This window comes from Pristis pectinata, chromosome 3 (assembly GCF_009764475.1).
Source record: "Pristis pectinata isolate sPriPec2 chromosome 3, sPriPec2.1.pri, whole genome shotgun sequence".
Taxonomy (NCBI): domain Eukaryota; kingdom Metazoa; phylum Chordata; class Chondrichthyes; order Rhinopristiformes; family Pristidae; genus Pristis; species Pristis pectinata.
Window position 1 is genome coordinate 29,919,262 of NC_067407.1, and position 72,089 is coordinate 29,991,350.

Below are 72,089 nucleotides of genomic sequence, written 5' to 3' on the forward strand. Positions count from 1 at the left end.
GAGCAGCAATATTTGAGGTGATACCAACATCGAGTATTTTGACATAGCACACATTTGCCACTTTGTAAAAGAAACATTTTTCTTATCTACAGTTTCATTGAACCATACCCATCCTTGTATTCTGGGATCATTGGGAAGACTTCAAAGAGGTATGTTATTTGTGCTTTTGACCCAACTTAGAAGACTGATATTAAGCACACCAGCAAAATGCTGCCCAACAATATAGTGAAATCAAATCAAGAGCTGAGGGGAAAACAAAAAAAAAAATCAAACCCCCTAAGTCTTGGGTCAAAAGTTGTGCCAGTGAATGAAATTTGGCCATAAATCAACACTTCTGAAACACAACCAAATAGTGCTTCCTTGTGATACTACAATGAAATTTTACAGAACAGGATATCACCTGGCTTGTTCAACCTATGCCTATGACACTATTTCATTGCAAAATTATATTTGATCACATCATGAGCCAAGTGGGTCTCCATGCAATTTGTAACCAAGGGCAGATTGAAACTAGAGCTCAAACTTCCTCAAGTGTAAATATATACACAAATAATTAACTCAGAAATTGAGATTTCATAGAGTTTTTTTTAAACAAACTTTTTCCTCCTTGCTTTAGGATTGAGGATGACTTCCTTCCACTCCAGATTTTGTGGGTTCCAAAGTGGCTAACAAAGCCAATATGGAAAACTTATTGGTTTCATTAGCCACCATAGATGAGGTAGGAGAATGTCGACAGGGCAGGCAGGTGGGTACTGATATTGGTTTATTATTTTCACTTGTACCGAGGTACAGTGAAAAACTTGTCTTGCATACTTTCTGAAGTGATGTGCTACTCCGACTATACAGACTGAAGGTTCTAAATACCATCCAGAATGCTTCTTCTCCAATTTTGAGTGGTCCTGGATCAGAGATTCCCAGGAGTCCATGGGGATGTTGCATTTCTTCCAGGAGGCTTTGGGCACATCCTTTTCCTTCTTCTGCCTCACAATATCTATCCACGACAGAGCTCAGAACAGTGTCTGTTTCAGGAGTCTGGTGTTGGGATGTGAAGAGCATACGCAGCCCAATGTGACTGACTGAGTACAACTAGAGCCTTGATATTGGGGATGTTGGCCTGGGATAAGACACTGATACCGGTTTGCTTTTCCTTCCAATGAATTTGGAGGATTTTGCAGAAGCTCTGTGAAATTAATGAACTCCTTTTGCTCACCCAACATGGAACCAACACACTTTGGTCATCCGTGCATGTGCCCCAACCCTTGAAGCTTTGGATGAGGCCAGCTTACACCATGAGCTTAAAAAATTCCCTAGTCTGCATCCCAAAATGGAAACCAACTGATCTTCCCAACTTAAAAAACCAAGGTGCGAAGGGACACAACCTTTTGTTAAGGAAAGAATAAAGCAGGTCATCTCCAATCTGTTCTCCTCTTGTCAAAATGCTTGGAGTTCAGCTTTATCACAACAAACACCCTGTGTCATCAGAGAGAAAAGCACAAGATGTCATGGCAGCACTCCCAGCCCAAGCACTGACACCCAATAGGTTACATCACCCGAGTAAGGGAGCACAAAGATACCTGTGTCTCTCACGTCATGATGGGCACCAGTGACTGATGGACTGTCCACTGTCTAAAAATGCTCTTTTATAAATTATTTTCAGTACACCATACAAAATGTTCCAATAATACAAAATCAGCTCTAATGAAAGGTCATTTTTTTTCCTCTTCAAAAGTTGCTTTCCAACTCAGCATTTCCAGCATTTAATTTTATATACCCTCATTTGAAACTATCAAGGAATTGTAAAGATTTGTAGGGTCTAAAGGTCTACCTTTAGTCAAATCATTTGTGTGATGTCTTTCATGTGACCCGTGACCAAAAATCATATCATTTCCAGTATACTTATAAAATTATAGAAGAGCTGGCACTGTGGCAAGGTAGTCAATAAACTTTGCATCAATGAAAATATGACCACATAACCTCACTCTCCTTCTGATTTTACTACCACACAGAAATTCACTGGTTTATTACTTAGTCACTTTGACAATAATGAAGGTACTACATGGTCAAGTTGTAAATGTTATTTCCAGAAAAATGCTGATAAAAGGCCACTCAAACAGGAAGTACATTTAAAACAACTCTTCCATTTTCAACATTAAAAAACTTTTCTATAACAGTAATATACAAAACCACACAAGTTGTGTTTTTCTCCAGCAATTTGCAATCTTTGTACTTCACAACATTTGCAAGTTAACATATGTTATGAGGAAACACGTTGGTGCCACTAATGTCCCCACCATCTCCATCAGAAATGGTTCACAACATACTTAACACATCAGAACTGGTCTCACTAAGTGAATGCACAAAGGTTGGTGAGCAGTGTGTTTGGGTCACCCCTCTGTAAATCATCTCAATCTCAGCACAGCATCAGAATTACAGTAAAACCATCTCCACACATTGGTGGAATTCACTCCACAGGAATTTATTCAGCTGTGCCTGTGCTCTCACTCTCTTCTCTAAAACTAAACCCCTAGATCTTATGTTCTGCATTTTCAAATATTCCTTGTTAATTAACACAGTAGTCTTTATCACAAACACCATTTATGGTAAAGCAGACCATGAACGAATAGCCTGCAGTGCAAAAATCTTCTTTCTCCTTTGGTTTTTCCAGTTTGAATTCAGTCTAAGACCCAGTTATCCATCCTGTTAGTAGAACCAAGCTTTCATAATTTACATACAGCAAAGACCCTGGATTTCATTTGCCACCTTTCTCTGCTCCTATTCACCACATTGCTGCTATTTTAGTTCTGTGGAAATTGTCATTCATTATGACCATCACTGTCCAGTCACTTTCCAACCTTTTCCTAACACCCAAACTTGCCTCCTACCCCTAAAAGGGTCAAGTCTCCAGACCACATTCTCTTTCTTCCACACCTCCTCTTTCATTTATCATTTCAGCAACCCAATTTCAGTGACCATCTCCTTCTTTCCCCAATTGATCCATATGTCAAATTGGATATTCACCCAAATGTTGCAAAATAATTTGAAGGGGAAACTTTCATTTTCAATAATTTGAAACAATCTTTCAGCATCTATCAAATTCATTCCCCAATTGCACTTCAGTACAAGTTGACTTATGCACTGTAGTCAGACCAATGAGTTCAAATTTGAGAATGACATTCCTCATTGACATGTTTAAATGCAACTCCATCCTGCTGAACAATGGGGCTTTAATAAGGAATCTGGAATTCAATGAGAATGCCAGGCAGTTGTGAAAGAGAACATTAAATGCTGTTTCCTGGATTGATTTTTATTCCACTTATCTGTTTGCAGATATGGTTAAATATCTCTATTCAACCCACAAGACCTTTTCAGAAAAAAATATTTATAGGCTAGGCAGTTGGAATAAAATTTGTATTTAAAGTGAATGTTGTGTAAAGAGACTGCACCTCTTTATTCAGATCCAAAACTAACATTGTGTTCATATTACAAGAAAATAGGAGCTGACTAGGCCACCTAGCCATCAAGCCTGCCCCATTTTTCAACATGACTATAGTTGATCCATAATGGTCTTCACCCCTCTTCTGTTCCCCAGAACCCTCAACCTTTCAAATATTTATCCAATTCCACCTTAACCACATCTAATGATTAGGCCTCCACCCTCCTCTGGGGCAGAGAATTCCACAATTCACTACCCTCAAGAAGAAATTTCTCTACACCCATTTCAAATCACCGGCCCCTTATTTCACAGTTATGTCCCCTAGTTCGTGACTCTCCAATTAGTGAAAACATGTCAATATTTCCCATCAAGCCCACTTAGGATCTTATATGATTGAATAAGGACACCCTTCATTCTTCTAAACTCCAAGGAATACAGACCCAAACTCTCTAGCCTCTCTTGATAGAGCAATCCTCTCATCCCAGGAATTAGCCTGGTGAATTTCCTTTAGATTGCCCTCAATGCTACCATATCCTGTTTTTTTAAAAAAAGATAAAGGAACCAAAACTATATACTGTACTCTAGATGTGGCCTCACCAACACCCTGTGCAATTGTAACAGCTGTTCCTATTCTTAAACTCAAAGCCCTTTGGGAGAAAGGCCAAAACTCTGCTTGCCTTCTCAACTGCTTGATGTACCTGGCTACTGACATTTTGTGATTTGTGTACTAGCACACCTCGATCCCTCTGAACTTCACTTATTTGCAGTCTCATTCCATTTAGAAAGTGGTCTGCCTTTTGATTCTTCTTACTGAAGTACACAACCTCACACTTCCCCACATTAAAGCCACCTTATATTAATGACAATATAACCTATTTGACCATTGAAGCAGTTCAATACAACTGAATCTGTGCATTTAAATAACCACACCAACAGTATCTTTTCTAGTCCATACATGTGTTTTATCCTGTGGCAAGTGCTTGCAATGTATTTTCTCCCTATGAAATAATTGTATAATTACTTATAATCAGATTGCAAAAGAAAATTTAGTTAATTCTCAAGATGTCCCTATAAATTTCTTACAATTAAGCTCACCCAGTTCTCTTTCTAGCTATTATTCCATTTTGCCAACAGCAAGATCAACAAGTACTAGAACTAAATGTTTTAGTTGATATCCAAAAAAAACATAAACATCCAAAGAACTGGAACCTTACTGAAACAAGACCAAACATTTTTTGATACTGTACATGCACACAAACTCAATTGCAGTGCAATAAACTTGTTCTGGACTGGTTAATGTTGCTACAGATGGTGGAACACTGCTTTGAAGTAGGGCACACTTGTGCGGGCATTGATTCCCCACTACTCAACCCCAGCATTTAGGAATTGGGAACAGACCATCCACCCTGGCAAGTCGCCAGAAGATTGTTCAGGTGGAAGGCCCAAACTCATCCATGAATGATAAGATCAGAAATTAATGCAAGTGGTCAGAACCATTTTTGTAGACAGACACAAAGAAATTGTGATCTTCTTGCCCTGGAGACACATGAAAAGTCTCTAATGTACTTCTACTTTTTCCCCCCCAATTATTTTTGGAAATTACGTGTTGCCGATTCCTAATTACCCTCCTGAACCACTGCAGTCCTACTGGTAAAGATACTTCCATAGTGCTGTTGGGTAGGGGACTCCTGGAATTAAACCCAGCGACAACATAAAGGACCAGCAGTATATTTCCAAGTCAGGATAGTGTGCATTTTGAAGGGGAATCTGCAGGTGGTGGCGTTCACAAATGTTTGCTGTCCTCATTTTTCTTGGTGGCAGAGGTTATGGTTTGGGAGGTGCTGTTGGCATAGCATAGGCAAGTAACTGTTGCACATGGTACCTACTGGTTGATGGATGCATGTCAATCAAGAAAAATCAATTGTCACTGAATATGAAAGTTCAATAAATGGCAATTGATTAATTTGAAATATAATCATTATATTACTCGATTTAGCTTACCACAAATAAATGCAGGCAAGAAAAGGCAGATTCCATTTGGTCACTTGGATCCTGCAAAACCTCATGAATTACAATGAGTAATTTGAGTAGGGCCATTTCATCGACCTGGCAAAACGGCTACTTTCAAAGCATAACACTTCTGGCTCAAGATCTGGAGGTCTGCTTAAAAATAGGAAATCAGCTTTTAAAGCAAAGCTGCAATTGATTCAATACAAGAATTTGGCGCAAGAGGTGTTGTAGTAAAACTAAAAAGGTAATGGGTGTTGCAGACAGGCTCACACGTTTTTGGACATCCACAGATATGCCTTCAAGTTTTAACCTTTAAAATGTCTCACTCAAACTTGTGAAGCCAATGCCTTTAAATTTTACTTGGCATTCCCTGATGTGTGGCACTTCTTTCCATTAGAGTTAAAATGGTGTCCAAATTAGGTAACCAGATCATGCATCTCCCAAATTTGCTTCATTGGTAGCCTCACTTAGATTGAATTTAATGGAAGGTTGACTCAATCCAGAATCTGTGCATTTCCAATGGGGAGGCAGGAGAATTTCTCCCAACTGAGGGCTGGACAAGTAACATGTTTAAAATCACTTGCTCAAGTCCTGGACTGCCAAGCTTCAGAGTCAAGCTAAAATGATATTGAGTCAGCAGTTTTTTTTTAAAAAACACATCAAACTAGTTTACCCTTCTTAAAGTTTGAATTCACAGTGCTAACTCTCCACGGTTCCTACAAGCAGTATGACAACCAAAAGAAATGGCACCCAATTAAAAAAAGGGATTTGCAAAATACAAGTATATAAATAAAACAACATCTTTCATGGAAAGAATCGAAGGATATACTAAACATGTACAATTGTTTAATTGTCAGCATCTGCATTTATGCTTATTAACAATATACAAAATGCTTTATTACAGAGCTGATCGAAAACTAATGATAGGTTGTACAGTCACAACATGGCCTACACAATTTTTTCCTTTTAATGTTTAATACCTGCAGTTGCAAGAAATGACAAGTTTTACTAAGCAAATAAAAGTTAAATATTGGAAGAGGCAGTCTGAAATGGTTGAAGCAACTGATGCTCAGTGCTGATGATGTTACAGTGCAGGTGGTTTTACAGTGCAGCATCCACATGTAATCAACTGTATGCATGAAAATGCAATGCTTTTATTGTCGTCATTTAGTTTAGTCCTGATTAGGAAATGAAGTGCTTCAGTATCTGGAGTACCAAGTTAAAGAAGCAAAGCCACAATGGATGCATAGTGCTTTAGAAATGATCTCTCTCACTTTGAGAACAGTACAGCACATTTAGGAGAGAAGTTTATATTCATGAAAAAGGAGCAAACCCTTGCAGTTTTGAATACTTAATTGTCGTTAAATGTGACCAACAGATCAGTCAGGAGCTAACAGCTTCACATCAGCAAACTGAGCCCACTCTCTGCATAGTGTCAGACAAACTCAATAAATAAGGATTTGATGATGAATTGAGTAAAACTGAAACACAGAACTAATTAATTGAATACCAATAGGCAGCAGAAACCTTCTCTCACATTGGCTTACCAAGCAGATGCAGAACAAGAGCTCCAGTAGCCTTATTTCCAAACACATTCTCCTTTTAGACTGTTCTAATTCTACTTCTAAAGCTTGCATTAATATAGCACTTCCACACAGAACAAATCACAGATGTACAAGGGAAAACTGCCCAAAACACTAAGGTTGATGATCAAAAATTTTGTAGGTCAGATTCCTGGTGTTTAATACTAATTTCTCTTATTACAATGCATAGTCAATAATCAAATCTGGTAGCCATTCTGATACAAGAGCTAGATTGTCTGGAGACAAAATAATTAATTTTAACTAATGAGAATTGCTAGCCTGACATTAGCTATTGAAAATATTGCATAGTACCCACTCCTTGTGGTAAGGTCAAGATCTTTGGAACAATCAATCTAATTCAATCGCAAGATAACAACTATTACAAAGTTAATTCAACTCACTTCAAGGGACTCTAGACAAGCAAGGCACGGTAGTTATCAGCCACATTTGATTTTGCTCTTAAGCACAAAATATTAACAGTCCTTTCTATTTCATTTTAAATGGAATCATCCATCTTTTGCACAAAATCATAACAAAACAGTGTCTCTGTTATTATAAGTTTCAAAACTGCTTAAAGAATTGGAACTGCGCTAGTGTACAGTCTGCTCATCATTTAGAAAGTGAATCATTTATGAAAGTTATGGGAGAGATAGCTTCACCATGGCAGCTAGAGTTCCAGAACAGAATGAATAAGAAACTCCTAAACTTCAACATAGCTTCCACAGGTAACAGAAACATTGAGGATTAACACATGATTAAAACTTATTACTATTTCAGCTGAGGCCACAATGTATTTGGCAGTTTGAACACTGACATTTCTACAAACTTTAGAAGTAGTATAGTAGATGATCAGAAGTTGATTTAAAATTAGTGATGTCCAATTATCAAGTAATGTTTGTTACTTTGCTGGTAGATTTAAAAATCTTTTTGGAGATAATATCTTTCAGCAACTATCCAAATAGATCTCTCTACAGCAACTGCCACCTCAGGACTGGGACTCACTCATGATAAGAAGTTGAAAGGTCAGCTCTAAAAGCTAAACACAAAAAAAAGGTTCATCTCATCATTACTCTATTTCCACAAATTAAATTCTATTCAGTGAGCATTTTACAAAAGAACAGATTTCCCAGTTCCAGCACATTTTCTTAAATGTCAAATTATGAATGGAAATGGCCAGGTTAGAGATGATTATGCAAATTTCCTTACCAATTATGGCTGGAAACTGCACTGCAGTAAGATATAGATTAATGCTACATAAATAATTTGCATTAACTATTCTCACTCCCCAGAAACTGACACAGCTGATCAATTTGCCTTGAGTAAATATTCTCCACACTATATCTCAAAAAATCTTGGATTTCTGTATTTTGTAAAACTAAACAGGTCCTATAAATTGCTTGTTGTGTTAAATGGATGATGTTTTAGATCTCACTCATGTCCTACCCCTACCATTCTATCAACCATCAGCAGCTTTAATGTGGCTTTAAAAACTTTTATTAAAACTAGGATTACTCTGTTTATAATCTTGTAAATTTGAGCCAAGCATTTCATTCATTCTGAAGCAATCAAAGCCTCAATTATACAATTTTATTCCATGTACAATAGCTGTTAGCATTGTGCTGGAGTACAACATGGGAAAAATAAAGCATTCTAAAAAGGGAAATGTACCTGCTTGAAATAAATGATTTGAACATTCAAGCGATTTTCTGTCACCCCAGAACAACACTAGTTTCAAAAGGTACCAATATTTCACTGGCTCCTCCATTCATTATATACAAATATAAACAACTATTTATAAATGGACAACACAATCTGTCCCAATTCAAGATATGCAAATAAACAAGCTTTTTTTTTAAGCAGGTCAAGAAATAACATTTAGTCCAAGCTGAGGTTAATTAATTAATCAGAACCTGGCAATTCCAGTCTAGAATATTTAGTGTTAGATTGTACTATTACACTCCTGCTCAAGGTTAGTAATTTTAAATACTTCAGTCCAGCAGTATAATAGATCATTCTTTCTCTATCTTACTCACAATAAACCAATCCCAATCTTTTTTTTAAAATCACAATAGCTGACATATTTAGTTCTTTACACATGTCTGGAATTTGAAGACAGGATACAGCTTTGTGATAAAAATCTGGCTAACAATCTGTACAAAATACAGCAAGATAATTACAACAGAAACACTTGTGATGTAAGAAAATACACTAGCTTGAAGAAATCTGCTTTGCCAAATTCACCAATTATATTTAGCTTGAATGAATCAGAACCCCATTCATAATCTCTTGGATACATCAGTTAAACCATCTAACCACATGACTGGCATTGCTAATATTTCAGAAAATGTGGTTTCAGCATTCAGTTAAAATAAATATATCAATCCATAATTTATAAAACTAAAGCTATAGTAGTTTTACAATTAATCAAGTATTAGCCATTGCTAACTTTGTTTTCTTTCGTTAAAGCAGGTCATTAAACATGTAAACACCATGATAAAACAGTACATTAAATATAGTGGTATAAAGTAGTCAAGATAGTCATTAGTAAACTCCTTGATTGCCATCCTCAGTTCAATTCCACATCTTCCTTTGGAGGTGGCTCAAGATATTGGGATAACTGATGCAGGCTTCTTTACCCTGGTTAAAAAAAAACATGAAAAATTGTCTACAAAATATCAATAGGACATTTGGTGAATGTTTTATTCTATGAAAAGGCAAGTTAATCAAGATTTCACTCCATCACATTGCAGCACAAAGCCATCCATCCTGAACTATTATACACAACAGAATCCGGCCATATTTAGTGCCTGAACATTGGTTATATTTCATTTAGCTTTAAAAGGAAATCTTCCAACTCATCAGAAAATTCTCACATAAATTGTTAAGAATTACATAAAAGAAACGCTACAATTGAAAATTTACTTAGTGAGAGAATAATACTTACGAATAAGGGGAGAAAGGTGTCCCTACAACAAGCAAGTGGTTCTTCTTTCTGAACAGCCTCCACATGCCTTTGTGGTTACCTCGGACATCCAGGTCCCAGATGTGCAGGCACTGGTAAATAGAATTACTGTATTTTTTAGACAATTAGAACAAGCCAAATGATAGACGACACAAAATCAGCCACTCCAAAATAACATCTGACAGTTTAAATTTAACTATGTAGTTTTAATAATGTGTCATTTTCGACAACTAAATCATCTTTAACCATTTCTTTGTAGATTGGAGAATAAGCGGCAGCTTTAAAGCCAAGCGATAATGCAAAAACTAACTAGATTTTTTCCAATGATATTAGTTGATGAATAAATGCCAGCCAGGTCACAAGTGTTCCATTATATTATAACTATATGAAGAAGGAAAAACATATGGGATCCTTATTAATGGTGGCAGAGACTGTAAAAGCAAAGAAACTAAGCTAAATTTAAAAATCAACTGGAGAGCTAATTAATGAAATGCAATAACTGTTCCTGTCCTCACCTGCACCTGGAGAGAAAAATGTCCCAGATGCTAGAGTTTAGGAAGGATGACAATGTATTGGAGGGCACAGAATTGGATTGACAATGTATTGGAGGGCACAAAAAAAAGTGTAGTCTCAGAGATGAGAGACTTCATTTATGTGGAAGTCTCAGAGAAGGGGCAGTCTGTTTTCCTTCAAATAAAGAAAAATTAAGAGGGCATTTAGTGGGTGTTGATTTTCATAGAGTGAGAAAAAAAAAGGTAGCAAAAAGAGGATATAATTAAATGGCAATTTGCAAAAAGCTTGAGACAATCAAAATGCAAAAACAAAAAATTGCTGTAAATCTTGAAAACATTCAGCAGGTCAGGCAGCATCTCTGGACAGAGAGAAATGCTTTCAAGTTTCAAGTGGATGAGCTTTCATCAGAACTAGCTCTTAAAACATTTACATTTTCCTAGTTACAAGTGAAAGGTCATGAACTTGGTTTCTATCCCCACAGATGCTACTAACCCACAGAGTATTCCAAGCAATTTCTGTTTTTAATTACAGTCAGAGGCAGCATGCAATACACGAGCATAAATTGTTATAATCCCAAATACACTAGCTGAAAGAGCAGTGGAAGTAAATTTAGTGGTAACTTTCAAGAGTGAATTGGACAAACATGCAATGGAAATAAATTAACTGGGTTGTGGGTGCAAGGACTTTAGGAAAAATAGGGTTAGGCCACTCAGCCCTTCAAGTCTGTCCCACCATTTAATGTGACTGCAACCGATCTGTCCCAGGCCACATCTCTTCTGTGCCAGTTCCCCCAGCACCTTTAATTCCCAGATCTTTCAAAGATTTCTCTACTACTTTAAATACCTACAATAAATCTAGCTTCCACAACGCTCTGAGGTAGACGATTCCAGAGATTCACCATCCTCGCAAGTTGTTCCTCAGCGTTAAATGACTGTTCTTTAATCTTGTAACTATTTTCACCCCTTTGAGTTTCACCCATTAGTGGGAACATATTGACATCTACCCCATCATGCTCTTCAGGATCTTGTGTTTCAATAAGACCAACCGTCATTCTAAACCGTAAAGAATATACATCTGCCACTTCTAACAGGACACCACCTCTTCCCAGGAAATAGCCCAATAAATCTCTTCTGGACTGCTTCCAATGCCAGTACAAGAGTTGGGTGGGATTAACTTCAAGGAGTTAGCACAGACAATTGTGTTCTAATTTAAACTCAAACAAGAGGCTTCCTCCAGGGTGTGTAATAAAATAAAACGTGGACCATTTCTGGAACACCAAAAGAGAATTAAGTGCAATGGGGGTGGCAAGTAAAACCAGTACAATGCCATAAAATAACAGATGACTTTTGCCATCAGGAGTTACTGGCAGCATTCAGTGACAGAATTAAGCACCACATTCACAAAAAAGGCAAGCAGCTTTTTGAATTGATCCTTACAACTCAGGGATTTTCCATCTTAAGCACAATTTTCATATAATCAGAAGGTTACTTCACAGGCAACTAGAGAAACAAAGGACTGCAGATGCTGGAATCTAGATGCTGGATGCTGAAATCACAGGCAACTAGTTGGGGTATCTCGTCTACAATGACTAAAAATGCTATTCAGAGTAACCACATATCCCAGCTTTCTCCCCTCACCTTTCAAGTTACAACCCATCAAATGGTCATCCACTAATTAAATGCAGTAACTGTTCCTGTCCTCACCTGCACCTAGAGAGAAAAATGTCCTCAATTCTTTTCTAATCCTGTTACCTTACCATTAAGATAATACAATTTCTCTGTGGAAAGGGTGAATAAAAAAAATCTTTCTATTCCACCCTACTTATGCACCTTGATTAAATCTTGCCCCAGCCTTCCCTGTTTGAAAGAAAACAACCACAGCCTGGTTAATCATTCCTCATAACCATCTCTCTCCAGCCATGGCAACTTCCTTGTACATATCCTCTTCATCATCTCTAGTGCTGTCACATAATTCCAGAAATGCAATGACTGGAGCTAAGCAGAATTCTTAACTGTAGACTTAAAAGTTTCACACAATTCTAGCATGATCTCCCTTCTCTTACATTCCGTTTCTCTGTTGATAAACTGCCTTCGTAATTACCTTGTTGACCTGCAAGCTACCTTGAGGAATCTGTAGAACGTACTTTTAAAGTCATCTAGTCTTCCGCACTTCATACCTTCCCATTTTCCAGATATTCCTTTGCCTTAATTTCACCCTTCCCTTCCCCCACCCCCCAAACAAATCCCACTGACTGACTCCAATTGCCATTTTTCTTCACACATGACTAAATCACTGATTACTTTCCTGCTTTCTACAGCGTCCCATCAATAACACAGTCAATTTTAGTATTGTCTGCAACCTTCTTAAATCATTCCCCCAATACTCTTGACTCACATTTCAATCAACATAAATCCCATTACAATTATTAGTTCCTCTCAGGTTTATCATTCCTTAAGCTGCAGGCATGCCCAACATTCCATCTGATGAATAGCAAAACAATGTGGGATATTCCCCAATTTAATGCAGATACACCGTTGGTCAGGCAACTTCTAATTTCGGATTAATATTTCTCATGCCTCTCTGAGTCACTCTGAGACACAAACCAGATGAGGGAAATCTTTCTTACCTTTGCTAACTGTGTCCATGTTGTAAAATCAGCTTCCTGTTCCATTCGAATGTACATTATGTAGATTTTTCCTTCAGTGTCTGGAATGAAACTATCTTCACAAGGGTTTTTGGTATGATCTAGAACCTTGGCCTCACTGTAGGAATAACCACCAATTATTAACAATCCAAGAAGTCTACAAAAACTGACTTACACCATGTTGGAGGGCAAATTAATTTTATTTAATCAACAATTACAGAATTGTTTGATCAATACCAAGGATAATGTCTTTTAACCAAGACATGATTAAACTTGATCATTACTTATTAAGCATAACGATACCATAAGTGAGAAAACATTTTCCCATCACAGAAATTCTTGAAATAAAAAGTTAAAAGAATTCAATAGCTGGTTTACCACCTGTTCTCTTATTGAATACAAATACTCAACAGCAAATATGATAAGAAAAAAAGTGAGAAGGAGAGCTTTACTATTTTTTAAACAGAACAATTACTTTACCTTAGCAGCTTGTGAATTTCATTCTCATAGGCATCCTTTTTCAAACTGGAAAAGATGTCAAGTTTGAGCCCATGAGCATGCAAAGACATTTATCAACATTTTAAAGAAAATGGCCTTTCAACTGAAGAATCATTAGTATAAAGTGTAAAAGCAAACAGATTTTGATCCAACTACAAGAATGGAGCATGCATTAATTCCTGGTTCAAAAATTGCCAAGCAAAAGTCAGATACCAAAATCGGTTAAATAAAGCACACAAGTCTACGTGGGACAGAATGAGGTGTAGAAAGAGCCAGAGATAGCTAAGAGTACCAGATACCTATCTACATTTTTGAGCTGCACATTTGGAACAGTGTTGAGCTTGTGTTTCTTGAAGTAAGCTTCCTTCAAAAGAAAAAAAAAGTGAATTGTTTAAAATGTGTTAATTCAGAACTACAAAAAATTCCACTCATATTATTTAAAGCAGATTAAATTTATGCCCTAATCACCCATTATTTAGCTACTGTCAGAAGATACTGCTGACTGTACAAAGCCAACCAAAAGGTCACGCACATATCAGCTGCTATGCACTATGACTAAACTGGCTTGATCATCCCTAAACCATCCCATCACAGCAGCTTTATACTAATGCAACATCTAATACTCACGTGAAAATAACCATTCATATTGAGTCCAACAATGCCAAAATGGTATGATCGGGATACATCTGGAATAATACACTCCCGACCTTTTCTTTGCTCGGGCATTCTCAACCACATGTCCCAGTCCCAGAGCTGTGGAGAAGTCAGAAATTAAAAATCAAATAAGTTTCTTCAAATAATATATGAAGATATCTAGGTGTGTTTTTATTTACTTCTATCCAAAACAACACATCGAGACTGCAGGATGCACAAAGCACTGCTCCTGATCCTGTTTCAATGTCAAAGTTGTATACTATGCACAATAAGGGTGCATTCACTATGATAAACTCGTAATTTTGTTTGGCAAATAGAAAATAAATTCTTACCTCAAAGAAGTGCAGTGCAACACACTAAGAGACGAAGAAATTTTAAAAATATTTCTCTTCAAATTGAGTGCGAAACAAAAAATGATGTTTGCATGTATAATGTGTATAATGATTACTGTAATTAAAATTCACTTAGCATGAAAAAGAATCACAGCAAATTGTGAAAACCTAAACTTTCTAAACACCTAGTCTGACATTACAAATAGTAATACAGTATTAGCAAGCCATTTCTTTTTTTTTTAAAAATTGGTCTTCGAACATGGGTGACTGCAGCAAACTAAGAATGTGGTGGTATATTTTCTTGTACAGCTGCAGTCATTTTGACAATACTCCCCACAATGATATTAGGTTGGTCATATCTGGCTATTTACCCAGTGACAATGAGAAATGTTTAAATTTGGACGACATGCTACCTGGAAATGATGGGAGTTCAATCAGTGCCAGTGGTACTTATTATAGAAGAAGTTGTTCCATCATAACAAGCTCAGGTGAATGAGGGCAGCCTAATCTATCTGCCTTGTATAATCCAGCCATGTGTGTTTCAGCAATAAATAACACACTTGGCTTGATCATCAATGATTCTGGAAAGCCCTTGTAGATGAGTGGGGGAAACCACAAGGAGGTGAACCAATTATCAGAATACATACTGCTAGATTAGCCATTATATTGAAATGTCTGGTTGACTTAAAATTCTGATCAAAGGCAAACCACTAAACTACAATAGTGAGAACACTTATTACAATAGAGCAAAAAAGAATTTTGTAATGTCGAAAGTTAGGGATGGTAAGGAACCAGGCAATGATATAGTATGAAGGACAATGTCTTTTAATTTGAGGCACTGCAGACAGAGTCAAACAAAGAACTGCAAGATTTGCTGGACAGAATTAAGGATTTAAATATTTTTTTAAAAAATCACTTAACTCAAAGTAATTGTGTTGACAGAAAGACTTGGAAATAAATACTGTTCATATCTTTTTTATATATATAAAAAAGCTTATAGATATATAAAATATAAAATTTCTGGATTACACCAGTGGCATTTATTGTATTAATAGTTTGCAGTGTCTTGAATTTGGACAGCAATTGTCAGTATATTCACCCACTAGATGGCAAGATGCCAATGTTATGAGCATTCTGGTTCTGTCACCCAGGCCTACCCTGCAATTCCGGATAGCACAGATTTTGACAAGCTGTTTTCCATCTATGAGAATGAACATGCATCCCATTCATTTTTAAAACTAAGACTTCTCAGCGATATCTTGCATACAGCTTTGATTGTTATAACCTCTGACACACTGTGACCACAATATTGTATTTAAACAATCCTCAAAGGCAATGCTTCTCAGATAGCAAAATTCCCATAATCAACCACTTACAACTACGCTCAATAGGTCAAGGATTTGCACTAACTCTTTCAATTCAGCAGTAATAACTATTGTTCCACTCTTGAAATCATATCCTGGTTAATCCAAACGTGCCAACTTAGAGTTTTTTTAACTAGGTTATTATGGTTTCTTTTAATTATTCCTTAGCTGTAGAATGCAAATGAATTGGTCCAAGGTAAGAGAAAAATCAGTTTTCTGATAGTCTAAACCCAAATACATTGACTGCTGAAGACAGAAAATCCATTTAAATGCTCATTCTCTGAGTTGCCACCTTATTGCAAAGACAATAGGAATTGGAGAAAAAAAAAATTCTTTAAATTGGACGTGTTCTTCCCGCATTCTTTTTACGTTTCATCTCTCTCATCTCCATTACAAATTTTAAAAATTTGTCTTTAAGTAATTACTGTACAGTTCCACAACTGTACAGAAACCCAATAGGAAACATGCAGCATACACATTTAAGATAAATTTTCTACAGTTCATGGCAAGAAAAAAGTGAAAAAAAAGAGGGGAGAGAACAAAAGTCATTCAGTTTGTCACACTGATATACTCAAAATGATCATTAAAGGCAAATGGAAATAGCTGTTAGAATAATGCACACCGAGACCAGATGAGATGTACCCCAGAGTAAGAGGATAAGACGTGAAAGAATAGGACCTATCAAGTGTAACAATGGGAAAGTGTGTATGGATCCAGAGGAAATAGCAGAGGTACTTAATGAATACTTTACTTCAGTATTCACTGTGGAAAAGGTTCTTAGTGATTGTAGTGATGACTTGCAGCAGACTGAAAAGCTTGAACAAGTAGATATTAAGAAAGAGGAGGTGCTGGAGCTTTTGGAGAGCATCAAGTTGGATATGTCGCCGGGACCAGATGAGGTACACCACAGGCTGCTGTGGGAGGCGAGGGAGGAGATTGCGGAGCCTCTGGCGACGATCGTTGCATCATCAATGGAGATGGGAGAGGTTCCAGAGGATTGGAGGGTCACAGATGTCGTTCCCTTATTCAAGAAAGGGAGTAGAGATAGCCCAGGAAGTTATAGACCAGTGAGTCTTACCTCAGTGGTTGGTAAGTTGATGGAGAAGATCCTGAGAGGCAGGATTTATGAACATTTGGAGAGGTATAATATGATTAGGAATAGTCAGCATGGCTTTGTCAAGGACAGGTCCTGCCTTATGAGCCTGATTGAATTTTTTTTGAGGATGTGACTAAACACATCGATGAAGGGAGAGCAGTAGATGTAGTGTATATGGATTTCAGCAAGGCATTTGATAAGGTACCCCATGCAAGGCTTCTGGAAAAGGTGAGGAGACATGGGATCCAAGGGGACATTGCAGTGTGGATCCAGAACTGGCTGGCCCACAGAAGGCAGAGAGTGGTTGTTGAAGGGTCGTATTCTGAGTGGAGGTCGGTGACCAGTGGTGTACCTCAGGGATCTGTACTGGGACTCTTACTATTTGTGATTTTTATGAACGACCTGGATGAGGAAGTGGAGGGGTGGGTTAGTAAGTTTGCGGATGACACGAAGGTTGGGGGTGTTGTGGATAGTTTGGAGGGCTGTCAGAGGTTACAGAGGGACATAGATATGATGCAGAGTCGGGCTGAGAAGTGGCAGATGCAGTTCAACCCAGATAAGTGTGAAGTGGTTCATTTTGGTAGGTCAAATATGTTGGCGGAATATAGTATTAATGGTAGGACTCTTGGCAATGTGGGGGATCAGAGGCACCTTGGGGTCTGAGTCCCTAGGACGCTCAAAGTGGCTGCGCAGGTTGACTCTGTGGTTAAGAAGGCATATGGTGTATTGTCCTTCATCAATCAGGGAAGTGAATTTAGGAGCCGTGAGGTATTGTTGCAGCTATATAGGTCCCTGGTCAGACCCCACTTGGAGTATTGTGCTCAGTTTTGGTCACCTCACTACAGGAAGGATGTGGAAGCCATAGCGAGGGTGCAGAGGAGGTTTATAAGGATGCTGCCTGGAATGCAGAGCATGCCTTATGAAAGCAGGTTGAGGGAACTCAGTCTTTTCTCCTTGGAGAGATGGAGGATGAGGGGGGACCTGATTGAGGTATATAAGATGATGAGAGGTATTGATAGGGTAAATAGTCAGAGGCTTTTCCCCAGGGCTGAATTGGTGGCCACAAGAGGACATAGGTTTAAGGTGCTGGGGAGTAGATATTAGAGGAGATGTCAGGGGTAAGTTTTTTTTACTCAGAGAGTGGTCAGTGTGTGGAATGGGCTGCCGGAAACGGTGGTGGAGGCTGATACGATAGGGTCTTTCAAGAGACTGTTAGATAGGTATATGGAGCTGAGTAAAATAGAGGGCTATGGGTAAGCCTAGTAATTTCTAGGGTAGGGACATGTTCGGCACAGCTGTGTGGGCCGAAGGGCCTGAATTGTGCTGTAATTGTTCTATGTTTCTAAAAGCAACATTGAATTAAATAGACTAGGAATTAAAACAACTTTACCTTTTCTGGTGTTGGCCACTTTGGCTCCAGTTCATCTTTATAAAGGCTCTTCTTTAAAACCCAGCCAAGCCCGGGCATACTCTCCACTCGATAAAGCAGAGCAATGTCCTCTGCTGTGTGCTCATAGCCCTAAGGTTTACATGGAAAGTCAGTAAAATAGTATCACTCATTCTCAACCATGGAGAACAGCAAGTAATCAGAAAGCAATGCTGGTCTGATAACAGCATCATTATCAAATAATCTGTGGAGAAGCAAGCAAATCAATCATGAAGTGAGAACATACATGCATCAAAATGCTTAAAAACTGAAGTGTTGGCAACTTTCTCCATTTACCTTTGCAAAATCTGTAAATTATCTCAATTTTTAATTTAATATTGAAGAAATATTTACAATGGAAAAGTCATTAGTTCTACCCTTAGCCAGTTGATGATGCACAGTTGTAGCACAGGATTCCAAATGTGCCAACACAGATGAGCCAATTAGTCTCATTTCAAACAGATCTCATCTAATGGGGAGGTAGTGATTGCCCAATAACAGTAGAGTAGATGAATGCATGAAACACAGCTGAGGCAGTAAGCAACCATCATTTTTAGTCAGAAAGCCAGTAACAATCCATCCCAGCCTCTTCTATGATCCTCTCCATGACAGATGCTAATCTGATTCACTATACATGAATCAACTGACAGCATAAATACTATGAATGTTATAGGACATAACAACACTTGTTCATACAGGTCTAAGACTTGCCATTCCTCTAGCCAAGCTACTGCAGTGAATATGAATATTTGTCCTGGTGGGTGCTGTCCACAAATCTATCCAGCTAAAATAATCAGCATTACCAGCACACCCACTATTTTCTGCTTTTATTACAGATTTCCAGCATCAGTTTTTCACTTATTAAATTATAGCTAAATTACCGCGCTATCTATCCATTTAGTGTCATCAACACTTCTATCAAGCATTTATCCACCAATTACCTGTTCACTGATACACAATTTGGGCTCCACCAGAACACTGAAAACTAGTTCAAAAGTCATCAAAACAGCTGAATTCAAGAGGTGGTATGCATGGCATCAAAGAAACCTAGTAAACCTGAAATCAATGGGAACCAACCAAAAGTACCCATTTGTGGCTGAAGGCATACCTTGTACAAAAGAAATGTATTTGGGATGTTGGAACAATAATTTCAACTGCAGAATATACTTCAGGGCATTCAAACGGCAATGTGCTAGTGTGCCCCTTGACAATAAGTACTCCTGCTTGAGTACTGTTGGGGGAGACAGCCTAGCTGGGGGAAGCAACAGTGGCAGTGCCGCTGGCACAGAGTCCGGCCCTGTGGCTCAGAAGGGTAGGAAAGGAGAGAGGAGGGCAGTAGTGATAGGGGACTCAATAGGTAGGGGGGCAGACAGGCAATTCTGTGGACGCAGGAAGGAAACTCAGATGGTAGTTTGCCTCCCAGGTGCCAGGGTCCGGGATGTTTCAGATCGCATCCAAGATATCCTGCAGAGGGAGAGAGAACAGCCAGAGGTCGTGGTACATATTGGTACCAACGACATAGGTAGGAGTGGTGGGAGTGTGGAATGGGCTACCATCTGATGTGGTAAATGCGGGCTCGCTCTTAACTTTTAAGAGTAAATTGGATAGGTACATGGACGAGAGAGGTCGGGAGGGGTATGGGCTGGGGGCAGGTAAAAGGGACTAGCCGAATAACGTTTCGGCACAGACTAGAAAGGCCGAATGGCCTGTTTTCTGTGCTGTAGTTTTTCTATGGTTCTATGGAAAAGGGAAGAGGTCCTGAAAAAAGACTATAGGGAGTTAGGAAGGAAGTTGAAAAGCAGGACCGCAAAGGTAGTAAGTTCAGGATTACTGCCTGTGCCACGCGACAGTGAGTATAGGAATAGAATGAGGAGGAGGTTAAATGCGTGGCTGAGGGATTGAAGTGAGGTGCAGGGATTCAGATTTCTGGATCACTGGGGCCTCTTTTAGGGCAGGTATGACCTGTAGAAAAAGGATGGATTGCGCTTGAATCCCGGGGGACCAACATCCTGGCGGGGAGGTTTGCTAAGGCTACTGGGGAGAGTTTGAACTAGAATTGTTGGCGGGGGTGGGATCCAAACTGGAGAGACTGGGGAAGAGGTGTTTGGCTCTCAAATAGAGAAAGCTTGTAGTCGATATGAGAGGGAGGATAGGCAGGTGATAGAGAAGGGACGTGCTCAGACAGACGGTTTGAGATGTGTCTATTTTAACGCAAGGAGTATAGTGAACAAGGCAGATGAGCTTAGAGCTTGGATAAATACTTGGAGCTACTATGTGGTGGCCATTATAGAGACTTGGATGGCTCAGGGACAGGAATGGTTACTTTAAGTGCCGAGTTTTAGATGTTTCAGAAAGGACAGGGAGGGAGGCAAAAGACGTGGGGGAGTGGCACTGTTGATCAGAGATAGTGTCACGGCTATAGAAAAGGTGGACGTCATGGAGGGACTGTCTATGGAATCTCTGTGGGTGGAGGTTAGGAACGGGAAGTGGTCAATAACTTTACTGGGTGTTTTTTTTATATAGGCCACCCAATAGTAACGGGGATATCGAGGAGCAGATAGAGAAGCAGATCCTAGAAAGGTGTGATAATAACAGAGTTGTTGTGATGGGAGATTTTAATTTCCCAAATATCGATGGGCATCTCCAGACAGTGAGGGGTTTGGATGGGGTGGAGTTTGTTAAGTGTTCAGGAAGGATTCTTGACACAATATGTAGATAAGCCTACAAGAGGAGAGGCTGTGCTTGATTTGGTATTGGGAAATGAACATGGTCAGGTGACAGATCTCTCAGTGGGAGATCATTTTGGAGATGATTATGATCACTATCTCCTTTACGATAGCACTGGAGAGAGGTAGGAACAGACAGACTAGAAAGGCGTTTAGTTGGAGTAAAGGGAATTATGAGGCTCTCAGGCAGGAAATTGGAAGCTTAAATTGGGAACAAATGTTCTCAGGGAAAAGAACAGAAGAAATGTGGCAAATATTCAGGGGATATTTGTGTGGAGTTCTGCATAGGCATGTTCCAGTGAGAGAGGGAAGTTACATTAGGATACAGGAACCATGGTGTACAAAGGCTATAATAAATCTAGTCAAAAGGAAAAGAAAAGCTTACAAAAGGTTCAGAGAGCTAGGTAATGTTAGAGATCTGGAAGAATACAAGGCTAACAGGAAGGAGCTTAAGGAGGAAATTAGGAGAGCCAAAAGGGGCCATGAGAAGGCCTTGGCGGGCAGGATTAAGGAAAACCCCAAGGCATTCTACAAATATGTGAAGAGCAAGAGGACAAGATGTGAAAGAATAGGACCTATCAAGTGTAACAGTGGGAAAGTGTGTATGGATCCAGAGGAAATAGCAGAGGTACTTAATGAATACTTTACTTCAGTATTCACTGTGGAAAAAGGTTCTTAGTGATTGCAGTGATGACTTGCAGCAGACTGAAAAGCTTGAACAAGTAGATATTAAGAAAGAGGAGGTGCTGGAGCTTTTGGAGAGCATCAAGTTGGATATGTCGCTGGGACCAGATGAGATACACCACAGGCTGCTGTGGGAGGCGAGGGAGGAGATTGCGGAGCCTCTGGCGATGATCGTTGCATCATCAATGGATATGGGAGAGGTTCCAGAGGATTGGAGGGTCACGGATGTTGTTCCCTTATTCAAGAAAGGGAGTAGAGATAGCCCAGGAAGTTATAGACCAGTGAGCCTTACCTCAGTGGTTGGTAAGTTGATGGAGAAGATTCTGAGAGGCAGGATTTATGAACATTTGGAGAGGTATAATATGATTAGGAATAGTCAGCATGGCTTTGTCAAGGACAGGTCCTGCCTTATGAGCCTGATTGAATTTTTTTTGAGGATGTGACTAAACACATCGATGAAGGGAGAGCAGTAGATGTAGTGTATATGGATTTCAGCAAGGCATTTGATAAGGTACCCCATGCAAGGCTTTTTGAGATAGTAAGGAGGCATGGGATCCAAGGGGACATTGCAATCTGGATCCAGAACTGGCTGGCCCACAGAAGGGAAAGAGTGGTTGTTGAAGGATCGTATTCTGCATGGAGGTTGGTGACCAGTGGTGTACCTCAGGGATCTGTTCTGGGACCCTTACTCTGTGATTTTTATGAACGACCTGGATGAGGAAGCAGAGGGGTGGGTTAGGAAGTTTGCAGATAACACAAAGGTTGGAGGTGTTGTGGATAGTGTGGAGGGCTGTCAGAGGTTACAGCAGGACATAGATAGGATGCAAAGCTGGGCTGAGAAATGGTAGATGGAGTTCAACCCAGATAAGTGTGAAGTGGTTCATTTTGGTAGGTCAAATATGATAGCAGAGTATAGTATTAATGGTAGGACTCTAGGCAGTGTGGAGGATCAGAGGGATCTTGGGGTCCGGTCCATAGGACGCTCAAAGCAACTGCACAGGTTGACTCTGTGGTTAAGAAGGCATATGATATATTGTCCTTCATCAACCGTGGAATTGAATTTAGGAGCCAAGGGGTAATACTGCAGCTATATAGGACCCTGGTCAGACCCCACTTGGAATACTGTGCTCATTTCTGGTCACCTCACTACAGGAAGGATGTGGAAGCCATAGAAAGGGTGCAGAGGAGATTTACAAGGATGCTGCCTAGAATGCGGAGCATGCCTTATGAAAGCAGGTTGAGGGAACTCAGCCTTTTCTCACTGGAGCGACGGAGGATGAGGGGGGACCTGATAGAGGTATACAGGATGATGAGAGGCATTGATCGGGTAGATAGTCAGAGGCTTTTTCCTGGGGCTGAAATGGCTGCCACAAGAGGACATAGGTTTAAGGTGCTGGGGAGTAGGTATAGGGGAGATGTCAGGGGTAAGTTTTTTTTTTACTCAAAGAGTGGTGAGTGCGTGTAATGGGCTATCGACAATGGTGGTGGAGGCAGATACGATAGGGTCTTTTAAGAGACTTTTGGATAGGTACATGGAGCTGAGAAAAAATAGAGGGCTATGGGTCTCTAAGGTAGGGACACATTCGGCACAGCTTTGTGGGCCGAAGGGCCTGAATTGTGCTGTAGGTTTTCTGTGTTTCTAAGGTCAGAAATTCAACTTTATATGCAGTTCCTCAGAAAAACGAAGCAATCCATGGCTGCATGCAGCAAAATCTGGTCACATTCATGTTTGAGCTGATAAATGCCATTTGCATCCCAGGAGTGCAAGGCAAGAGAGATTCCATTTCCCCTTACATTCAACACCAGTACCATCACTGAATCACCCTGTGGAGGCTGAGGTTATCTGAACCAGCCACAAACACCGCAATTAAAAGACCATGTGCATACCCTGTGATGAGTCACATACCTACTGGCCTGCAATGCCTTCCAAGCATCTTCAAGACACAAGTGTGGTGAAATGCTCTCCTCCTGCCTCAATGAATGCAGCTCCAATAGTACTCAAGAAGCTCAACAATCCAGGACAAAGCAGCTCAGTTGGTGTCACCTGACTCACTGCCTAACCATTCATTCCCCTTTCCACCAATGCAATCCAACTCTAGTATGTACCATCTATTAGATGCACTGTATCAACTCAAATCTCTATGAAAGCATCACCCATTTAAAAAAACTTTCACCATCAACAAGAACAAACATAGCCGAAGCACAGGAACACTAACATCTGCAAGTTCCCATCCGAGTCACAGGCCATCTTTGCATTTAAATGCATCTTTGTCCTTTCATTCCCACATCAGAATATTGAAGACAGCGAGAGACACACACACAGGTAGACACCTGGGAAACCATGACTCTCCTTGAGGGAGATATGGTACAATGCTGTAGGGTGGAAAGGGAAACAACTGTGAGAGATAGTGCTTACAACTCAGCGTGGAAGTAAGGGCAGTCCAGAGACCTGAACGATTGGAATGAAGAGTGATGAACAAGCATAGCATGAAAGGCTACGGGAGGGTAAAAGAAGAATTAGTTAGAGTGAAGCAGGAACGAAAGAAATTTGTCTGACTGTAATTAAACGGGGGAATCGTGGGAAAAACAGGCATAGCAAATGTGCAGAAGTAACAGAAAAAAAGCCAGCATTTGTAATGAGGAATGAGAACTTTTATCAAGGTCATGTTGAATGTTTTGGGTTGTGGTAGGATGGCAAAATGGGAGAAAACATTGTAAACAGTTTTCTCTTAGCTAATGTCAGCTAGTAAACTGAAGCTTGAAAAAGAATTGTGAAGCTGAAAGTATCGTGGTTGAGGTAAGCTACGAGATGACAGATAAACTAGTTAAATGGTGTTTCAAAGCTACAAATACAGTGGAGACAGGGTTGGGAGGGTGAATGGGAAGCATTGTACACAGCTGAAATGGTGGCCTTTAGCTTGGTAATGCTTTTCACTTGGAGGGAAGGTAGTGAGATGAAAGAATGGAATAATGATGGACATACAATAATAAATTCATCTTTTTAATAAATATGGTTTTCTGTAGTTTGTACCCATCTCCTTGCCCAAATTTCCATTCCTCAATTCCTGAACACATCAACATTTTGATGGGGACTAATTCCAGATACACAAGCAACACTCTTGTCCTTCACATGGGATTTGGAAGAATGCATAGGCTAAATAGCTGGGTGACCCTGTCCTTGCACAATATTTACAACATTCCAAACTTCCCTGGACAGTGACCGGGAAGAAAATAGTTTCTCCTTTTCCAATTTCTGGGCAAAATTTTAAGTTTCATCTGTCCTGGATGTGATTCAAATGTGGTGGAGCAAGAATATAGGGAACCTGCTTGGTTTACATGGCCTAATACCCAATTAGAAGGGAAGGTCTTTGTACCTCCAAGAATATTTACGACTTAATCTGTTTTTCTCCCCCATTTGAAATCAAGAATTCCTTGACAGATAAATTAAACTAGACTTCCACCTAATTTTCAGATGCATATCTCTCAGGTGCAAAACAAAAGTCTCAATTCAAATGTACACACAATCTAGTTAAACTAGAACTCGACCAGATGCAGTTTAGCAATGGCTTACCTGATCATTCCAAGCAGATATGCAATACAAACTTTCATCTTCTTCAAGTAAATGGGTTGTTTGACTGAGAAAACTAGAAGAAAACAGGTTCCAGAGTACTTGCTAATTATGAGTAACAAGTATTTGACCCAATCCTGCATCAAATTTATAAAGACTAATGTAACTAGCAAGAAATCCACAGGGATTTCAAGTTTTCCACAGAATAATTATTGGCTTTTTAATCAATTAGGTGTTAAGCACACAAGTTTTGAATTTTTTTTATATATAGGGATTTAAAATACAAAAATCACAAGTGTGTCTAAAAATCAATCAATAATCAAAATAAAGCAACTAACAAAGCTTAGTTTGGTTGCATTTTCCATTTGAAACAGGAAAAAATCCACCCATTGTACTCACCTGAAAAAGTCCACTGAGATATCCAAGTCCTCCTCAAGTACCACAGCAAACTTTGCATCCTAAATATATACATTCCAAAAAATAAACAATGTAATTTTATGCAATGGTAAATTAATTACCTTAATGCAAATATTAAAAAATTGTTTTTTTTTGTAGTGGTTAAAACACCAAGTCAAATACCAATCATCATCTAGGGCTGATAAGGTCAAAAGTAGGAAGTGCTGGAAACACTCAGCAGGTCAGATAGCATCTCTGGGAAGAAAAACAGAAGTAACACTTCATATCAAAAACCAGAAGGTCTGCCTTGCCTGTATAGCATTTCCAGCAATTTCTGTTTTTATTTCACATTTCCAATAGCTGCAATTTTTATTTACTGAAAAGATAATCTGTCTGTTAATGGGAAATTAAGCCAAATCAGGACTAGAAGAATATACAAGCAATTAATTTTCTCTACATGAGGGAAGCATACTCTGTTCATTCATTAAGATAGTTGGAAGGGGGATGTTGCTTTTTTTGGTGGACACTATAGCACGGCAGACAGTGGAGATGAAAGCAAAATGCTAGGTGGTGAGGAGTCAAGACAGTTAAAGCATATACAAGAATCAGGCCCAGGCTCCAGTAGAGTTATGGAGCAAGATAGCACAGATACAGGCCCTTCGGCCCAAACAGTCCATGCCGATTATGGTGCCCACCCAGCTAGTCCCAATTTCCCACATTCGGCCCAAATCTCTCCAAGCCCCGTCCCTCTATGTACCTATCCAAGTACTTAAATGATACTATTGTACCTGCCTCAACCACTTCCTCTGGCAGCTCGTTCCGCATACTCACCACCCTGTGTGTGAAAAGTTTGCCCCTCAGGTCCCTTTTACATCTTTCCTCTCTCACCCTAAACCTATGGCCTGCCCCCCCCCCCCCCCCCCCCCCCAGTTTTGGGCTCCTCTATTCCAGGGAAAGACCATTACCATCCACCCTATCCAAGTCTCTCACAATTTTAAGATCACCCCTCATTCTCCTACATTCCATGGAATAAAGAGCTAGCCTGGCCAACTTCCCCCTATAACTCAGGCCCTGTAGTCCTGGAATCTCAAATCTTTCCTGCACTTCTTAACCACATCTTTCCTCTAACAGGGTGACCAAAACTGTACACAGTACTCCAAGTCTGGCCTCACCAATGATTTAAACAACTGCAACATAATGTCCAAATTCCTATACTAAGTGCCCTGACTGATGAAGGCCAGTGTGTCAAATGCCTTTTTTAACCACCCTATCTACCTGAGACGCTGCTTTCAACTAACTATGCACTTGTACTGTGAATGGCAGGACACTAAGGAGTGTAATGGAACAGAGGGACCTAGGGGTACAAGTCCTACGCTGGTTTGACCTTCCAAAATGCATTACCTCACACTTCTCTGTATTGAAATCCATTTGCCACTCCTCTGCCCACTTCCCTAACTGATCAAGATCCCCCTGTAATCTACGATAATCTTCTTCACTATCAACACCACCTCCTAATTACGTGTCATCTGCAAATTTACTGATCAAGCCTTGTGTATTTGCGTGCAAGTCATTTACATAAACAGCAAATAACAAAAGATCCCAATAACGACCTCTGTGGCACACCACCAGTCACCAGCCTCCATTCTGAGAAAAAACCCTTCAACCACCACCCTCCGCTTCCTACCTCTGAGCCAATTTTGCATCCATTTAGCTAGTTCTCCCTGGATTCTATGGACCTAAACTTCCAGACCACCCTACCATGGAACCTTGTCGAAGGCCCTGCTAAAGTCCAAACAGACAACATCCACTGCCCTACCCTCATCTACCTTTTTAGTTACCTCTAAAAGGTTCATGACACAAAGCCATGCTGACTCCTCCTACTCTGTTTTTCCCAAATGCTGGTAGGCCCTGTCCCTCAGAATTTCCTGCCGTAACTTCCCCACGACTGATGTTAAACTGACTGGCCTGTAGTTCCCTGGCTTGTCTTTGTTACCCTTCTTAAAGAACAGAACAACATTAGCCACCTTCCAGTCTTCGGGGACTTCACCAGCGGCTAACGACAAAGCAAATTTCTGCGCAAGGGCCTCTGCAATTTCTCCTCTAGCCTTGCACAAAGTCCAAAGATGCACTCAGTCAGTCCCTGAGATTTATCCGCCTTAATGCGCTGTAAGGCTGCAAATACCTCCTCCCTGATAATATGAATGCCCTCAAAAACATCTCCATTTATTTCCCTTATCTCGAGCAACCATGATTTTCTCCCAGTAAACACGGAGGAGAAACATTCGTTAAAAATCCCACCCATCTCCTGTGGCTCGAAACATAGGTGGGCCTGCTGATCTCCAAGGGGACCTACTCACTCCCCAATCACCATCTTACTTTCCCCTTTAAGAGTATTCTTACTCTTTTTAATCGCCATCAAGGGATTCACTGGTCCCCGAAATCCAAAACCCAATCTGTGCTTCCTTTTTTCTCTTGACCAGAGCCTCAATATCCCTAGTCATCCAAGGCTCCCTAAACTTGCCAGGTTTACCCTTCACCCTAACAGGAACACACTACTCCTGGACTCTTGATACCACACTCTTAAAAGCCTCCCACTTACTATTCATTCCTTTCCCTTCAAACAGGTTCCTCCTCCCGCCATAGATAAGTTCTTCCAACAGTTTGGGCTTTTTTTTGGCCTTTCATTCCCTGAGAGTAGCAACACAGGGAGACAGAGTGGTGAAGGAGTTCAGAATGCTTGTCTTCATCTGCTGAGGTATTGGGTATAGGAACTGGAATGTCATGTTATAGTTGTACAAATTGTTGGTTAGACCACACTTGGAGTATTATGTGCAGTTCTGGCTGCCACACTATAGGAAGGATGTGATTAAGCTAGTGGGGGTACAGAAAAGATTCACAGGAATGTTGCCTGGACTGGAAGGCTTGAATAAGGATCAAGAGGGATAGGCTATGACCGTTTTCCCTGGAACGAAGGAGGTTGAGTGATGACCTTGGAGGTTTATAAAATTATGAGAGGCATAGTCGTTTTTCTAGGATAGGGAAGTCTAAAACGAGGGCATAGATTTAAAGGTGAGAGGGGTAAGATTTAAAATCAGATCTGAACAGCAAATTCTCGGAACCCCCTATCCCGCAAAAACAAAGTGTGGTGGCTGTGTGGAAAGAGCTGCCAGAGGAGGTGGTACAGGCAGGTACAATTACAACATTTAAAAGACATTTGTACGGGTACATGGATAAGAAAGGTTCAGAGGAACATGGGCCAAATGCAAGCAAATGGAATGAGCGTAGATAGGCAGCTTGGTCAGCATGGAGGAGTTGGGCCAAAGGGCATGTTTCTGTGCTGTACAACTATGAATATTTAAAATGTCACCTTTGGAAAGCTACTAAAGATGAAACATTACCACAAACATTTTTTTAAAAAATTTGCTGAAAACACTTAAAACATTAAACAAAAACAAAATCATGAATTAAAAAAAAAGACTTTGCCCTCTCTTTGACTTATTAACAAGCCTACTACCCACATTGATTTTAATAAGATAGTGGTCTAATCTAGCACAGGATTTGAGAGGTAGTTCTCCGGGAATGGGAACAAGATGGAGCTCCACCAATAGAGTGCAGTGGTGGAGAAAACCTCTACATTACAAATCTGTCAGTAACTTCAGGACTTTAGCCTTTGACATTGCACATACTGGATTCCACTTAAATAGAAATTCCATTTGGAATAATCAACATATACCTGCAAGATTAGGTCCTAAGAGGGTCAAAGTGGTTTACATTTTAGAAGAATCTCATAGAATGGTTTCACTACTTACCGGATGTAAATTGAATGTGGCTGTCAAACTGGCTTTGTAGTGCTGTAAAGAAGGAAAAAAGCAGTTACAAAGAAATGCAAACCCAGAGCAAGGTTAAGGGAAAGCCCACCCTGTTTATAGATATCAAGTCAAAAACTAACAAATACAGTTACTTTACAACAGTGTGTTTGTAAATGTTCTGACCCACGTACAAGTGTCCTTTGTTCATCAGCACATGCAGATTAGATTCTAACATATCATTGTTTACATTTTTTGAACTATTAAAATCAGGAAACATTGATGGAAAAGAATTCCAGTTGGATTGCTAGTAGAGGATGAAAGTAGCAAAATCCGAAAAGGTAAGCAGACTACTAAATCTTAAAATTGATACCTGTGAGACTCGAGCATTTTTAATACTAATGGGAGTATGTTGAACACCTTTTAGGCCAAAGAGTTCTACCACATCCATTGGCTCCTAAAAAGGAAAAAACATTGAATATTAAAGCACAGATTTACTTGAAATAATATCATCTTCATTTTATTTTTAAACCTGAAGAAAATACCATATCTGACACATTAGAACTCTTCTGAACCCTAACCTGAAATTTTTGGACACTCCAGTTTCGATATTGAACCCTGGGTATGGTTTTGAAAGAGATGTTGTAACCAATGGTGAGAAAGAAACACGTATAACTAAAACACCTTTGGTTATTCACACTTCTTTAGGATGAGCACAACAGGATTCTAATTATGTTTCTAATATTACATCTCAAATGATTTAGATTTCATTTGAATTTACACATATATTAGTATTTATCTCCTGAAGAGTCACAGGTGATTTTCAATGCTGTTAAATTTATCTCTGTCATACAGACAAGGGAAAGAAATAAGTAATTTGGATTTTAATACATTTTCAGAGGATTTGATTTTTATACAGCAACCTTTTTACAATAAAGAGTGCCAGTAAATTCTCACTTCATAGTAACCATCAATGAAGACGATGATCTTCTCTGGATTCACACCTTGTGCAGACAGTAATGAACGCAACATCCTGTGGAAAAGAAAAGCTACATTCAAAATGCACATTCACTTTGTCACCCCCTCCCCTCCCCCCTCCCCCCAATCAGATATGTTAAAATCTCAGGCACCATAAAAATCAATCAAAAATGAAAACATTTCATACGATTTTATTTTAGATCTACTAAAGTTCACAGTACACAAGCCTGCCTGTTGGGCCTGGTTTGCAGCCAAGGCAGTCCAACAACTAGCTGCTGTTATTTTGTGCCCATAGCCCAGAATCTTCTACTTCTAGTGCCACAAGATTTTCCATCATCTGCCCCATTTCTCATGCCAAAACATTCCAAGCTGCAAGAGAGTTATGCATAAAGCGATTCCAGAGGCATTTTAAAATTGATGACCCCTCTCCCATCATTGACTCTCAAGCAGAGAGATTCTCCCACCATCTCATTAAATCTTCATGAATTATATAATCCTTGAGAAAGTCTCCCTTTTGTGCTCTCTGATTCAGATATAAATATTCTGACCATTCAGTCAAATGGTCTTCGATGGGATGTCAATCTTTATATTCTTAAGAATTGCAAACCTCTAGACCAGTTGTTAGCCAGGTAGCCATGGAGCAGGATGATACAGAACTGAATACAAGCAGGAACCATAGAATTCCAAGTGTATCCTTAACATGGCAACAGACAGTGAAATAAGGACATGCTGAAAATACTCAAGTTAACATTAACAAACTAATTTACATCAGCGTAACCCACACAAACTGTAACCAATCTCACCTGTAAAGGTAGTTAGGCCTGTTCCCTGCTATCACTGCCACTGGGACATCATAAACTTTGTTATCCTTTAACTGTTAAAGTAAACATAATATTCTGTTATCCTGGTAATGGAGGTGACAACTACAAAAAGAATTGGAATTTGTGCGATACTTGAATTGTAATAAAATTCAAATTTCCCTTAACTACAAATCATTACATCTATAACTTTGCCAGATGGTTTGCACGTCATTCAACAAAACAACATTCATTGTTTCTTTAAAAAAAATAGTTTTTGGCATATTTCAAGCACTCCCTGTAGCTGACCAGCTGATTGAACCATCTCAATGTTAATCTGACCCAGCAAGTACAATCATTCAACTATGCCATCAAAATAACTGCTAGCAAATGTTTTGGCCTTTAGAGAACACATTTGGTCTCCAATTTGTACAGACAAAGAGCAACATGACCAAGGGTATCAAAGCAGCATCACACAAGCCAGAAGGTCTTTAACAAGGCTTACAACATATCATCCAAGTATTTTATAACTAAAGTGTTGTAAAACAAGTGCCAAATAAGAACACAAACCCTGAAATTGTAGTTTGTGGCAACAGAGCTTCCCATTTTTTAAAATCCTAGTTTTTCCATTTTGTTAGAGTAACACAGCAAAGAAACAGGTCCTTCAGCCCAACTTGTCCATGCTGACCAAGATGCCCATCTAAGCTCATCCATTTCTTTTGTAAAATGATGATTAAACCCTATTATAATTTCATATAATGGGGGTAGGGTACAGAAATTTGGTTCGTGTTTCACAATTCCCTATGATATGTTGTTCAGCTGTGGCAAGTACCTCTAAAATCCACAAAAGGTAGTAAAGGCATGGGAAGATAAAGGAAAAGATAAAACAAAAGATACAAGTTGTTTCAAGTCACTTTCATGATTCATCAATCATACACAGCATCATGAGCATATTCCTGTCATATTCTCAAATGAATCTCTTTTCAGGAGAATGAAATAGTAAAGATCCTTCAGCAAAATAATCAGTTGACACACATTGGTGGGGAATGTTCTGGAGCACCATATTGAATCAATGGCAGGGATGACCACACACACAATTAAACGTTAAGATAAACATTTTAGAAGATTTAAATCAGTTAACAGTATAACACTATCAGTTTAGAACATATGTTGCCAGAACTGTTATCTTATCACGTCTATTATAACGTAGCAGCCACTTGAAATCAATTGACTGAAAATATTGTTAAGTACCAAGTGATAGAACAGTTTAAGGGGGAAAAAAAAAGAGAAACTTACGGGCTCCGGGTTAAATTCAATAGGTGCTGGATCCTTACAGCTGCAGATGCTCCCATATCCTTCCACTTTGCTGCAGAAAGTCTTCCTCCTTCGATTGGCATCTGTGTCTGCCCAGTGGCACTCAGCATCTTCAGAAGAAATGCAAACCTTTAGCAGACACTTGACTTTTTGTGACTTCCCAAACCAAAGGAATTAGTTTGGAGTATTTGTCATTTATTTCCATCAAAATCTGCTAATTATAGCTTTGAACGTTTTTCTAACCACATACTCTTAACCAAGTAGGGGTCATTTCATATTCTACAGCTACATCTGGAAACATCTTAAAATGTATATTAGTAAGGGTAAAGGATTTTAAGGTGGGTTTCCATGTTTTCTGGTAACTTCTGCTGGGAACAGGGTGGCATGGTAAGATTGAGTTCAACCTAGCTTAGATGTCAGCTAAGATCTTATGCGGCTTATTAGTTTGCCATCTCAATTTTTTTTCATTTTTCCAAAATATAAAAGACATACAGTACATGCAGCTTCACGAAACACCTACTTAAAATTGTATAAAAGGTATGGTGTTTAACGAGAGAGTGGAGGCTGAATAATGATCGTAATATACTGCAGAGCTCAGATTAAATTGACCCACATTTTAAAAAAAAGACAGACACTAAAAATTCACCTTCAGTCGAGGTTAACTGAACTTCAGTCTTCAATAAAACAGGATCACCCCAAGTGGCCAAGGCAGGAGATTTTGAATGTTTTTCACCATATACTTGACCTGAAAATAAAATTGAACATTGTCAGGATTTCAAATAAATCAGTTTGACATCCACCTTTACTGCACTTATTAACTGCAAGAGTGTGCAAAGCCCCCTGATCTCTGCTACTAATAAGCCATTGAAGACAATGGGATCCAAAGTAGAAATCTTCTGCAGTTCCTAGTATTATAAGTTCTTACTACCTTAAAGAAAATATTGTTTATTTCTCCATTTTACTACTTTCGGTATGTTTGATTATTCAAGTAAAAATGGAAGTTGTCTCACAAATATGCATATACTACACCTCCTTTCTTTACCACAAAAGTCCACATGTCTCGCCAACTGAGTGATGAGGCAATTTGACTACCCAGGCCCTTCAGCAGATTCTTGGCTGCGTCTTTTAGATGGAAGGATCCCTCATCCTGAGCAGCAAAATGTAAAAGAGAGAATAACAGGTAATTTCTCCCTCTGTGCAGTATGTTTAAAGACAAAGAAAAATTGAAACACTAATTATAAATGTCATTTTATATTACTGTAATCATATTGATTCATCCCAACAGAAATCAAGACTTCTGGTTCCATACTACATAATGTACACAATGCCATTTGCCTGCAAATTCAACACAGTGAGCTTTCTTTAGTTTATTTCTATATGCTTAAACAGTGAAATTTCAAGACAAATAGCATTCAATAATTTTATTTTTAGGTCACGTTTATGGCAAAAAAAAAGTCAAAAGCCAAACATTGCACGTGCTAGAAATCTGAAATAAATGCAGAAAATACTGGAGGTACTCAGCAGGTCAGGCAGCATCTTTATCAGACTATTTATCAGAACAGTGGAGAGATTCAAAGTCTCCAGTCCTACCATCCAGAGTGATGCAGTTTTTTTACAATTAACCTCAGCATGACAAATTCTGACATTTCACCATTTTCTATAGAAAAATGTATATTTGAGGAAGTCTCACTTAAAAACCTAGCTTATTAAAAACACATAGGAAATAAGCTACTGTAAGCTTAACAGAATGTTTAAGGTAGAGCAAAAATTAAATGTTGTATTTGGTATAAACTTCTAAAGGGAAGTAGTAAAGAATGCAAGTCTGCCCCACTGACAGGTTGTTGTGACTTTAGTTGCTTAAACTTTAATGTTAATTAAATCAATTTGCAAGAGCTCAAAAAAAGCTAGAGATTAAATCAGATGACACCAAGTATCTAGGATGGGGAAGATTTTCTACTGCATCATGAACTAAATTTTGCAGGCAAGATGGCCATTCTTGATTTTAAACAATATCTACTGAGATATCGGTTTCTTCCTCCCCACTTTCACCTCCTCAAAAAACTTTCCCCTGGAAACCCTTTCCTGTGGCAAAGGAAAAAAAAACCCAAAATTGGACAAGTATTTTGTTTTCAGTTTGGGAATGGAGAAAAAGATTAGAAAATGACATGGTTCCTATTGTGCACTATTTATATTCTTTTCTGTTATTGCACTATAATACAACAGGAAATCTGTCAATAAATGGAACACATTTAGAAAATCTGGATCCAGTGTATTTTGTACGCTTCAAACTTGTTACAGAATCAGAATCTAGGCCAAGTTTTTTTTACTGTATCACCCTTCATGCAAACTTGGGCATCTGAACAAGAAAAAATTCTCTTCCACTTCCCATCCCCCTCCCCCCCTTAAATCTTACTTGGATTTAAACATAAACAAGGGCAATAACTTTCTTGAATTGCATTATTATACAGATATTTCCCAGTTCTTTCCACTCCCCATGAAGAAGGAATTTCCAGGAATCAAAACGAAAATTGGGGAAATTTGTAATATAGTCAACTCAAAGTGTCATACAAACTGGAAAGGGATGATGGGAAAAATAGGTCAATAGTGGAGGTAGCTTAAAGGTCACATTAGAAGAGCAGAACAGCTTTTAGATGAAGGGAGCATTTAGACTTCAAGGCATAGCTAGCTAGAGCAGAGATAAACAAATAGGGATTGAAGTGCAGGAGAACTGATCGTAAGGTAAGCAGAGTCAGACAGAAGGACAAGACCAGAAATTAGAGCACCCAATTGCAGAGAGAATGGGGGAAACTGCTGTCTGGCAAAGGAAAGCAAAGATCCATCTGTCTGGCGCAGATAGAGACAATTTCTGTGGAGATAAAACAAAGATCAATTATAGCAAAGAAAAGTGCATTACTAAGGAATTATTGTGAAATCCGCATGTAACTATTCTAAGGTGAACACTTTAAATTGCTGGAAAGTTTTTGGTTCAGTGGAGTGAGCTCTGAAAGTGCTCCCTAGTGTACACTGTAACAGGGCCCAAATAAACCAACGTGTTTGAGAAACTCACCACTGCTGTACAAGAGATTTTCTGTGTGTGCTGTCCCAATCTGAGCCGTAATTAAGAGGGTCACTGGGCCCCTCATGAAAGCCAGATTCAGGACACAGGCTAAACACACAAATCTCTCTCACACCCTACAATTTGGAAATAACCAATTGAAAGTTTAATTATGAATTGCCTGGAGTAAAGCGAATATACTGATCATTAAACTGGGCAATAAAGGAAATCTGTAGGAGTATGTAAATGAACTCAAGAAACAAGCCCAAGTACAACATCCAGTCACAATAATACTAAAGTTTCAAATTTATTTTTTTATGATGTTCACTTTACCTGGTTCAAACTGACAAAACAAGTTTAACTTTTCCTGCACACATCATATTAGTGTGTAGCACCCTCTACTGGATAACCGCATCTACATCACATAAGCCCAGGTAGTGTTGATGCCCAGCCGGCAGGTCAACATTCCCCAATATCCACAGCTGCTCAATGCAACAGTGGTCAGGAATACATTGTGGGTCAGATGACAGAACATCAGACCTCCTGCTCTGCCACCAAATTTAGCATTGAATTGAGAAGTGAAGCTCAGTTGTGCTGAGGTGAAGGACTTTAAACATTTCACATTCCTCCCTGCAGCTTTACATGTCACTGGATTGAAAAGGTAGTTTGTTTTAAAATTTCATTCAACAGCACTTGCTGCTGCAGTGAAAGAGCAGGTAGTGCTGCTGCCTCTCTGTTCCAGCAACCCAGGTTTGATCCCAATTTCCATGGCCGTCTGTGTGGAGTTTAGATGTTCCTCTCATGACTGCTTGGGTTTTCTCCCACATTAGAAAGACATGCTGGTTGGTGGGTTAATTAATTACTGTACATTGTCCTAGTGCAGATGAGTGGAAGGAGTTGATGCGCTTACAAGAGAATAGTTTGCAGGGATATAGGTAGGGGAAATGGATTGATGGGATTGCTCTGTCAGCCACTTTAGATCTAATGGGGTGAATGACTTCTTATGTCATAGGAAAATATGAGAGTATAAATAATACAAATTGAAATGCAATATCAATTATAGACATTTTAAGTAAATGATACATTTTAAAGTGTTTGTTTCGTTTGTATTATTTAAATTTATTTTCATCTGTTTTTAAATGTCTGATTAGAGGTAGAGGTAACCGTCACACTATGGGTTGGGCGGTTGCATTCTAAGAAAATGGGCCATATTGCAATTTTCTGTACCTTGAAACCTCATCATTTGTGCATGTCAAGAAAAGCGAATTGAAAAAAAGTGTTGATTTAATTTTTTTTGCAAACAAATTCCTCCAGAGTGAAAGTTTATTCCATATCTCAAATTTTGGGTTAGGGATTTGTTAATTCTGTAATGGTGAATTTCTGTAACCCAAATGGCGTTAATGCGGGAGTAGCTTGTATTTAGAAATAATTGAAGGAGCCACTCACAGCATGAGCGACCAAAGAGCTTGCAGGCTGGTCTGGAATCAGTGCCTCCGTTATCTGCCACCTGACAGCTGGTCATCACCATCGAAGTCCACTGGTCATCCTATCAAGAGAGGCTAGACCACTTGGGTCTGTATTCCTTAGAGCTGAGAACAACAACAGGTGACCTTATTCAAATAAGGAAGATCCTAAGGGGATTGACAGAGTAGACGTTAGGATGTTTTCACAGTGGGAGAGTCTCGAACAAGGGGACATAACTACAAGAGAACGTGAGGGTGGGGGTGTGGTCATTTAAAACTCAGATATGTAGAAACTTCTAATAGCGAGCATAGATCAGCCATGATCGTATGAAATAGTGAAGCAGGCTTGAAGGGCCTGATGGCCCACCCCTGCTCTTAATTTCTTGTGTTCTTGTTTGTTCTCTGTCTTGCACAACAGCCATGACAATCAGGTCTGAAAATCAATTCGTCATGCAGGGCTGCAAAAGATTAGTGCAGTCGCAAGGAGAGCTAGGTGGTGGGGACTGTGAGGAGGGTGGGGGTGTACAAACTGGAGGCATGCCTCAGATAGCTGACTAATAGTCAAAATTCCAGCAAGGATAATGAACACATTAACCTCAAGGTTCTCTGGATTAAAAACTGATACCTTGGCAAGCAGAATATGGGGTTGAAGACATTGTGTTACCAGTTACTAATATAGAGGCAGTCACATTACTCTGACAAAAATAAGTTCATCATATTGACATCCCAGAAGCAGATCCCAACAATTCAGTTGGAAGGTGAACCTCTTTCCAAACAAAATCAAAATGCAAAGCAAAATCATATGAAAAACTCCCAAGTGTAACTCGGAAGAAGACTACACCAACCTTGATAGTGAAGAGAAGGATTCTTCCACGAGACACCATATTCAAGAACAGGATCATAGCTTCATCTTCGTGGGGTGAATAGGTATCAAACACACGTTTGGCCATTACGTGGCCCTATTTAAAGCAAGAACCATTTACTATCATTAGTATCCTTCGTTACCACGGAAAGCTGCTTTTTAATATTTCAAACCAGCAAGACAAAAATAATGAAAATTAACTATTACAGCCCACCTTTCACATAACTGGAACTGACTGCACAACAAATCCATTTGGTTTAAATGCAGGCTGTAAATTAGCAAATATTAAAAAGGTCTAAAGGTGAAGTGACAATGGGATGCATTTCATTGCATGTGAAGAAAATGCAATTTCATTAAAGGCAAGATCCCTTCAGTCCTTTCTGTATAATACTTAATACAGCTACTTATTTCCCAAAGTGCTTTTAAATGAATGTTTCAGTAGTGTACACCAGCTATAAGTTTACCAATGACATCACTGTTGTTGGTAGAATTTCAGATGGCAATGAGGCGGTTTACAAGAGGGCGATAGATCAGCTGGTTAAGTGGTGCCGCCACAACAACCTCTCACTCAACATCAACAAGACCAAGGAAATGATTGTGGACTTCAGGAAGGAGAATTTGGGAGAACGGACACCAGTCCTCATTGAGGAGTCAGTGGTAGAAAGGGTGAGCACCTTCAAGTTCCTGGGCATCAGTATCTCAGAGGATCTACCTTGGGCCCAACACATTGATGGTGGGATGCCCGTGGCTCTACTTCACTAGGAGTTTGAGACTTGGTATGTCACCAAAGACTCTTACAAATTTCTATAGATGTATGGTGGAAAGCATCATAGTTGCATCATAGCCTGGCAGGGAGCCTCTAATGCACAGGATCGCAAAAGGCTGCAGAGGGTTGTAGACTCAGCCAGCTCCATCACTGGCACAGCCCTCCCCACTATCGAGGACATCTTCAAATGGCGTTGCCTCAAGAAGGCGGCATCCATCATTAAGGATCCTCACCATCTAGGACATGCCCTCTTCTGTTACTATAATCAGGGAGGAGGTACAGGAGCCTGAAGACCCAAACTCAACAATTCAGGAATAGCTTCTTCCCCTCCGCTATCAGATTTCTGAACGGTCCATGGACACTAACTCATTTTTTCCTTCTTTTTCCACTATTTATTTATTTTTTGTAATTTTATAGATTTTTGTGTCTTCGCACCATACTGCCGAAAAATACTGTACTGCACAAAACAACAAATTTCACACCATACATTAGTGATAATAAATCTGATTCAGTGTGGGTAGAAGATTACCAAAAACAAACCAAGAATTCTAACATAAAATGCTGAAGACACTCAACTTTTTTCTCCAAGTGACTCTAGCCACTGAAGTGCTTTTTCCTTGGTGTCCACTAACTTTAGTTCAGCCAATATTCTTTGATGCTTCACTCAGTCAAATGCTACCCCGATGTCAAGAGCAATCACTCTCAACCAATGTGGAATTTAGGCCTTTGATCCATGTTTTACCAGAGCATCAAAGAACACCATTACTTTGCTGATCAATAAGAGTAGACAAATTATGCTGCAAGTAATCCAAATTGGATTTATCCTGCTCCTCATGAACAGGACATACCTGGGTAATAGTCTTGACGATGCAGAATATCTCAATACGCCACAGCACTCTAGAATCCCATTTACAGCTCATAGCCAGGATTCCGTTGTGCTGATTAACATGATGTCATCTGGATTGCTGCCATCCATGTGGACGGCAACGTGTCAAATTAGTGCTGCACAAGGATTGATCTGCCTATCCAGCACACTTCTGGTACCAGTAATCAATGCACACAGCACTGTTCAATGTGCAAAATGCCATCAACTACACTAAAACACATGCATGTGACTTGCATAGACTTCTAGAAGGAAACTGGCATCTGCAATGCCAAACAAAAATTGATGCAGGGTCCACGCTTGTGTCCCTAATTATCTTGACTATAGTTCCTCACTGTGGACAATTACTGGAAAAAAACATTTTTATTAATTCCTTAATTTTAAGACATATCATATCACCCTATGATTTACATAATCTCAGCAAAATGAAAAAGCCCAAGCCACACTAGCAGTTTCTTTGCTATGACTAAAGAAAGAATTCTTTTCAATTAATGTGCATTGCTCAAGATATCCAAAGAAACATTATGCAAACATATGCAAAACCAAGGTTTGTGGGAAGAAGTTTCAGTCTTCCTGTGCCAGACTACTTACTGTAGCTTGATTCAGAACAATTACGTGTATTCCTCGACTCTGCTCTTTGACTTCATCTTCAAGAACCTACAACGCCAGATTAAAAGTGCATTGGTTGTAGCATTGTGTAAACATTGCTTGACTCTCTATGGAATTAAAACATTTGTTCTCGAGAGAAATTTGTTCACAGTTATGAAAATTGATTGCTCTTTGTAAACTACATGTAAGCACTCTCCACATTTTCCCATGCAAAAACTGCACATTAACAATTAGATTATCTTAAACATTTCCTTGAGATTAAATGCATGGCTTTACTTTAAAATTAAGTATTTGCTTTGTTGCACAAAACATAATCTGTAATGAATAAATGCAGTAATTTCCAAGGTTACAAAGTTCATCTGCATTCAACCAAACACTGGTTCCATAGAAGAATTTGAAATAATAGACAACAAAAACACCAGTCAAATTACTGCCTCTCGTTGTTCAAACCCCTCCCTCTATCACCCAACAGATACTGTCTGCACACAGATTTCTGCCATACTAAAATCAAGATGGAAAGGGGATTGTGCAAGACAGTGTGCTGCTGGATCAATGATTATAACTTTTATTTTCAAACAGAACTGATACAAAAGCATCACTTACCTCTCCAGACCAATAGACCTAGCAACTAGGAGCTGGGTTAAATAAACTCAAGTGGGGAGCCGGAGAGAATGATACATTGAAAGCACCTAGTGCATTTTGTTAGTAGAGTCTAGTAGTTTCCAGTATCTGTGCTTAATCTGATCTGGTACCGTTGGTGAAATTTGGGCAATTACCATTGTCCAGCCAAAATTTACCCTACTCAGCAAGTAAAAACGCAGCTCTGTTCCTATTCCTAACTACCCACTCCTCGGGTCTGTAGCAATGATGGAACTAAACAAACAGAACATTCTTTTTAAGTAACCTTAGAACAAGATACAACACACAAAGGAGCTGGAAGAACTCAGCAGGTCAGGCAGCATCTATACAGGCAAATGGACAGTTGACGTTTCAAGTCAAACCCTTTATCTGGACTGGAAAGAGAGGAGCGAGCCAATATAATATGATTGGGGTAGGGGAGACTGGAGCTACAGCTGGCAGGTGATAGGTAGATCCAGGTGAGGGGGGGTGACAGATGAGGGAGGGCGGAGAGTGGGAATGATGCAAGAAGCTAGCAAAGTGCTGAGGAAGATGGAATCTGATGGGAACATGGAATAAAGGGAAGAAGGTGGGAAGGGGAACTAGTGGGAGGTATGTGTGGGTGATGGGCAGATGGATCAGGAGAGCAAAAAAAGGGAAAGGGACAGAGGGGAGCGGTTACCAGAAGTTAGAGTATTCGATGTTCATGCCATCAGGTTGGAGAATACCCAGGCAGAATACGAGGTGCTGTTCCTCTAATGTGCATTTAGCCTCAACCTGGCAGTGGAGGAGGCCGTGGGCAGAAATGTCGGTGTGGGAATGGGAGGAGGAATTCAAATGGCCACTGGGAGATCCCAGCTAGCAAGATAAATAATATTCCCACAATAATTCAGCAAGGTTGTTACATGGGTGCTTAACCATATGCCAGAGTGGACTCAGATTTGACTTCTGCCAAATTCAAGGAAGGGCAAAGGGAAAAGAGAGGGGGACAAAACCTTCCAAAGTTCTTTACGGCGGTTCAAGGCCAGGGTGGTTCGAGTTTCATGCCTCCATGTTTGAATTGCCTGCCAACACCATGATAGGGCTCACATGAATAATGGATGGGTGGTCATTGTGTGGAAGGGCAATTAGACCCTTTAGACCTATAACTGAGCAAAAAGTCAGTAACTTTAACAAATTAGGACGTTACAAAATAAAAATTGAGGAAGAGCTTCTATCCACAAGGGCACTCATATAACATTCACCCTTCCAACAGAGAAGTTGCAAGGACACCACAATAAAAATGTGAATAGAACAAAGGCAAGACTTCTTTCATGCTTTGCAAAATAAAAGACATTACATTACTCTATGAAGCAGATACAGTGAACTTAAATACTAATCATGCTGGCTTACTATTGCTTTGATGATATCTTGCACTGACAAAAAGATATTCATCTTTCTACTTGTTCCTTTGTGTGGTTTAACATTAAAGCTGGCATTACTTTATTAGAATACTTACTTAATTAGCGTATTACTAGAGAAACAAAGGACTGCGGATGCTGGAACCATAGAACCATACAGCACAAAACAGGCCCTTCGGCCCACCATGTTGTGCCGTCCATCAGACCACCCTCACACTACCTAACCCCTTCCTCCCACATATCCCTCTATCTCACATTCCTCCATATGCCTATCCAACAAGCTCTTGAACCTGTTCAATGTATCTGCCTCCACCACCACCCCAGGCAGTGCATTCCATGCACCAACCACTCTCTGGGTGAAAAACCTCCCTCTGACATCTCCCCTGAACCTCCCAGCCATAACCTTAAAGCCATGCCCTCTCGTCTTGCGCATTGGTGCCCTGGGAAGGAGGCGCTGTCTGTCTACTCTATCTGTTCCTCTCAATATTTTATACACCTCTATCATGTCTCCTCTCATCCTCCTCCTTTCCAGTAAATAAAGCCCTAGCACCTTAAGCCTCTCCTCATATTCAATACTCTCTAATCCAGGCAGCATCCTGGTAAATCTCCTCTGCACCCTCTCCAATGCCTCCACATCCTTCCTATAATGAGGTGACCAGAACAGAACACAGTACTCTAAGTGTGGCCTAACTAGAGTTTTGTAAAGCTGCATCATCACCTCGCAGCTCTTAAACTCAATCCCGCGACTTATGAAAGCCAACATCCCATTGGCCTTCTTAACTGCTCTTTCCACCTGTGAGGCAACTTTCAATGAACTGTGAATATGACAGATCCCTCTGCTCCTCCACACTGCCAAGTACCTTGCCATTCACCTAGTACTCTGCCCTGGAGTTTGTCCTTCCAAAGTGTACCACCTCACACTTCTCTGGATTGAACTCCATCTGCCACTTGTCAGCCCAGCTCTGCATCCTATCAATATCCCTCTGTAAGCTCCGACAGCCCTCCACACTATCCACAACACCACCAATCTTAGTGTCGTCCGCAAACTTACTAACCCAGCCCTCCACCCCCTCATCTAAGTCATCTATAAATATCACAAAAAGTAGAGGTCCCAGAACCGATCCCTGCGGGACACCACTAGTCACTGCCTTCCAATCCGAGGGCACTCCTTCCACCACAACCCTCTGCTTTCTACATGCAAGCCAATTCCTAATCCACACAGCCAAGCTTCCTTGGATCCCTCGGCCTCTGACCTTCTGAAGAAGCCTACCATGAGGAACCTTATCAAATGCCTTACTAAAATCCATGTAAACCACATCCACCGCACTGCCCTCATCAATCTTCCTGGTCACCTCCTCAAAGAACTCTATCAGGCTTGTGAGGCAAGATCTTCCCTTCACAAAGCCATGCTGGCTGTCCCTAATCAGTCCATGATTCTCAAGGTGTTCATAAATCCTATCCCTTAGAATCCTTTCTAACAGCTTACCCACCACAGACGTGAGACTCACCGGTCTAGAATTCCCTGGCCTATCCCTATTACCTTTTTTGAACAAGGGGACAACATTCGCAACCCTCCAATCCTCCGGCACCACCCCCGTAGACAACGAGGACTCAAAGATCCTTACCAGCGGTTCAGCAATCTCCTCCCTAGCCTCTCGAAGCAGCCTGGGGAAAATCCCGTCAGGCCCCGGAGATTTATCTGTCTTCAGGATCCTGAAGAAGGGTCCTGACTCGAAACATTGACCGCCTGCTTTTCTCCACGGATGCTGCCTGGCCTGCTGAGTTCCTCCAGCATCATGGTATTACAGTACGATGGATCAACTAAAATTAAATATGAAGAAGGTACTTACTGTGGTTCCATCAACAGCAACGTAGACTTTTGACCTGCTGGAATACACTTCAATGTCCAGAACCTTCCGGCCATGTGATGGCCTACGAGCAGTTTCCATATTTGGCACTGCATCATCTACCACAGAAACAAGATGACATCCGTAAAACACCTGCACAGGCATGCTGTTAAATGAAGGAGCTGGAAGAACTGAGTTATACCAAACATTTACAAAGATGTCAGAAGATATACACACGCAGCATACAGAAGTTGCTGGCAGTACTGATATTTACTGCCCACCTCCAACTACTAATTAGACTGAATATTTGGAACTCTCTACACCAAGTGGCCATGGAAGGTCAGTCGGTGTGTACGTTCACAACTGAGAGGAATAAACTTTTGGACAAAGGGGAAATCAAGGGATATGGAGATAGAGAAATGGAGTGGTGCAGGCAAGGCCACATCTCATTATGAGAGCAGTAACTGAGGGAACAAAATTGCTCTCTCTCACCCTGATTTCTTATGTTCTTATAAACTTAAATTTGAAAGCAAACCATATAGAACCTCAAAGCAAATCACTTCTAATGATTTATGTTCTGTATATAAAATAGCAACCACTTAAGCCTACAACTCAAAAACAATGTTCAAAGGATCACATGTAATTATTACCCTGTCAAGCTTCATTCCTCCTATTAACTTAAAAATTGCCAAAGCTGGACTTAAAAAGGCCACACTGACCTGCATCACCAAAAAAATGTTTGTCAATTTAATCAAAAGTTTAAGTAAATTTTCCATGTAAATCAGCATCATCTAACGTGCATCATTCATTAGAGTTCCAACTAAAATAAGCATAGGTGACTTCTCTTTCTCAATATTTGAAAGGTTACACTTTAACTTCACTACAGTTGAAAGAACTGACATCACACAGTGTTGTACCCCCTTATATAGATTGACAACAGGAAACGATATACATTTCCATTGCTGACAACAAAAATATAAAAAAGTGTGGCGTTCTTTACACAAGCTTACCATAGTCGTCTTCAAGCTCGTCTTCATTTGCTGCTCTTCTTGTATCCAAAATAAGCTTGATGTTGACAATTATAGTCACAAGTAAAAACAGGAGTGCACCAGTCTGGAAGACAAATGTACTTGATCAATCTTGCATTGAGAAACATCAGAAAGCAAAACAAAATCTGAGCATTAGCCTGAACAGCTCAGTTGTCTGCACAGGAACCCAATGTAAAAATACAATACTTAAATGTCTTTACAGTAAATTGGATACCTACGTTTCACAATTTATTTTCACAGCTTGGTTACACTTAATGCAATGCACATTTGAAATCAGTGTGAGGTGGCTTTTCGATAACTGCTTGGACCCTGCTAGCCCCTCAGCTCACTCACTGCAGTTTCACCGATTACTTTACGTCACTACAATGGTTAACTAAACGACAATATGCACCATTGAACTAAAACTCTCAGGAGGGCTTCTGCTGATTAGACATCCAAAAACACCAAAACCAAATAGAATTTAAGAGTGCAAGAGCGCACGATGACATTATAGGAGGCGAATCAGCTTGCAACTTGATAACAGAAAGCACTAGAAAACTACCTGCTACAATTGTGCAGCTATGATCAACCAACTCCCAAAAGAAAATCCTTACCTCCAGTTTTGTCTGCCTCTCCAGGTTTCAAAGCTATTGGCCAAGTACTGGAAAATGCAATCAATATAGATGGATACTTGATGGTGTGCCAAAAGGCCTGTATTTCTGCTGTACGACGATAAAAACCAGCAAAGTTACTGGTCAACCAATCAGCTGTTACCTGATCGAAATCAACTACCAGCATAAATGGGACTGCTTGGCAGCCGCAGAGCCCAACATGAAAAATGGTTAGATGACGTCTCCTTTCCCAGTCCTGCCCCCGACCATCCATGTGTTTCACCCCACAAGACAGTAGGTATTCCCATCAAACCAGCATCTGCAGTCGCTTGTGCCTCCTTTTCACCATTTGCTTGGTGACTCACATGAACTCCTGTTGTGGAGATTTGAGGGGTTCTGTGCCTTCCCGAATATTCACCAGTGTTGCTGAATATTCCTAATCCATTTTGAGTACTCAGGCCAGGGATCTCCAGAAGTCCTCAAGGATGTTGCAATCCTTTCCTTTCCTCCTCCTGCCACCAAGAACGACGAGTCAGAGTACAGGCAGGAGACAGCAAGCCTAGTGGCATGGTGTCAAGACAACAACCTTTCCCTCAACGTCAGCAAAACAAAAGAGCCGGTCATTGACTTCAGGAACAGGGAAGAGTACATGTATCAGTAGTCTGTATCAATGGTTCTTAAGTGGAGCTGTTCCAGAGCTTCAAGTTCCTAGGTGTAAATATCACCAATAACTTGTCCTGGTCCAACCACGTAGATGCTATGGTCAAGAAACCTCTACTTCCTCAGAAGGTTAAGGAAATTCAACGTGTGCCCGATGACCCTCACCAATTTTTATGGATGCACCACAGAAAACATCCTATCCGGATGCATCACTGTTTGGTAGGGCAACTGCTCTGCCCAAGACCGCAAGAAATTGCAGAGAGTTTTGAATGCAACCCAGTCTATCACGAAAACCAGCCTCTCCTCCATTGACTCTGTCTACACCTCCCACTGCCTTGGGAAAGCAGCCAACAGAATCAAAGACCCTTCCCACCCAGGTCAATCTCTCTTCTGCCCCCTTTCATCAGGCAGAAGATAAAAAAAAAGCCTAAAAACATGTACTGCCAGGCTCGAATTCAGCTTTTATCCCACAGTTATAAGACTCTTGAATGGACTTCTTGTACAATAAAGATGAACTCTTGATCTCTCAATCTACCCAGTCATGGCTCTTGCACCTTATCCATCTACCTGCGCTTTCTCTGTAACAGGAACACTTTATTCTGCATTCTGTTATTTCTTTTTCTTTTGCACTACCTCAATGTACTTATGTTTGGAATTTGTCTGGATGGCATGCCAGGCAAAGCTGTTCATTGTATCTCAGTACATGTGACAATAGCAAACCATTTTAAGGATGTCCTCGATATCCTCTTGGAAGTTTCTTGCTATAGAGTTCTCAGTAAAATGGAGACACATTGAAGGATCTCAGCCCGAACCGTCGACTGTTCATTTCTCTCCATAGATGCTGCCTGGCCCACTGATTTCCTCCAGCATTTTGTGTGTGTTGCTCTCAGTGAAATGTCTGTTTTGGGAATCTAGTGCCAGGCAAGTGAACAACTTAGTCTGCCCATTCATCAGATCGAACCCAGAAAGTGGAGAATCTGAACTGGGTAAAGACACAGACATTGGTCCCCCTCTCCCACCCATGGATTTGGAGACTTGTGCAGAGACTCTGCGGAGTCGTAGAGTCATACAGCATAGAAACTAGGCCTTCAGCCGCCACTTCCAGTGCAACCATCAAACACCCATCCGTACTAATACCATCAACTAAGATGCTGGATATTTCTTAGATGTTGTGAGAGCCTCTACCACCTACTCAGTGTTTCAAGGTGCCAACTCCGCTGAGAAGGGGCTCTGCAGATATGGAAAGTGAGCCAGGTTCCCAGCTCTCTCTCCCTCTCCCCCTTGCCTTCCCCTCCGTCCTTCCCTCCCCCCCTCCCTCCCCCCCTCTCCCTCCCTCCTTTCCTTCCCTCCTCCCTCTCCCTCCCTCCTTTCCTTCCCTCCCCCCTCTCCTTCCCCCCTTTCCTTCCCTCCCCCCCCTCCCTTTCCTTCCCTCCCCCCTCTCCCTTTCCTTCCCTCCCCCCTCTCCCTCCCCCCTTTCCTTCCCTCCCCCCTCCCTCCCCCTCCCCCCCTTTCCTTCCCTCCACCCTCTCCCTCCCCCCTTTCCTTCCCTCCACCCTCTCCCTCCCCCCCTTTCCTTCCCTCCACCCTCTCCCTCCCCTCCCCCTCTCCCTCCCCTCCCCCCTCTCCCTCCCTCCCCCCCTTTCCTTCCCTCCCCCCTTCCCTCCCTCCCCCCTCTCCTTCCCTCCCCCCTCCCTTTCCTTCCCTCCCCCCTCTCCCTCCCCTTCCCTCCCCCTCTCCCTCCCCCCCCTCCCCCCCCCCTCCCCCCTCTCCCTCCCCCCCCTCCCCCCTCTCCCTCCCCCCTCTCCCTTTCCTTCCCTCCCCCCTCTCCCTTTCCTTCCCTCCCCCCTCTCCCTCTCCCTCCCCTTCCCTCCCCCCTCCCCTTCCCTCCCCCCTCTCCCCCCTTTCCTTCCCTCCCCCTCTCCCTCCCCCCCTTTCCTTCCCTCCCCCCCTTCCTTCCCTCCCCCCTCTCCCTCCCCCCCTTTCCTTCCCTCCCCCCTCTCCCTCCCCCCCTTTCCTTCCCTCCCCCCTCTCCCTCCCCCCTTTCCTTCCCTCCCCCCTCTCCCTCCCCCCCTTTCCTTCCCTCCCCCCTCTCCCTCCCCCCCTTTCCTTCCCTCCCCCCTCTCCCTCCCCCCCTTTCCTTCCCTCCCCCTCCCCCTCCCCCCCTTTCCTTCCCTCCCCCTCTGCCTCCCCCCTTTCCTTCCCTCCCCCCTCTCCCCTCCCCCCCTTTCCTTCCCTCCCCCCTCTCCCTCCCCCCCTTTCCGTCCCTCCCCCCTCTCCCTCCCCCCCTTTCCTTCCCTCCCCCCTCTCCCTCCCCCCCTTTCCTTCCCTCCCCCCTCTCCCTCCCCCCCTTTCCTTCCCTCCCCCCTCTCCCTCCCCCCCTTTCCTTCCTCCCCCCTCTCCCTCCCCCCTTTCCTTCCCTCCCCCCTCTCCCTCCCCCCCTTTCCTTCCCTCCCCCCTCTCCCTCCCCCCCTTTCCTTCCCTCCCCCCTCTCCCTCCCCCCCTTTCCTTCCCTCCCCCCTCTCCCTCCCCCCCTTTCCTTCCCTCCCCCCTCTCCCTCCCCCCCTTTCCTTCCCTCCCCCCTCTCCCTCCCCCCTTTCCTTCCCTCCCCCTCTCCCTCCCCCCTTTCCTTCCCTCCCCCCTCTCCCTCCCCCCCTTTCCTTCCCTCCCCCCTCTCCCTCCCCCCCTTTCCTTCCCTCCCCCCTCTCCCTCCCCCCCTTTCCTTCCCTCCCCCCTCTCCCTCCCCCCCTTTCCTTCCCTCCCCCCTTCCTCCCTCCCCCCCCTTTCCCTCCCCCCCTTTCCTTCCCTCCCCCTCTCCCTCCCCCCCTTTCCTTCCCTCCCCCCTCTCCCTCCCCCCCTTTCCTTCCCTCCCCCCTCTCCCTCCCCCCCTTTCCTTCCTCCCCCCTCTCCCTCCCCCCCTTTCCTTCCCTCCCCCCTCTCCCTCCCCCCCTTTCCTTCCCTCCCCCCTCTCCCTCCCCCCCTTTCCTTCCCTCCCCCCTCTCCCTCCCCCCCTTTCTTCCCTCCCCCCTCTCCCTCCCCCCTTTCCTTCCCTCCCCCCTCTCCCTCCCCCCTTTCCTTCCCTCCCCCCTCTCCTCCCCCCCTTTCCTTCCCTCCCCCCTCTCCCTCCCCCCCTTTCCTTCCCTCCCCCCTCTCCCTCCCCCCCTTTCCTTCCCTCCCCCTCTCCTCCCCCCCTTTCCTTCCCTCCCCCCTCTCCCTCCCCCCTTTCCTTCCCTCCCCCTCCTGCCCCCTTTCCTTCCCTCCCCCCTCCTGCCCCCCCTTTCCTTCCCTCCTGTCCCCCCCTTTCCTTCCCTCCTGTCCCCCCCTTTCTTCCCTCCTGTCCCCCTTTCCTTCCCTCCTCCCTCCTGTCCCCCCCTTTCTTCCCACCTCCCTCCTGCCCTCCTGCACCTCCTTCCCCTCCCCTCCCCTCCCCTCCCCAGTGCGGGCCCAGAGTACCCCGGCAGGGGGCGGTGCCGTACCCGGGGCCCAGGCCTCCTCACCTGGCACAGCCTCCTGGCCGACCGCTGCCCCCTCAGCCTGTACTTCCAGGCGATGAACCAGCTCCTGTGCCGCCGCGGGACGAACGGCTTGGCCCGCGGGTTCGGCTTCCACTCGTCCATCAGAGGCGAGCTGCTACCGTCAGCTCCAGCCTTCACTCGCCACCATTGATCATCGTCCCCCGGAGAGCAGCCGCCTCCCCAGACCCGGACCCAGGCTGCAGGCCCGACCCCAGACCCCTGGTAATCGCCCACTCCGCGAATTCACTTCCGGGTCCTAGCGGTGAATAGACCGTATTCACAACCGCCATCTTGAATCTTGCGCCCACTGCGGTTGAGCGGTTTATTCGTAACCAAAAAATAGAACTTATTGTTGTTACACATATAATTGCAGCTTTGCAAATGATTGTTGAAAATAAATTTGATTTTCTCCTTACATTTACTTCATGTAAGGCATTTTGCAATGATAGTTACTTTCCCTCCTATTTGAATTCTTGCCCTACAACACCTCCCCACAACCACACGCCACTTCCTTTATGCTTTCTTTTCTGAGATGATTCTTTTACCCCGAATGCTAGTAATAGTTCTGCGGTAAAATGCAGTTCAAGCGAATTTCACTTTGGCCTAGAGTACTTTCAACATGGGCAAACTAGTTATATCCTGCCTGCAGTCAAATTTCTCTTACTATTCATTAGGATAGGAGAGCTTCCTTATGACACAGCATTTTGGATATAGGAAAAATTATCTTAAAAAAAGATTAGGATGTTGCTGACATTTATTGGCCATTCCTTATTACTGTAATTGAGAAGATGGTAGGATACCACCTTAAATGCTGCCGTCCATGTGTGGAAGCTGCTCTTACAGTACTATTAGATAAAATGAAAGATTTGAATTTCCATAAGATCCCTTTGGAGCCTTAGGTAATCACAAACCAATTTACAGCTGACAAAGTACTGTGGTAATATGGGAAACAAAAGGGAATGCAGAGAGTTCGAGAATATTGGCCCAGGAATAATGAAGGACAAGCAATATATTTCCAAGTCACAATGATATGTGGCTTCAGAGGGAAATTTGTAGCTGATGATGCTCCCATATTTCTGTACATAGTGAATATCCCATTTGTATGGTACAGTTCATGAAGTCTTGGCATGTATTTGCAGTGTTTTCTGTAAATGATACACATTGCAGCAATGGTACACCACTTGCAGAGGGACTAAATGTATAAGGTGTTGGACGGAGCATAAATCAAGTGATACCTGGATGGTAGAAAACTGACTTCTGTTGGAGCTTCACTCCTTCAGATTAGTGGAGAGTATTCTTTACCGTCTTGATTATGCCATATAATTGATAAATTTTTTTTAATTCAAAACAAACTTCATTCATAATAAAAGACAAACTATATACAATTGCAAAACAGTGCAAACCTTTACATTCTTGTACAGATCATTCATTAGTGTTACCTTTTTATATAGAAAACAGCACTGATGCCACACGTGTGGCTCCCTGGAAGCTACCCGGTCCCGTATTTATAATATTTAGGGGCTTTCTTGCCTGTCCCCGCCCCTCCCTCTCCAGTGGCAGAAGAACCCTAAACTGTAGTCCTTCCCCACCGAGCCTTTGCGTTGGCTGCACCCAGCTTCAGTGCGTCCCTCAGCACGTACTCCTGCAGCCTGGAATGTGCCAGCCAGCAGCATTCCCCTACGGACATCTCGCAGTGCCGGAAGACCAACAAGTTTCGGGCAGACCAAAGAGCGTCCTTCACCGAGTTGATGACCTTCCAGCAGCAGTTGATGTCCGTCTCTGTGTGTGTCTGCGGGAACAGCCCGTAGATCAGAGAATCCTCCGTTACGCTGCTGCTGGGGATGAACGGTGACAAGGACCTTTGCATCTTTTGCCACACCCGCCTCGCAAACCTACAGCCCGCAAAGAGGTGAGCGACCGTCTCGTCCCCAGCGCAGTCCTCCCGGGGGCAGCGCGCACTGGGAGTGAGGTTCCAACCATACAGGAAGGATCTGACTGGGAGGGCCCCTTTCACGCGCCAGCCAGGCGAGGTCTGGTGTTTGGTGGTGAGTTCTGGCGATGAGACATTCTGCCAGATGGTCTGGACAGTCTGCTCAGGGAACAACCCCACAGTATCCATTGAGTCCTTGTCCTGCAGTGTCTGCAGGATGTTTCGTGCCGACCACCGCCTGACGGACTTGTGGTCAAAGTATTGGTCCGGAAAGAACTTTTCCACGAAGGACAGGTAGCGCGGCAGCGTCCAGCTGACTGGGACGTCGTGTGGCCATGGGGGCAGGGCCCATCCTTTGCAACAGCCGGGACAGGTAGAACCTCGGTACATAGTGACACTTGGCGCCCATGTACTTGGGTTCCATGCACAGCCTTATGCAGCCACAGACGAAGGTGGTCATCAGGATGAGGGCGACACTGGGGACACCTTTACCCCCATTGTCCAGGGACTTGTGCACGGTGGCCCATCGGACCTGCTCCATCTTGGATCCCCAGATGAACCGGAAGACGGCGTGGGTGATTCCCAAGCCAGAGGAGTGAAGAACAGCCCACACCTGTGCCAAGTACAGCAGCCCTGAGAGCACCTCACACCTGATGACCAAATTCTTCCCAGTTATCAATAGGGAGCACCGTTCCCACAGTCCCAGTTTCTGCTTCACCTTCCCAATCCGCTCCTGCCAATTTTTGTTGCACGCCCCGGCCCCTCCGAACCAGATCCCCAGCACCTTCAGATAGTCAGGCCTGACGGTGAAGGGGACGATGGATCGGTCGGGCCACTTGCCGAAGAGCATGGCCTCGCCTTTCGTGCGGTTAACTCTGGCCCCTGATGCCAACTCAAACTGGTCGCAGATGCTGATCAATCTGCGAACTGACCTCGGGTCTGAGCAGAAGATGGCGACGTCGTCCATGTACAGGGAGGTTTTCACCTGGGTGACCTCACTGCCTGGCAACGTCACCCCTCTGATGCTCTCGTCCTTCCTGATGGATTCGGCAAAGGGTTCTATACAGCACACGAACAAGACAGGGGAGAGAGGGCAGCCCTGCCTGACTCCAGACTCGATGAAGAAGCTGTCTGTTTCCCACCCATTGATTTGGACTGCGCTACAGATGTCTCTGTAGAGCAGTTGGATCCAATTCCTGATTCCCTCCCCAAAGCCCATTTTGGAGAGCACATCCAGCATGTACATGTGTGATACCCTGTCGAAGGCCTTCTCCTGGTCTAAGCTGACCAGGCAGGTGTTCACCCCTCTGTCCTGCACGTAAGCGATGGTATCCCTGAGCAGCACGAGGCTGTCAAAGATCTTCCTGCCAGGTGCAGCACAGGTTTGGTCCGGGTGGATCACCTGTCCCAGAGCAGACCTGACCCTGTTGGCAATGGCCTTGGACAGGATCTTATAGTCCACATTCAACAGTGAGATGGGTCTCCAATTTCTGACGTCTGCCCTCTCCCCCTTCTGCTTGTAGATGAGGGTGATGGTGCCCTTCCTCATAGACTCTGACATACTGCCAGACTGAAGCATAGCGTTGTACACTTCCAGCAGGTCCGGGCCCATCCAGTCCCACAGAGCCGAGTACAACTCCACCGGTAAGCTGTCGCTTCTGGGAGTTTTATTCGAATCAAAGGAACAGACAGAGCCAGTCAGCTCCTCCAGGGTCAGTGGTTGGTCCAGACTCTCCCACTTGCTGTCATCTAAGACCTCCGTGATAGAGGACAGGAAGTTCTGGGAGGCGGTGCTGTCTGTGGCCTTTTTGTCGTACAGACTGGCATAGAAGGATCTGCAGATCCTTAATATGTCCGTCTGCGAGGATGTTACTGAGCCATCCTCTTCCTTAAGGTTATGGATCACAGAGCTCCCTCTGTGCACCTTTTGGAAGAAGAAACGTGAGCACGTCTCATCCTGCTCCACGGAGTGAACCCTGGATCGGAAGATAATCTTGGAGGATTCGGAGGCATGGAGCTGGGCTTGCCGGCTCTTTGCCTCTCGGAGTTCATCCCTCACATCCACCCCCTTCGACTGCAGAAGGAGGAGTTGCTGCAAGTGTGTCTGGAGTTGGCACAGTTCCCTCTGACTCTGTCTTGCTTTCTGGACCCCCCTGCGGATGAAGAACCTCTTGATGTTCTCCTTTGTCACTTCCCACCAGTGCACAGGGGAGTCAAAGAGGGGTTTCACGGCTCTCCAACCTGCGTAATCCCTCTTTAGTTCCTCCACGCTCTCTGGGGTCAGCAGCTTGATATTCAACTTCCACGTCCCCCTGCCTGCCTTCTGGTCCTCCTGTAGGTGACAGGACGCCTGAAGGAGACGGTGGTCAGAGAAGAACACTGGCGTGACGTCAGTGGATCTGACCGTGATTGGCTCCGACATGAACAGGAAGTCGATCCAGGACAGGGCTGAGCCGTCCGAACTCGACCAGGTGCGTTGCGGCTGTGCTCCGCCTGCAGGGGTGCTGAAGGCGTCGCGCAACTTGGCATCCTTTACCGTTTCCATCAGGAGTCTGGAAGTACCATCCAGTCTGCTGTCGGCACTGCCGGATCCTCCAGCCGCATCGATGATGCAGTTAAAGTCACCGGCCAGAACGACCGGCCGGGACGTCGCCAGCAGCGGTGGGAGCTGCTGGAGGACGGCCAGCCGCTCGCTCCGCACGGGTGAGGCGTACACATTAATTAGCCGGAGCGGAGTGTTCCGATACGTCACATCTTCCACGAGGAGCCACCCCCCCACCACCTCTCTGACCCCGGTGATTGAGAAGTTGCACACCCGCATCAGAATCCCCAGGCCGGAAGCATGACAATCATTGCCCCCCGGCCATACCGACAGTCTGTGGGACCACCATCGCGCCACCTCCAATAGTTGCGGAGGTGTGGTAGCCCGCACTCTTGTAAGAAAGTCACATCTGCCTTTACCTTGGCAAGGAACTGCAAGGCGTTAACACATCGCGCGGTGCTCTTCACACTGCGCACGTTTAGAGATGCCAGTTTTATGTCCATGGCTCTTTTGGAGTTCAGTTCCAGTTACACAGTCCATTTTCATTTGTCCTGGGCCCTAATGCCCACAGCTTTGGTGAACTGCCTCACCGATTCCAGGCTCAGATATTGGGAGTGGTCTCCCCCTGGGTGTGGGGTCCCTTGTGGTGAGGCTGGTGGTGCCACTGGGGGGGGGGGGGGATCTGCCTATGCCCCTGTTCCTTTTGCTGGTGGTCCAGAATCTTTCCTCTCCCGTTGCTGGGTTGCATCGGATGCAGTGCTGCTCCCGGTCTCCTGGAGCTGGGGGGCGATGGCCTCTGTGCTGCTCCTGGTCTCCCTGAGCTGGAGGGGGGCGGGGGGGGTGGGGTGGGGGCAACAGCCTTTATGCTGCTCCCGGTCTCCCGGAGCTGGGGGTCGGCAAGCAGGGTTGTTCCCTCACTTGTTCCTGTCTGTTGGTTCTCTTCCATGTTCTCTTGGGAAGGAAGTCATTGCTGCAGAAAACTAATCCTTTGGCTCTCATAGCCATGTGACGCTCCATGATTCCCAATACAGTCAAATGCTGCCTTGATATCAAGAGCAGTAATTTTCATGGCACCTCTAGAATTCTGAAATGAGGTGTGAAATAAGCGGTCCTGCCAGAATCCAACCTGACCAATGGTGAATAGGTGAGTACATGCCTATTAATAACACTGTAATAACACCTTACGTTACTGTGTGAATAATTGAGAGTAGACCAATGAGATGGTAAATGGCTGAATTGGATCCTTCCTTTTTATGGAGCTGGCAAACTTCAACTTCTTAAGTAAATGCCAGAATTGTAGTTGTCCTGGGCTAGCTTGGCTTAAAGTCTAACTTGTTCAGGATACCATATGGGATATTGCGTGGTCCATTAGCCTTCAACAAAAAATGTCAGCAGCTTTAAAAATATATATATATATATAAATATCATAGAGAATGATATTACACAGCACATTGTGCATCTAAACTGAAAATTCAGAGGTTTGTAGACAGTGAGACCATCCTGAATGAATATCTATGTATCTTGTATCTCTCTGACCAGAGTGTGAGACAGAGACACATTGAAGCATAAAGAGGAGGAGGAGTTTTCTGGACTTTGCTCCAGTTCCTGGTCTGACCTCATAAAGAGGTGTGGAATTAAGATAGTGCACTGAATTAAGGAGAACCAAGTTAGAAAGAGGCCATGGATAAAGATAATTGTTATATCTGTTAATAAAGACTGTCAAATGCTGGCCAAGACACCATGGAGGAGGAGGCAATCCAAAGGGAGAAGGAGGGAAGGGGAACTGATGTCGTAAATCTGAAGGAATTAATTCTGCTGGGTGGGGAGTCAAGAATAAATGGAAATGGTCTAAAACTTACAGACCAGCCTTTTGAAAGTAAAAATTAAAGAACACTTTTCCATGAAAAGAGTAGTGGAAGTTTGGAACTACAACAATTAATGCAAGGCGAATTGTTATTTTCAAAGCTGAAATTAAAAAATTTTTGTTCACCAAAAAAATGATAAGTGGTATGGGCAAAGGTGGATGGTGTTTTTATTCATCGGCTGTGGGCATTTCTGCAAGGCCCAGCATTTAATACCCATAAACAATCAACCTTCAGAAGATAGGAGAGCATCACTTTCCCTGGACTCCTAATTCATGTTGGGATGGGTGAGTGTGGTTCAGGGACTGACATAGGAGCTTTACAGTAAGAGGTCAAGGTTGCTTTTAGACTAGTGGTTACATATCATCCTTGGTCTGTTCTTTTTCTTTCTGTCTTAATGCAATGCAGTTCTTATCACCACAGTAAAGTATTTATCTCTGCTAATACGATGCAAGGTATTATGGAAAGAAGTCAAGAATAGTTTCTTTATACCATAGCATGTTGAGGTGCGGGGTGGAAGCTATTGCCCAGAGATTGAAGAGGTGGTTTGAACCTTAAAAAATATAAGACCTTCAGGGATCTTGATGCGGAGAGGGCGTTTCCTCTCCTGGGAGAATCTAGAATTAGGGGTAACTATTTAAAAATAAGTGGTCACCCATTCAAGATAGAAAAGTGGCAAATATTTTTTCTCCCAGAGGATCATGAGTCTTTGAACACTCTTCCTTAAAGGATGGTGAAAAGCAAAGTCTTTGAATATTTTAGAGTTTGGTAGCCACTTAACTCACCTATTACCACACAGAAGGAGGCCATTTTCCAGCAGTGCAATCCCATCAGTCCCTTTCCCCCTTTTACTTCCCTGTAACCCTGCAACTTATTCTCTCTCGCTTCCCCATCACACCCCTTTGAATTTTTTTTTCACTTACCTACACCGGGGCTTACTTACAGTAGTAGCCCATTAATTTAACATTTCACCTTTGGAATGTGGGAGGAAACTGAAGCACCTGTGGGAAATCCATGTGTTCACAAGGAGGATGTGCAAGCTTGACACAGAGAGCATCTGATAACCAAGTAGGTGAAAGTTTACCCTGGTGGATAGGAATGCAATATGAGGTTACAGTCAGATCAGCCATGATCCTGCTGAATGGTGGAGTAGGCTTAAGGTGCCAAGTGTCCCAGTCCTGCACCTAATTTGTATGTTTTAAGTAAAATTCTCACCTATTAATCTTAATCTCTTAAACCCGTTGTCAGAAATATGAAGGTCAGATTTCTATGGGCTTTCTTCTAAGCTCCTGCAAACCCTTCACCATGAGTTGTGAGATATGAACTGTTAAATACTTACAGGTCCAATACCACAGTACATACGAGGCAATACATCTCACAAAATTATTAATGGCATACAGGCGAATAGTTAGCAGTGTGCCACCACTAGATGGCAGTAAGATGATACTATTGGGAATAACACCAGCGTACTTCAGTTTATGTTAGATTAAATGTCTTGTATTAGTTGCATTTGTATAACTACTACCCATGGCATATGACAATGCAGAGTTGCAGATTCAGTAGAAACTTTGAACTTTGAATTAAGATCATAAAATGCATAAATTTTGATTCTCATTCAACCATGGACATATTATGTTTTAAATTAGTAATTAATTGAGACCATTTCTGCTTATTAGCTCTATCAATACCTTTAGCTTTTCTTATTTGCCTTTGTTTCTTTCTTGCATGAGGGAGAGTGACAGACACAGATAGATGTACACAGATATGTACATCCCTGTGCCTTTGGTCTTTTTACATCAGAGCATTGAATATATCACCGACTTTTATCAATGCACCATAGAAAGCATCCTATCTGGGTGTATCACTGCTTGGTCCGGCAACTGCTCTGCCCAGGACCGCAAGAAACTGCAGGGAGTTGTAGACACAGCCCAGCGCATCACGGAAACCAGCCTCCCCTCCATGGACTCTGTCTTTACCTCTCGCTGCCTTGGTGAAGCAGCCAGCATAATCAAAGACCCCACCACCTGGGTTATTCTCTCTTCTCTCTTCTCCCATCAGGCAGAAGATAAGGAGCCTGAGGGCACATACCACCAGGCTCAAGGACAGCTTAAGACTATTGAACGGTTCCCTTATACGATGAGATGGACTCCTGAGGTCACAATCTACCTTGTTGTGACCTTGCACCTTACTGCCTACCTGCACTGCACTTCCTCTGTAACTGTGACACTTGACTCTGTACTGTTATTGCTTTTACCTGTATTACCTCAATGCACTCTGTACTGACTCAATGTAACTGCACTGTGTAATGAATTGACCTGTACAATCAGTGTGCAAGACATGTTTTTCACTGTACCTCGGTACAAGTGACAATAATATACCAATACCAATTTTTGAGACACCCATACAATTACTGCAAACAACCAAATATTGTTTGACACATGCCAAGTTTTAATGAAGCTATCCTTCAACATGGGTTATAGATCTGGGCATATGGCAATAATGATAGAGCAGACAAGAAGTTTTTCAAATCCAGAAAATCACCTACCAAATAACCACCCACTCTTGTCTTTGGTGTGCATGTGAGATTTGATGGGAGTACAGTGCCAGGGGAGCTAAAATTTACAAAAGGGTGGAAGAAACACAAAGGAATGCTGTTACACCAAGGTCTCAAACATTTAGATGCCAAGAGACACCAGTAATGAAATTATTACATTCAGAATTCTCATTGAAGCTGCTTATTGATGTGGAGTCAATACAAAAGCAAAAAAAAAAACTTGTATTTGTATAGCATCTATAACTTAGTAACATCTCCCAAGGCATTGCAAAGGAGCATCGGCAAACAAAATTGGACACCAAACTACATAAGGAGACATTAGGGCAGATGATTAACGATTTGGTCAAAGAGTTAGGTTTCTGCGAGAGTGCTTAAAGAACGAAGGAGGAAAAGTAGAAAGGCAAAGCTGCTTAGGGAAGGAATTTCAGAGCTCAGGCCCTTGGCAGCTGAAGGGATGAGTGCTGATAGTGGAGTAATTAATTCAAGGCCGATCAAATGATCAGAATAAGAAGAGCATAGATATCATAGAGGATTGCAGGGGAAATCTCAGGGATAGGGGGTTGTGAGGCCGTGGTTGCGAATTGAAAACAAACATTTGAGACCTTTGAAACTGAGGCACTGTAGGTCAGTGAGCATAGGTGTTGTGTATGTCGGATCTTATGAAGGACAAAGGTGGCAGAGTTTTGGATGCCCCTTAATTATATAGTTGTTGGAAGACAGGAGGCTGACTTGGGAAACACCGGAATAATCAGATTTAGATGTGACACAGCATTGATGAAAGTTGAAACAACTGATAAGCTGAGGCAGAGGAGGAGATGGAGGTGTGTAGTCTGGTGCAGAAGATAATCAGAACATTATCTTGGAGTTGTATATAATGCCAAAATTGCAAACTGTGTGGTTTAGCATTAAATAATTGCAAGGGAAAGAAATGGAATTGGTGGCTAGGGAACAAAGTTTTTGTTAAGGATCAATGACAAAGGCTTGTGTCCTCCCAATATTTCGTTGACAGAAATTGCTGCTCATTCAGTCATGGATGTCAGCCTAGTAGTCTGACAAATCAGAGAGAGTAAGAGGGTTTGAGAGAAGAAGTAGTGAGGTAGGTTTGGATTACATCATCTTGCATGCAGATGTCTTCAGCATTTTGTATGTTACTGAGGGATTGTCTACAATTATACACGAGCATTACTTCTAATAACCATGCTAACCAGTCACAAATTCTGAATCAATGTCATGAAGAAAATTAGCAAACCTTGACACCTCTGGAGTTGCTCTCTTATCGCCTTTTACATTGCTTATAACCATCCAATCCAGGAAAGTTGCTATCCAGTTGACTTTGAGACAGGCATTTAGTGTGAATTCATGCCCAGGTGGAAAGGACAGTGTGGCAGCTTTACTCGATCCTTCTGTAAACCTTGGCTCTGCTCTTCATCCGAGCAATGGGTGTGACAAAACAGCTGAACCCTTCTGTGGTAATGAGTTTTGACAATGTGGATTTCTTAAAAAAGCCTGGAGTAATTCTTAGTCATAGTCTCAGAAATTGTAAACATTTAACAAAATTTGCAACCTCAATAAATGGCAATCAAGAGGAGGATTGACTTAATACACAAATTAGTTGGAACCAGTTTGCAATTTGGCCTCAGGATCTGATACTGATATTTGCACTCCAGATGGTGGGGGGTGGTATACACAATGAAATCTAATGGATGTGTAATTTTGTTTTCAAAGGTATATTTTATTTATAATATTTACAATAACTATAATTCTCTATGCTCTTTGTACTATTAATTCAATATGTTCTCTTACAATATGTCAATGTCACTCATGTTTCCTCCTAAGACAATGTATCTGTGAAACATTTAAGAGTCTTTAGCACCAGCTCAGCCCCTCAGTGTCCAGTGGTGGCAGGACTGAGATGGTGAGCATCATGATGACCTGAAACCAACACTGTCAGTTTGACACTCAGCCCTTGCACAGATCTGTTATGACTGCAGAAGGAATGTGGCAATAAACTGATCGGCAATCCTGTGAAGATCTCCAAATACTCCCGTCAAGTCGAAAAACCCTTTTTCTCTCCCTGCTACCGATTAACACCCAAAGTTCTCAAAACTTTTAAAGTCTCTCCTAAAGACAAACACCAGGGAATATAGGAACACAGCAGAAACCTTATCATGGACTCTAAGATCAAATGAGTAGCTTCAAAAGTGATTCATGATGAACATTTCATGTGTATCTGATCCCATGTTTGATTTTAAAAAATTGAAGTTGCATATGTATAATTACTATCGGATTTGCCCAATTGTTTCAGGTTAATCTTATCAATTCTGTACAATTGAGATATTGGAACTAAGGTGCACAATTTAATTATCATTAAAATAGCAGAAGAGCTTAAAATAAATTACAACAAAAATCCAATCATATATATATATATATACATGCATACATATAAATGTGTGTGTATATATATATAAAATTTTAAAGGTTCCTATTTTATGAGTGCTATTCACAGTACAGGCAGTGCTGAAGCATAGAGTTTTCTCTGTTGGAGAGAGTTAATTGCAGCTTTTCCCCACATGAGTCGAGGAAACACATTTCTCCTGCTGTGATCTACGGTACCTGATGCCATAGCACAGTTCCTTCCCCTCCACCATCAGATTTTTGAACAGTCCATGAACACTACTGCATTATTCCTTTTTTTGCACTGTTTATTTATTTTGTAATTTATAGTAATTTTCTGTTTTTGCTATGCACTGCTGCCGCAAAACAACAGATTTCACTACATAAATCAGTGATGATAAACTTGATTCTGATTTTTCAGAGTTTTATTCAATGGATAAATACTTTACCATGGTGATAAGAACTGCAATATTGTAGCGGTAAAACAAGACACTAGTCGAAGGATCGTCAAACAAGAACTGGTTTATTTTCCCTCCTTGCGCTGCCTTTTAAGGGAGACTGTTCCCGCCCAATGCAACCGGCAATGACGTAAGTACTACGTCATCAAGTCTTTCCCGCGCGTGGGTTCTCCCCATTGCTCGGGAAAGACAAGGCCCGCTGCCATCTTGGGCCTCGTCGCTCCGACGTCGCGTGACCCGACTGCTAAACCGGTTCGCCTGACCGGACGGTGAGTCGCTACAATATCACCATTAAAGACAAGTAGGCAAATATATTGATATGTTACTTAAGTTTTCATCTTCAATCAGACAGTGATCAGGCCATCTGGATGCCTGCCACAATTATGCTTCACAGGAATTTATTTTGTTAAAAAATATTACATTCCTATCACCATCTGACACAAATATAATTCATGAGCCCCACCTCCCACCCCCAATTTGTAACATTTACACTCTGTGTTGAAACAGCAATAGGAAGGCTCCATTTTAGTTCCTGATTTGCAGTGTGTTGATTCAAACCAAAACAGCAGTAGGATCCCTAAAATAGGATTCAGCATCCACAGCTCAGACCTAGCTGTCAACCATCTACACCCGAAGGAATTACAGTCTTTTGATATTGAGACAATTTGCAGCTTACTGCTGCTACAATTATTGGAATTGGTTTATTACTGTCACTTGTACTGAGGTACAGTGAAAAACTTGTCTTGCATCCAGATCAATTCATTACACGGTGCATTGAGGTAGTACAAGGTAAAACAATACAGAATAAAGTGTCACAGCTACAGAGAAAGTGCAATGCAGGTAGACAATAAAGTACAAGGCCATATTTTTGACTCCAAATTACTTTCAAAGTCAGAGTGCTGGTGGTGGTAATGGTAGTACAAATAAAAAAAATCAAACAAACACACACCTACCTAAACAACCTGAAACAGACAGGGACCCTCCAACTATATGGAAATTGAGATTAATTAGAATCATCAAGATCACCATTAATCTATTCTTAGAATAAGATGGAAGGTTTCAGGAGGCATTTGTTGTTTTCTCCTTAGATTAGACCATTTCAATATGATTGAACCAGCTGTAACATTTTCTGTCTGATCGGAGCTACATGGTGTTTGAGTCATCATCATGAGGTTCATCAAATGATTAGCAGGTGACTGGTGTAGCCAAATGATTGGTCAGGTGATTCACTAGTTGAGCCAGGCAGCACCTGTGGAAAGATAAACAAGAGTTAATCTTTCAGATGGAAGAATCTTTGTCAGTTCTGATGAAGGGTCTTGAACCTGCAATGTGAACTCTGTTGAGATTATAATATCTGGGAACAAGAATGCTGGTAGCGGCTATTTTGAATCATTGCAGTGCCAGTTTACAAAATTCCCCTTAGAATATCCTTCTGTATTATGTCTCTGAGTAATTTGATATGTTTGACACATGGCAGAAGATTAATCAGATACTGTGCAAACCCAAGCAATTGTTAGATTACTACTTGGTTGTTCAGCTTTTGACATTTCTAAGCTTTCTTTAATTTAGCTGGATCTACACTAGATCATCTTTCCATCACAAAATTCAATAAAAGATCTACTTGCTCGTAAATTTTATTTTTTTGTTTTCTATCTCTTCTGTGTTTTGTACTTGAAATGCAGTAAGTGTACTGACTTTTTTATGTTTAAGTAATATGTTGATGTCTTTTGTGAGCACAAGGCTGCATCAACTTTATAACATTTTCAATACATTCTGAGCTCTTTTGAGTAGGGTCCTCTGGCAACATACCTTCTCATTCGCAATGTCCACACAGGGAAGAGGAGAAGCAGCTGGAGAAAACTAAGCTACAGTTACCAAGAGGGAAAATAGAGCAGATTGTAAGATAAGATATCTTTATTAGTCACATGTATATCGAAACACACAGTGAAATGCATCTTGTATTCTTTGTATTTGCGACAGGGATATAAACCTAAATCAACATGCCTGCACTTTTGTGTGCAGCACTACATAAGGAGCTGGTTTTTCTCCAGGGAGGCAGTGATGGAGTTTGTCACCTTCTGCAACTGGACCTGAGACTCGGCTTGTTGCAATCAATGACGTGGCAGCCTATATCTGTACTGCCTTCTCTTCATGTAAAGCAAACATCCAAGCCTGTCAATTGCTCTGAAGGGAAGAGAAGTTAATGTACCAGCAACAGCATTTACAAATGTAGTTATAACTGATTCCACACTGCTTTTTACTCTTTTGTTTTGCAGCTGACATATACTTTGTCAACAGTACATCACGAGTGCATAACTCTCCATCTTTAAGATAAGACAAGATATCCTTATTAGTCACATGTACATCGAAACACACAGTGAAATACATCTTTTGTGTAGAGTGTTCTGGGGCAGCCCGCAAGTGTCACCATGCTTCTGGCGCCAACATAGCATACCCACAACTTCCTAACCCATACGTCTTTGGAATGTGGGAGGAAACCAGAGCACCCGGAGGAAATCCACAGGGAGAACATAAAAACTCCTTACAGACAGTGGCAGGAATTGAACCCGGGTCACTGGCACTGTAATAGCATTACTTTAACTGCTACACTACTGTGCCTGCCCACAACTATTTATACAGCACGGTAACAGGCCCTTCTGGTCCAACGAGCTCATGCTGCCCAATTACACCCATGTTAACCTACTAACCTCTACGCCTTTGGAAGGTGGGAGGAAACCAGAGCACCCGGAGGAAACCCATGCAGTCAGGAGGAGAACGGTGGGCAGAATTCCTTTCCCTTTGTGAATTCTATTCCTTCCTTATCTCCTGAAAGATGAGAAAAGGATTATAGTATAGAGAGAGGCCAAGTTGGTGAGAATACACTTCAGGTTCACAAGACTTGTCCACAGTACCCTCCTACCAGAATAGTCAGGCAGAGGCACTCCTCCTTGCATTAAACTGAAGAGTAGTGCCTAAAGGGGCTATGGTTTCCGATAGAAGCTGTCACTAAGTAATAACACATGCTGCAAATTGATTTACAGCCCACCACTACTTGGGCCTGTTAAGTAAATGACTACCCTTAACATGCATGCTATGGGGTCATTCCAGGTTCTCACTGGGGACATCTGTAACATTAGATAAACAGCTGTGCACAGATGCATTAAGAAAGTCACGGAAGCATTTTTTCTCCAGAGCTAGCAATTCATCTTCCCCACTCCAAAGGACATCTGGTAACATAAGCAGGGTATGCAATTTCATAAAGTGACAGAATTCCCCAAGCTCCTAGGATTCATAGGTTACATTTCTGTGGCCATAAGTGCTCTTTTTCTCAATCATAACAGATCAATCCAACCACCAGAAGCATCAAAAGGAGAGGCTATCACTCTCTAAATGTACTGTTCCCATCATTAAGCAAGCAAATGGTTGTCTCTCTGAAACTGGTCGTTATGGCAAATTTAAACATAAACAATATGTTGTCCGAGTGAGATCACAGGACACTACTGAATTTGAGCTATATCACTTGGAACTAAGATTGGCCAAATGTATTTCACAGTCAAGTTGGTAAAACACTAGATAACAACTCAGAGCTTCAAAGCATTTGCTGTAATTTTGACTAACCGTATGTAGCTGTCAATCATAGCAAAATCCGTAAATTAGAGGAAGAAAGAAAATGAGTTTTAAATTGAAGCTTATCCTTCCTTCAGGGCATCCCATTGTTGTGTTGGTAAATCCAAAAGCCAATTTATGTTCGGAGGCAGTGAATAAATGACAGCATAACCTGTTTTGTTTTGGAGGTGTTGATTGAAGGAGGAATGATGGCCATGAGAAGAGTAGATCGCTCATTCATTTTGTTCTTCCACCAATTGTAATAAAGTATCAGACTGACGGAAGAAAATCCAGGTTCAAGCACAAGGAGGCAGTTTTAAACCATGAAGTGAATAGGGTGTACTAACTATCTCGCTCTCTTGCTCCCTCCACTACTCTCTTTTCTCTCTCTTCCCCTTCCCTTCCTGTTTCAATTCCCTTCCCTCTCCCAGCCCATCTGGGACCACTTATCTCCTCCCTAAACCCCTGTGTAACTTAGAACTCGGCACTGTCATGATTCCCCAGGCACAGAGCAATGGTAAATTAACTGTTACAGTCAGAAATTTGCCCCAAAGCTTCCACAGCATAAGATACAACTTGTTGTGCCCAAAGCACTTCAAAGAAACAAAATCATTTGGAAATTGACTCTGAGCAACAAAGGCAACGTTAGGACAATTAACCAAAAGATTGAACATAGAGATAGGCTTTAAAGAGTGTCCTGAAGGAAAGGGAAGAAACAGAGATCATGAAGGAAGAAATTCTAGAGCTTGAAGTCCGGACCTCTTCAGGCATAAATGCCAATGTTTAGATGAAGGAGATTGGGGATACAGCAAGATGCAGCATCAAATCTTTCACACCATGCAGCAAAGCCACCACATATGCTGTAGAAAAGCTCAGAGTCCAAAAAGATGATTGCTGTTTCTACTTTGTTCTGGTGAAGGGAATGATTTACTGTAGTTAGAGAACAGGGAATGTGAGACAGAAAAGAGAAGACTTTAGAGAGTAGGATGAAGCAAGACCAATGAGGTTGCAAAGGGAGGAATATTATTATCGGTGGGTCTGGGTTAAGTAGAAATTTAATTATTTTTTTTTAAATTTCAAACTCAACTGCAATTGATTTAGAACCTAGATAATTTTAACAGTCAATACAAAAAAGGGGTTGAACAATCAATATTCTCTAAGGAGGCTGGTCTTTCATTTATATATTTAAAGAAGTTGCATGCCTAAGCTCTTTTCTCAATTTTAGCTTTAGCCATACCTTGCAGAGTTTCCATACCTCTGGAAATAAACACAGCTGAAGAGTAGTGAGGATTGGTGTATTAAATAGGTCAGCGTATATCTGGCACGACTGTGGGATGTGTCCCCATGCCCACCTTTTTAATCTTATGAACCTCCCCAGCAAACAGACTCAACACCCTCCTGCAACCTCCCTGTCTACCATCTTCTCCCCTGCAACCCTCTCACGCCCTTCTCTACATGCCATCTTCTCCACCCCCACTCTGCCGCCTGTTGCCTTAGTACACCCACATCAATGTTCCACCCTCCCCTTCCCCATTCCTCCTCCCCACAACCCCCTCACCCCCACCCCCACCCCCAAACTGCAGCTTGGTGAGACACAAAGGCATTCTGGATAACAGTTGGCCAACCTTTCAATCTGTCTGTCTTTTGTCAGAAAACTGATTCCAGAAATAGTAATCAGTTCCAACCATTAAATACAGCAGGACTTGAGGGAGTCTCATTCTTCAGGGCATCCTGACCATTGAAGTGCTGCACAAAACCGCATAAATATTGGGACCAAAGTCTTCACATGGCTGACACTATAACATCTGTATCAAATTATGGGGAACAAAAAAACTACATGTGATAAACTATCGTTAAATTATGGAATTCCTTTGTAAAATAAATTGTGAAGATTTTCCCCAGACAGGTGAAATATTTCCTGATTTATTGCATGTACTACAAACACTTCAGCTGAAGTTACTTGATGCACACATGCACCATCTACAATGTGAAAATAGCTTGTCATTTTGGGATAATCTTGATACAATAACGTCAACTGATACGCCTTGAACCAGCTGCTAATTATTTTGCAAACAACAATAGGTTGCATTTACTTGCATTAAGTAATAACATGCAATCTAATTTGAGATAAAATCTAAGGGGCAATAAGAAGTTAAGGTTACATCAAGGTTGAGCCAACTGCATTAACATGTATTGAATCTGTCATCATAAAATCTGACCGGGAAATTGGTAGTTATTGATTGGTGTACAGAATTGTTTTTTCCAATTATTGGAAAGCCCCTGATTTGTGCAATTAACAATGTACCCATCAATTGTGCACATTGAAGCATGCTTTTAGCAAGGGTTTATACTTCCTATACCATAAGAAACAGGGAAAGGAGTAGGTATTCCACCCATCAAACCTACTCCACAATTCAATCAGATCACGACTGATCCAACTTTCCTCAATCCACTCTCCCACCTCCTCCCCATAACCCTTGATCCCCCTACAGATTAAAAATCTACCTCAATTTTGAATACATTCAAGGACTCGGTTTCCATAGATCTCTGGGCCAAGGAATTCCAAAGACTCTGGAGGACTGGAGAGTGGCTAATGTGGCACTATTGTTTAAAAAGGGTAGCAAAAACAAGGAAACGCAAGGTTCTGCAGATGCTGGAAATCTGGAGCAATGCAAGAAACACTGGAGGAACTCAACGTGTCAGGCAACATCGATGGAGGGAAATGGACAGTCGACGTTTTGGATCAAGACCCTTCATCAGGATTGGAAAGAAAGAGAAGAGATAGCCAGTATAAAAAGGTGGGGAGAAGGGGTGGAGCAAGAGCTGGCAGGTGATAGGTGGATCCAGGTGAGGGGGGTGATAGGGGAGTGATGGGCAGGTGAGGGAGAGGGAGAGTGGGAATGGTGTAAGAAGCTAGGAGGTGATAGGTGGATCACCCATCTCTTTCCCCTCTCCTCCCCTCTTGATCTGCCCATCACTCACACATTCCTCCCACCAGTTCCCCTCCTCACTTCCTTCCCTTTATTCCATAGTCCACTGTCCTCTGCAATCAGACTCCACCTTCTTCAGACCTTTGTCACTTCCACCAAAGAACGCTAATATATTTGTCAGACATAGTTTCTCCTGCATGAAACTATAACTTCCTAAATGTTCTTCTATTACCTCCTTAATAATTGATTCCAACATTTTTTTCAATAATAGATGTTAGACCAAACAGCCTATGGTTATCTACTTTTTGCCTCCCACCTTATTTGAATAAGGATAGCATAGTGGTAGTTTTCTAATCCTCTGGTACTTCTCTAAATTCTAAGGATTTTTGGAAGATTACAACCATTGTATCTACTAACTTTATAACACTTTTGTTTAGGACCCTAAGATGCAAACCTTCAGATCCTGTGGATTTATTAGCCTTCAGCCCCTTAAGTTTGCCTCATACTAATTCTCTAGAGACTGTGATAATATTTAATTCCTCCCTGGTATTTTTTATTATTAATAGGATTTTGTCAGTATTCTCAGAGCTTCAAGTTCCTGGGAGTGAACATCACCAACAGCCTGTCCTGGTCAAATCATGTAGATGCCACGGCCAGGAAAGCTCACCAGTGCCTCTACTTCCTCAGGAGACTAAAGAAATTTGGTTTGTCCCCTTTGACTCTCACCATCTTCTATCAATGCACCATAGAAAGCATCCTATCTGGATGTATCACGGCTTGGTACGGTAACTGCTCTGCCCAGGACCGCAAGAAACTGCAGAGAGTTGTGGACACAGCCCAGTGCATCACGGACACCAGTCTCCCCTCCTTGGACTCTGTCTTTATCTCTCGTTGTCTTGGTGTAGCAGCCAGCATAATCAAAGATGCCACCCACCCAGGACATTCTCTCTTCTCTCCTCTTCCATCAGGTAGAAGATACAGGAGCCTGAGGGCATATACCACCAGACTTAAGGACAGCTTCTAACCCACTGTGATAAGACTATTGAACGGTTCCCTTATACAATGAGATGGACTATGACCTCACAAGCTACCTTGTTGTGACTTTGTACCTTATTGCACTGAACTTTCTCTGTAGCTGTGATACTTTACTCTGTACTGTTATTGTTTTTACCTGTACTACCTCAATGCACTCTGTACTAACTCAATGTAACTGCACTGTGTAATGAATTGACCTGTATGATCGGTTTGCAAGACAAGTTTTTCACTGTACCTCGGTACAAGTGACAATAATAAACCAATACCAATACCAATACCAATACCAATAGAGAAACAAAGGACTACAGATGCTGGAATCTAAATGAAAATACAAGATGCTGGAGGAACTTAGCAGGCCAGGCAGCATCCATGGGGAAAAACAGACAGTCAACATTTCAAGTCAGGACCCTTCTTCAGGACTCCTCTGCCATTGCATCTTTATCATAAAATGATGGAGGAGTTATTCTATCTTAACGCCTAACTCCTCTGCTGTTTTCTTTTTCTCCATACCTATTTCCCCAGCCTCAATGTTTGAGTTCACTTTGATCTCTCTTTTCCTTTCCTTGTAAATGAAGAAGATAAGATAAGATATCTTTATTAGTCACATGTATATCGAAACACAGTGAAATGCATCTTTTGCGTAGAGTGTTTTGGGGGCAGCCCGCAAGTGTCACCACACTTCCAGCACCAACAGAGCATGCCTACAGCTTCTTAACCCATACGTCTTTTGGAATGAGGGAGGAAACCCATGCAGACACGGGGAGAACGTACAAACTCCTTACAGACAGTGGCCGGAATTGAACCCAGGTCGCTGGCACTGTAATAGCATTACACTAACCAATGAAGAAGCTCTTATTGCCATTTTTTATATTTTTTGCCAGTTTGTCCTTATAGTTTATTTTCTCTTTCTTGATTATTTTTAGTCCTCCTTTGCTGTGGTCTAAGTCTATCCCAATCTTTGGGACTCCAATGAATTTTGACACCTTACATGTTTTCTCTTTCAACTTAATGCCCTCCTTACGATTTATTCTTGGAAATAAAAAAAACTTTGGAGCAATTATAACTAGACACATGTAAGAAAAGGAATTGTGCTTTTATATAATGGAACAACCAGCGAATTCCATTTAAAGTGAAGGTTTGGCTGTAATGGATTTTGTGGGTGTTCTAGGTGGTTGTGGAGGTTTGAAGTGTTCTCTGAGTTCAATCTGAACCCATCCAGGTAGGGTAAAACTAGTCAAGGTTCAGAACAGCACAACACAGAACTCCTTTAAATGCTTATTAAGACTGCTTAAATGCTGCAGATATAAATATATAAATACAAATTTTACAAATAACATGACGTAACACATTGCAAGAAATGACTGAAGACTATATCATATAAAATACTGCAGAATACCTTTTACTAATATGACGACTATACTCTAATAACTTTACATAGCTTTCACACTTAACTATTACTATCATTTCAATTACTTCTCTCTAACGTTGATTCTGGTGGTCATTTGAAAGAGCATTTCCCCATCTGTACAGGTGATCACCCATGTCAGCTGTTTCATAGAGTCATAGAATCATTTGCCCCAGCTTACCCACATTGACCAGTGGGCACCCTTCCATAATAATCTCATCCCCCAGCACTTGGTCCATAGCCTTCTTTGCCCAGGTGATTCAACTACTCATCGAGACACTTCTAAAATGCTGTCAGTGATCCAGCTTCAACTATTGTCTCAGGCAGTGCATTCTAGATACTTAACACTCTCTGGGTGAAGAAGATCCCCTTCACATCCTCTCTAAATCTCTTCCCCCTTACCCTAAATCTATGTTCCCTAGTTTTATCTGCCTCTGTTATAATGAAAAGTTTCCTGCAGTCTACCCTATCTATACCCTTCATAATCTTATATACCTCAACCAATGCCCCCTCTTAACCTCCCCTGCTCCAAGGAGAACAGATCTACTTTCTTGTAACTGAACTGTTCCATCCCAGACAACATCCTGGTGAATCTCCTCTGCACCCTATCCAGTGCTATCACATCCGGAACTGCACCCAGTACTCCAGTTGAGGTCTGACCAATATTTTATAATATTGGAGCATAACTTCCCCATTTCTGTATTTGATGCCCCAGAGGCCAGTATCCCATTACCCACTTGTGTTGCCACCTTCAAAGATCTATGGAGTTCCTCTGCAGACTGCCCTATAACTTTGCCTCTGGGTGATTTTGCTTTTGTGATCATGTGGAGGAATCTGTTCCCATGTTTACAGGGGATTAACCCTGTCTGCAATTCCTTGCAAGTTGATAAATTTAGCCCTGAATTCCCCTTATTTTATCATATAAAAATCACACATGATAATTTGAATGGAACCTCCCACCTTTGATTTTACCTTCATTATTCTAATCTGGTCTTTTATTGTAAATCTGTGAAATGTTCCTTTCTCACTCCTTTGTCAGTCTATTGTCCTCTCAATGGAAGGTCATCCAGTTTAATGTTTTGATCATTATCACACTAAAATGTTGTAATGGAGACAGTTTTGGTCCTATGAGCATTTTGAAAAGCTAAATAAATGGATTTAACTCCTGCAATGATTTGAGTATTAACCGTTCCCTTAGTGTCAGCAAAACAAAACAGCTAGTCATTGACTTCAGGAAAGGGGGCAGTGTATATGCACCTGTCTACCTTCAATGGT

General features: G+C 42.1%; 1 protein-coding gene across 1 annotated transcript; it reads right to left on the reverse strand.

Moving 5' to 3' along the window:
• Positions 1-6,270: 6,270 nt before the first annotated feature.
• Positions 6,271-50,398, reverse strand: pomgnt1 (protein O-linked mannose N-acetylglucosaminyltransferase 1 (beta 1,2-)). Its single transcript, XM_052012417.1, has 21 exons — positions 50,081-50,398; positions 45,298-45,400; positions 44,291-44,406; positions 40,405-40,470; positions 38,148-38,261; positions 33,814-33,931; positions 33,431-33,529; positions 32,767-32,894; positions 31,477-31,547; positions 30,653-30,728; positions 30,069-30,152; positions 29,699-29,740; positions 25,893-25,951; positions 25,497-25,569; positions 18,480-18,608; positions 14,271-14,396; positions 13,943-14,007; positions 13,626-13,670; positions 13,128-13,263; positions 9,971-10,080; positions 6,271-9,663 (listed from the first exon to the last, which is right to left on the reverse strand). Exons 1-21 carry the CDS (start codon positions 50,198-50,200, stop codon positions 9,627-9,629), a joined length of 1,917 nt encoding a protein of 638 aa, XP_051868377.1. The 5' UTR covers positions 50,201-50,398; the 3' UTR covers positions 6,271-9,626.
• Between the last annotated feature and the right edge of the window lie 21,691 nt (positions 50,399-72,089).

What these genes read in the sequence shown, in the direction of transcription:
- pomgnt1 (XM_052012417.1), bottom strand. Translation starts at nt 50,200, where the DNA reads ATGGACGAGTGGAAGCCGAACCCGCGGGCCAAGCCGTTCGTCCCGCGG. An exon ending in ATATGAATGGTTATTTTCAC is followed by an intron (nt 14,008 to 14,270) that starts GTGAGTATTAGA and finishes TTTCTTTTGAAG; the next exon opens with GAAGCTTACTTCAAGAAACA. An exon ending in GAAATTCACAAGCTGCTAAG is followed by an intron (nt 13,264 to 13,625) that starts GTAAAGTAATTG and finishes TTATTCCTACAG; the next exon opens with TGAGGCCAAGGTTCTAGATC.